Source organism: Engystomops pustulosus, chromosome 5, assembly GCF_040894005.1.
Source record: "Engystomops pustulosus chromosome 5, aEngPut4.maternal, whole genome shotgun sequence".
In the NCBI taxonomy this organism is placed as follows: domain Eukaryota; kingdom Metazoa; phylum Chordata; class Amphibia; order Anura; family Leptodactylidae; genus Engystomops; species Engystomops pustulosus.
The window spans coordinates 172,986,288-173,058,376 of NC_092415.1; the positions used below are offsets into that span (position 1 = coordinate 172,986,288).

General features: G+C 39.7%; 2 long non-coding RNA genes across 3 annotated transcripts; both read left to right on the forward strand.

Moving 5' to 3' along the window:
• Positions 1 to 36,232: 36,232 nt before the first annotated feature.
• Positions 36,233 to 37,144, forward strand: LOC140134243 (uncharacterized). The gene is made up of 2 exons (XR_011856152.1): positions 36,233 to 36,658; positions 37,111 to 37,144. It is a non-coding gene; the product is annotated as an uncharacterized lncRNA (long non-coding RNA).
• A 10,341-nt stretch (positions 37,145 to 47,485) lies between these two features.
• On the forward strand, positions 47,486 to 55,330 carry LOC140134244 (uncharacterized). 2 transcript variants are annotated; one of them, XR_011856154.1, is made up of 3 exons: positions 47,486 to 47,768; positions 51,401 to 51,570; positions 55,093 to 55,330. It is a non-coding gene; the product is annotated as an uncharacterized lncRNA (long non-coding RNA). The 2 variants fall into 2 exon arrangements; XR_011856153.1 differs by having other exon boundaries at positions 47,486 to 47,688.
• Positions 55,331 to 72,089: the final 16,759 nt, after the last annotated feature.

Genomic DNA, 72,089 nt, shown 5'->3' on the forward strand with positions numbered 1-72,089 from the left:
GGACGCGATTGGATTTCCCGTGACAGAAATCAGGGGGCGTGTCTGTCAGAAAACCCGATGGATTCGGAAAAACCGCAGAATTTAAAAAATGAAAAGTGTCGCAAGATCAAGCAAGCACTTACATGCACCGGTACGAGGCAAGTGAACTCCGTAGGACCTCGGCGTAGCAGCGACACCTGGTGGATATCGGGCGCACGAACTTAGTGAATCCTGGCAATGTACCGCGGGATCACGACTGGACCGGTTAAGTAAATGAGCTCCAGGTTGTGCGACACATTTATGTCAGACTTTGCATGATAAATCTGGTGCACAATCCAACTGAGCACCGAACCCAGTGCAGAGCTTTCAGTGCAGAAATTTGTGATGCATGAGGAATAATGCAGCTGTGACACAAACGGGTTGCGTGCGAAAATACCTGTGCAAGCAGTTTGCACCTAAAAGCATGTGAAGCATGTAGTAAATATGCCCCATATTTTGCCAGTTTGCGTTCTGTCTTGCACTGGTCTGAACACTGCATTATTCTATTCCTGGCTGTTTTAATTTATTTCCAACACTCCTGACTGTCTCTTCTTGACTTTATACTGCAGACAGTAAAGGTAGCTGTGATGCCTTCTGCAAGCACTTTCTGGACCAGGTCTCTAAAATCTCATACGAGCTTTGTCTGTCTTCTTCCTCATGCTTGTTATAGGTCTTTTTAAAAGCCTGCTAGTGTTTTCTGGACTTTTATATTTTGGATTCTTTCTCTGATTCTGTCTTATGTCCTCTTGGTTTTGTTCTGTATTTGTCCTATTATTCTTCTGCTTGTATTGTTCTGTTTTTGTCTCTGTGTCTTCACTTTGGTGCAGGAAGGGAATGTTGACTAGGTATCACCTACCATTTATGGTAGGATGGGCAGTTAGGTAGGAACAGCTAGGAGGAGTTCTAGCTTTAGGGCACACTGTCCGTGTCTACACTTCCATCTTAGTACGTTCCCTTACAGCAGTATTACAAGATGTTATAAAAATGAGACAATGGAGGAAAAGCGTGCTTGCTCATGGAAGTCAATAAGATAACTGATTTGAAAAAAATGTTTTTTAATTTGCATTAGCTGCTATGGACTCAATTGTGATACTTTATACTTTAAATTCTTTTAAAAAGTAAAACTGGTTAAGGCTAATTAAACCTACAATACATTGTAATGAGGATATCAGTGATTAGAAGATACATTATAAGTGTTCAGGAAAACAAGATTTGCAGGTGCTCGTATACAGTTCCTATGTAATACCGGGAAGTCAATGATCTAGAACCACTGGAGCAGTAGATATTGAGGGAGATTTATGATTTCTCTTTCTAGTTTTCCTGTTATCTTGTTTCTTAGTCTAATTTGTCTTAGATTGATTTTTCTTGTATTAAATTTCACCTGTGCCTGTTAGTCCAACATTTCTGCCTAGTGTGAAGTATGTGACTTTAAAAAAAAAGTGCATTTTGGAGCAAAAAAAAAGTCACAAAGTTGGCTGTCTTTCTTCTTCCTCGTCACCCGAGACCAGGTGAGTTTTTGCCCAATTTTCGGTGACTTTTTAAAATGTCTTATATGGCCAATACATCTCTAACTTTAGTCTGAATAGCTTAATTCCTTAGATACATACAGCAAATCCATTAAATAAAAGTGCACCATTAGTTGTGGTGCAAATGTGGAAAACTCACATTTTTGCACTGTGCAAAAATTTGTGCCTTTCTTGCACTAAAATTTATAAGAAAAGTAATGAGCAATCTCCCCCTTTGATTTTTCACATCAAAGGCACTAAGGATTAAAATCAGGTTAAACTTACATTTTTACAAAATTAACAAAATTAATTTCCGCATACTGCTCCTGAAAGAAGTTACACCTTCCCTGCAGGATATTGTTTCCCTTAATTTTGTTATTTGTGTTCGATCCTATAGAACAGAATTGTTATGTTTCATTTTTCATCATCTCTAATGTTCTATTTCTCTGTGATTTACCGTAATAAAAAAATGATTTAAAGAAAAAACAATAATTATTAATAATTTCTTTATATTTAGATATTTCTTTAGACGTGCTGTAGATAGCACCCCAGTAAGTATACATTTTTATTTAGACTGGTCCTGACATGGTTAACTGTTTAGAAAAACTATAAGAAAATAATAAAAGTCAAACCAGTAAGTAAAAATCTGCAACGCCAGGAGGGACGAGTCTGTGATGTCATTGTGAGTAACTTGTATACACAGACTTTTCCGAAGACGATATGTGGCCACATTGAAAGATTTCTGAATTTATGATCCCCGTTAGCAGTAAATGTAAATGGCTGAAATATTTAGCGTCTGTAGAAGGATGTTGTTTTGCAGTTATTACTGGCCTCCAGCCATAATGTCTTTGAGACGGATCAAAGAGACTATCATCGCAACTTACTCACTACACAACCACTAACAGCTAAATCGCTTGATCTCCGCATTCCTCTTACTATATGGGGGTCATATACAAGCAGAGCTATTGTCATAACATATTTATTTCTTTCTCTGTCTATACCAATCTATAGAACCGGTTTATATATTGCTGCTTTGAAGTAAAGTATAAAAATATATCAAAAACACATATAATGACTCGATGCAAATAACACTTCTGCAATAGTTTACTCCGTATGTGAAATTGAGCAGATGTGTTGTATGTCACTTCTCATACAAATTCCCACATACCAACATTGTTCAGCAGTCAATTGTTTTGGACAGGACTGCTGTTACCTGTGTAGTTTAGATTTTTGTGTTTGCATATTTTCTGTGCCTGATTTTGTGCAATTTTCTTTTGACACATAGGAAACCTACCAAGAGGTATCTACCATCAGAAGTAGATCTGATTTTATATTCCTCCTGCCTCTGCCCTAATCTGTAATGTAATAATCCTGGAACCTAACCTTACTTGTTAAAAAACATTATTTTAATAATATGTAAATTAACTGCAGAGGCTACTGGGGCGTGTACTAGCCTTAGCTCCCAGTGCCCGGACAGGTTAGTACACAGCCCCATAGCCTCTGCAGTTAAAGGGGTGTTCCCATCTGGGCAATCACATTTAATTTAATTCATTTGCCATATGTAAACATTTCTTCAATTGGATGTTATTCAAAAATAAGTTTCTGTTTGAAGATAATTTCTCATAACATGTAGCCATGTTGTCCCTTAGAAACAAGATAGCTTCCTCGGATACGACAACAGGACGGCTGTAGGATATGCAGTAACTCCCAGACATTTCAAATACAAAAACTTTTTGGTTTTCTTGTGAAATCACTCTAGCAGAGGTGGCCGTATCCAAGGACACAGTCTTGTTTCTAAGAGACTATATGACGACATTTATGAGAAATTGTCTTCACACAGGTAATTTTTTTTTTTAAAACATCTAATTGAAAATACTTCACTGTACAGGAAAGGGTTGATTTAATGAAACCTTTCACACTGACCCAATGGTATCTTACAGAGCAGCTCAAGGGTACTCTTGCCAGATGGGGGATAACTTGAATTTAAGGGAAGAAAGTACGATATTCTTTACCCCTTTCTTTTTCAAATCGGCTTTACTTTCAGAGTCCTTAATTTTCTGAAGCCATAATTACTGTATATACTCGAGTATAAGCCGACCCGAGTTTAAGCCGAGACCCCTAATTTTACCACCAAAAACTGGGAAAAACTGCTGACTCGAGTATAAGCCGACGGTGGGAATACAGCAAGCCCCTAGTAGTATACAGCAAGCCCCTAGTAGTATACAGCAGCCCCTAGTAGTATTCAGCAAGCCCCTAGTAGTATACAGCAGCCCCTAGTAGTATTCAGCAGCCCCTAGTAGTATACAGCAAGCCCCTAGTAGTATACAGCAAGCCCCAAGTAGTATACAGCAGCCCCTAGTAGTATACAGCAAGCCCCTAGTAGTATACAGCAATCCCCTAGTAGTATACAGCAAGCCCCTAGTAGTATACAGCAGCCCCTAGTAGTATTCAGCAGCCCCTAGTAGTATACAGCAAGCCCCTAGTAGTATACAGCAAGCCCCAAGTAGTATACAGCAGCCCCTAGTAGTATTCAGCAGCCCCTAGTAGTATACAGCAAGCCCCTAGTAGTATACAGCAAGCCCCAAGTAGTATACAGCAGCCCCTAGTAGTATACAGCAAGCTCCTAGTAGTATACAGCAATCCCCTAGTAGTATACAGCAAGCCCCTAGTAGTATACAGCAGCCCCTAGTAGTATACAGCAGCCCCTAGTAGTATACAGCAGCCCCAAGTAGTATACAGCAAGCCCCTAGTAGTATACAGCAAGCCCCTAGTAGTATACAGCAGCCACTAGTAGTATACAGCAGCCCCTAGTAGTATACAGCAAGCCCCTAGTAGTATACAGCAGCCACTAGTAGTATACAGCAGCCTGCCCCCACGGCCCATAAAAAAATAAACTTAAATACTCACCCTCCGATGTCGGCGTGGCATACCGATGTCCCCGATGTCAGCGTGTCCCGATTTCTTTCTTCTCCACTGCTCCTCTTCTTTCTTCCGGCATGGACGCGGCCATGTTTACTTCTAGCATGCGCATACTATGACGCGGCCGCTGCTGACGTCATAGTATGCGTGGCCATGAAGAAAACATGGCCGCGTCCATGCCGGAAGAAAGAAGAAGAGCCGTGGAACACGCTGACATCGGGGACATCAGGGAGCAGCGCTGACATCGGAGGGTGAGTATTTAAGTTTTTTGTAATAGACTCGTGTATAAGCCGAGGGGACGTTTTTCAGCACATTTTTTGTGCTGAAAAACTCGGCTTATACACGAGTATATACGGTATCTAAATATGCTGTCACCTATGATAACAATGTGGAATTTTACTTAAGCAGAGCAGCTAGGAGTGTACTGTCTAATAACTCATGTATGCACACATATGTTTTTATGTTAAATGGCCTGCGTGCCAGTCAATTGTTTGTTCGTCTGCTCATTTATATGCAAATAAAATAAAACTCTAAATAAAAAAAACATCTAATTGAAGAATGCATACATGGCAGATTAATGAAATTGAATATAAATACCCAGCCGAGAATACCATGTATTTGTATTTGTAGCAGTTTCACTGCATGTGGATTTTTTTCCCATTTCCCAAAACACAGCATGGAATATTAAACACAGTCACTATGAAGTGCAATTTGTTGTACAAAAACAAGCCCTTACACAGCTCTCTACATGGAAAAATAAAGAATTTAGAGATTTTTGAAGGTAGAGAGCAAAAAATGCAAACACAAAACATGGGCAGACACTGGCTATATACAGGGGGACTGGCTATATCCTGGGTTCAGGCACTGGCTATATACTGGGGGCAGGCACTGGCTATATACAGGGGGGGGGGACTGGCTATATACTGGGTTCAGGCACTGGCTATATACTGAGGGCAGGCACTGGCTATATACTAGGGGGCACTGGCTGGCTATATGCAAGGGGGCAGGGCGCTGCTGGCTATATAAAAGGGGGCAGGCACTGGCTATATAAAAAGGAGCTACTGGCTTTATACTAGGGGCCTGGGGCTGACTATATACTGGGAGGCTGTGACCAATGCATTTCCCACAGTTGAGTAAATAGGTTTTTCCAGTTTTTTTGTGTTAAAACTAGGGGTCTCGGCTTATACTTGGGTTGACTTATACTTGAGTATATATGTTAAATTGGTTAATTACCTAACAATCTTCCACACACACATTGCAAAACCATGAGGTAAAGTGGCCAACCCCTTTAAGTGCCAGAAAAGTAAACATTAGGATATACTTACAATCCACAATTTACATTCTGCTGAGAATATATAAATACATTTATATTTTTGAAAAAGTATATTTTTTTTAATATTCAAAAGTTTTCTTTTTTTAAGTTTTGTTTCTTCTTGTTTTTCAGTGCAGACTTTGTGCTTTTTGTTTGTAGTGCGGGTCATTGGGTGATAATTATAGGAACGATCCCTGTATTTGGAGCTTGTTACACTACAGTATAATGTTATGATTAAGGCCAGGTTGGAAATCCCATCTTCCAGCAAACAGCAAGTGGAGAAGCCTGCCGAGGGAGATATTGTTCCTGTGACCACAGAGCAGCAAATACTGTGTGTGTTTGGACACTGTTTCACTATGTCCTAATGACACATAAACTACACAGTAACAATTAAAGGTAACAAACTGTGGATGTTGGAAGCAGAGTAAGACTCTATAATGTGAAGTGTATAATCAGAGACAGAGGTTTGTTGCTAGGGCTTGGTGAAAAATCTGTATAGATATAAAATACCGTACAATCTGTTTGTTCATGCTCATGCATCTAATGTCAACTTCTGATACTAAAGAATTTTACCCCTCACCCATGGTTAAAAGTCTTCCACATATCACTTAATAACATCTGCCACTGAGGTGCTTTACCTTAATGACAGACATGTCCCTGATATGGAAATGAGTATAGATGAGTCATATTCTGCATAGAAGAGTCATGTTTTCTCCAGGCTGCCAGTGAACCACGCCTCCATCTTTTGATAGACAGCTTAGTGTCCCTTCAAAACTTTAAGTGTCATACTTACCAGACTACAAGACATTTTGTAAAGCATAAACCTGAAAGTTGGGTTTTCTTCAATACTCACCCCCACCTGTAACTCCCACAAATGATGCTTTAAATGGCGCCAGAAAAGCTGCAGGCTTTCATCAGGGAGAAATAATCAACGAGTAAGAGGCGGTGGCATGCACACTGTAATTATTTAGATGGAGTTGCACGTTTGTCAGCAACATGTAAAGGAAATCTACCATCACAATCAAGCATGACAAACCATGACAAATTATGCTAATGAACCTAAACGGCTCCCGGGGGTGTTACCAGAGCCCCTTCGTGCTTCAGATTCACAGGCTGAATCTGAATTAGAATGTCCCAACCTCCTTCCTGCTCCTTCAGCACTTCCGCTCCCCCTCTGCCTGATGTTATATCTCTGCAGCAGATGAAGTTTTAGCACATAATGAGAGGGGGATGTTCTCCTGCACAGTGTAACAGTCTGTCTAGCTGCAGCACAGAGGGGCTCTGGTTACACCCTCCAGAGCTCTTCTGGCTTATAAGTATACTTTTAGAAATTAATTTGATAAGAAAAGAGGTTATGGATAACAAATATAACAAGATTACCACAGATCTCAGGTTTTAGCTGACATTGTCTTATTGTAGGACATACTGTACTAGCAATGCAGAGCAGCAGGAGACAAGGCAGCTTTGGGAATAGAGTGGTAAGTGTTTCATAATATAGGTTTGGCTTTTATTTTTTTAACTCTATTGGACAGAATTACATATTTCTGGAGCATCCAAAAATGATCTTTGTATGTGTATTAGTAAATAGACTTCCACAACACCAAACTTGCTTGTCCCGGAGAATAAATTTCAACTCTTTTAAATCAATTGGAATCATCCCAGAAATAGTACAAGTGGCTTATATAAGAATGAATAAATTTATATTGCCTGTATTAAGAAAAGTAGGACATGTACAACACAATTACAGTTGTATGAAATTTTTAACCCCTTGCTTAGAGAGTATGAGCGGAGACTCTCTAAGCAAACACATTGGGAGTCATTTACTAAGGGCCCGATTCGCGTTTTCCCGACGTGTTACCCGAATATTTTCGATTTGCGCCGATTTCCCCTGTATTGCCCCGGGATTTTGGAAATCGGGGGGCGTGGCCGAACGAAAACCCGACGGATTCGGAAAAACCGGCGCATTTAAAAACCGAAAATGTGTCGCTTGGGACGTGCTTACCTTCACTTGGTCCGGGTCGGTGAATTTCAGGTCATTCGGATGCTTTTCAGCGCAGCAGCACCACCTGGTGGACAGCGGAGGAACTACCATAGTGAATCCCGGCCGGACCCGAATCCACCGCTCTGACTGACCGATGACACCCCCCCTAATTTGTTGAAATGTAGGCTAGCACAGTTGCGCCACAAAAGGGTCGCGTACGACACAATAGTGGCACGGACACTACTTAAATACCTGTAAAAGTCGTTTTAGCCTAGAAGAATATGCACAGTCTGACAAAAGTGCAGCACTAAGCCCTTAGTAAATGTCCAATGTATGTCAACAAACTGGGGAAAGACTGAACCCAAAGTGTATAAAGAAATCATTGAAAGGGGGTAAAGTAAGTGTAATGGTTTGGGAAATGATTTCTGCAATAGGAGCTGGACCTCTTATAGAGCTACATGGCAGAATCAATAAAAGTGTGTATCCTGAACCTTCTTTGCATGCTTCACTTAGCCTGCGATTTTCATCCAGAACAATATCATCTGCCACACAGTAAAATGGGTAAAGCAGTTTAATAAGACAGTGAAATGGCCATCCCAGAGTTCTGAACTAAACCCAATAGAAAACCTCTGGAAAATCCTTGGAGACAAAGTTAATGAACCACAATCCCACCAGAGCAGTGTGTGAGACTAGTGATGTCCTGTGGCCACAGATGTGCTTAAGTCATTAAAATCAAAGGCCTAAGCACTTCTTACTAATTACTGACTTCTTCTGACTTTTGTAACCTTAAAGAGGACCTATCACCAGATTTTGACCCCCCCCCCCCTGACTAACAATGTTTGCTGATAAAGGGTTACAAGTTCTCCCTATATCACCTAAAATAAGCTGCCAATGAGCCACTGTACCTTAACAACAGACATTTTCTGATATGCAAATTAGCTTTTCTGACTCATCTCTTGCAGCCTGAGAGAGGAGAAGAGTCAGAGATACCAGAAAGCCACGCCCCATTAGTCTTATTGACAGTTCTGTGCCTCTTCAAAGCACTGCTCTGCCTCTTTGTACTAAGGGCCTGTCTGCCAATATTCAACTACAGACATATAAAACTCTATGTACAGATGGGAAATATTGTACAGGTCCTTCAGACTTCTAAGAATAGCAAACTGTACACCATGTATGTGATTACATGAGATCACAGCAGCCTGGAGGCTGCTGTGACTTCATGTGGTCACATACATGCATGGGGTACAGTTTGCTATTATTAAGAGTCTAAAGGGTCCTGAGATGATGTCACTCTGGTCACATGACATTAACTGTGACCAGTAAGGAAGCTTTAGGCATGGGGAGGATTAGATGGGAGGGGCCAGCTGAGCAGGACACGCCCCCTCTGATGCCAGGTAATATAAGATAAAAGATGATTTCTGTGGATGTAAGCGAACCAATTTTTAGCTAAAAGAAGTGGGATAGTCAATGAATAGGGCTCTATAGGAACCTGTCACTGGCTGTATATGTGCAAATGTGGCGACAGATTCCCTTCAAGAAAATGAAGTTATAATCTTTCTCGTTGCTGTTCTCTAATTGTCCTAGTTGCATGTTGAACCCCTTCAAATATTGATCAATTCTGAAAAAAGCAAGTGATCATATATTGTTCTCTAATTTTGATCTCCATTGTATATATTATATATATACACAGTTCATATATATATGTATATGCATTGTTTTATGCTGAATTAATCTTAAACAATGGGACATTACAAGGAAGTTATAAGGGAAACACCTTTATGTATTGATGAGTCATGACAATTCAACAAAGACAACCAGCAATTAGTAAGTCATAAAGAAAATGTCTTCTCGGAACAGAACTTTATGGGAGTGAGGTGGAAGCTTCAGGGTTTGAGTATCACCACTTCTATGTACGGTACATGCTGGCAAGGGTTTCTGCAGTCATTAGCTGGAAAGACATAACATGCCAAAAGTCTCATGTTTTCCTGGGATCCACAGTTTGAGCTTTATGAAGTTCACGTACAGTAAAATATAATCATGTAATCATATAGTAACATTTCCTCATTCAGTCACACAAGTACCAATTTATAATGACAACATTTTGTTACATTAAATGCAGAGAGGGATATTATTATTTGCTTGCTTTTCACTCCCTCTGTTGGCATTAATGCAAACGGAGAGAGGAAGGCCACATGTAGGTTAGCAATGCAAGTTACAACTTGAATCCTATAAAAAGATATCTGCCTACAAGCATCTAAGAATTCTTAGTAGTAGAAAAGCTACACACACAGAGCAGACTTTCAATAGTGTTTCATGGCATACTGCTCGGCCAATATTATTAAAAGTCTAGTATTTGCAGCAAAAGTCAATATTTTCAAATCTGCCCAAAATGAAAGGGTTCACACTTGACCAAGCGTGTGTGCATTCTGTCTACTTATATCTTCCGACCCCTTGGGCCGTCTTCCTGTATTTGTTGTCCTCTAGACTTTAGACACAGCTCTAGCGACCTTTCTTTTGCATTTGATTGAATTGCCCTTATCTGTTGTCATCACTTAGAACTAAAAAGGGACTGTCACCAAGTTACTGGACACCACCTAGGGTGGTTTTGAGTTAGTAGGTAGGGAAAGTCTGATGTGTCCATTTCTAGGTCTCACATTGTTTGGCTGTCTTTCTGTTCCGAGTCCACCCTTTACGGTGATCCTTCATCAGATACAACATGGAAAGGATTCATTCTGTATCTGATGGAGGACTCATGCCCGAAATGTGATAGAACCACATGTACTGTACACTACTAAGGTTTTTTGTAAACATACCTTAAAAAGACAACTTAAAGTTTATATACCAACCTACTGCTCCATCCATTGTTTAAGGGGCAAACAGAAACTGCTGAACATTGGGTTCTGTTGACTCCATCAATCCAATCTTGCACTTTGTCTGCTTGACCTATGGTCCATGCAAACTTCTGCAGTTAAGAAGTGGGAGTAAATGGGGGGCTTGGGGTGCACATGTTAGTCATTCATTGTACTCCCATAATGGATAAAGCTCAGGCTGAAACAGGGGTTTCAGTTACACTCTTCTTTTATGCAAGTGTGCAATGGTAACTAAGACTGGCAGGAGAACGGAAACACTCTGTTCCCTTTCTGTTTCCCATTGATTTCCATTTACGGGAGATTCCTTATATCACAATTCCGTTATAATAGCAGTAAAAATATGCTGGCTGCTGCGCCATTTTTTTTCCGCTCTTTTATAATGGAAGGGAGAACAGAACCTGCTGAACGCATGTGTGAACTGAGCCAAAGTGATAAATGCCAAGTGTGGGAAAAGCCTCTTAACATCCCAGTTAAAGGGGTTTTCCCACAAACTAAAGTTAACTTGCTGATCAGTGGCAGTCTCAGTGCTGAGACCCCCACAGATTGAGAAAATGAGGGGTCCGTTAGGCCCCTCGTCGCTCCATCAGACTAATGGAGCAGACGGCCGTGCATGACAGTTCTGCTCCATTAATCTCTATGGAGCTGATGGAGATACCAAGTGTGGCCGTCTGCTCCATTAGTCTGACTGGGCGACGAGGGGTCTGACGGACACCTCGTTTTCGTGATCTGTGGGGGTCCCTGACTGATCAGCAAGTTAGACCCTATCCTGGTGATAGGGCCTATCTTTAGTTAGTGAAAAAAAACCCTTTAACACACTTGTATTAGTGAGGGACCCTTTAGCACGTGCCCAGAAAATTACACCCCCCCCCTTCCCCCTGCATATATGCATCGGAGAAACAAATATTTTTCAAAATCTTGTTTTAAATTACCTTTTATCGAGAATTCAGAAAGGAAAGGGGACAATTGACATGTGTGCTATATTTTACATCACCAGAATTCGACAATCTTTCAACTTCATTGCCTTTTGCCACTTCATATTTCAATTTTACATTGAATGTTTTTGCAAACGCACATTTATGACCCCGGTGACTGAGACATTATCAGGATTTCAGACACTTTAACGAGCCCTGTGCAGTAACCTGTTGCTCTGATTGCAGCGCGGTGCACTAACATGGAGTGCACTTAACTGTGTGTCTGAATGGCTCAGTAATGTAGCGTTAGAATGGCATAAATTAAGCTGTCATTTATTTGGCAGCATCCAGCAAACCCAGAGAGGTGATTTTCCTGTAGTAACACCACAAGAAACAACAATTTTCTGGCTTCACTTCTAAGTGACAGTTTGGTGTGATACATTCTCAGTGCTCCGGGGTCTGCGAGAGGAAAGAGCCTTCAGCGGGAGTTATCTCCTGCATTAGAAAGAGCAGTTTGTTCCTTCATAGTGCTAACACTTTCTACTTCATCCAAAACAGCAGTCAGGGGAAATGTTGATATAGTGCCATTAAAATTTATTGTTCCATCAAAGTATGTAACTAGTTTTTAATACCAGGATTTCAGAATTTCAATACAACAATGAATCAAGCTCACGTTATTTATGAATGCGCTACATAGATAAATGGTCTTCAATAGTGCCGGAATACTTGCCGTTATCTCTGCAATTTTCCCTTACAAATAGGAGTATTTGCCAGCAATGTGCATTGAAATCAGATAACAGCTCTTCATTCACAGCACTATAACACTTTTGATGGGAGTACTATAAAACAGGTCAGCGTGTGTTTATGGGAGTGCAAGAAGGCAGGAGGAACAGTCCAATCTCGCTTTTGTTGTAATAAAGGCGGGGGAGCTCCACTTATAAAATGTTCCAATACTAATAAGTACCAGCGCACTCATGTATTCCTAGGTTCCCTGTCCTAACACTGCACTGTGCAAAAGTTTTAGGCAGTTGCAGACAAATATACTGCAATGCAAGCAATGTCATGACTAGGGGAGGCAGGGCCCAATAGTGAACTTCTGAACGGGATCCCACTTACCCCTTAAAAAATATGCATGCATTGTATACACACCATATACACAGACATACAACATATACACATCCCAAATACACATATACAGCATATTCACATAAAATACCCTAGATGATGGGGCCCCGTGACACTTTGGGCCCTAATACAGCTGCTATGGCTGCTACCACTGTAGTTACGCCACTGAATGCAAGAATTCAAAAATAGAAGCATTAATAGTTAAATTTTAGTTATAAAGTTAATTTTTATATGCCTCCATTTTCCCCTAGGATTTTCATTCTGTGTGAAGTCTTCGGGAGCAATGATCCCAGGGAAGATGGCGTCAGGTGCTTTGCCGGGTAACACCCCTGATCGGTGCCAGTGTTAGCAGTAGGTATGAAAAGTGGGTTGATGGACATCATCCAGGTTTCCAGGTGAGCCCGAACTCTGAACACAAACTTCTGTCTGTAGTCCGGATTCATGCACCGGGGCCTGAATCCAGAATGTTTGATGCAGACTCTTTGTGCTGCGGGTCCCATTTCCATCAAAACAGATTTTGTCACACCAAACATTGCAGTTCAGGTCTGCTCATCTCTAGTAAGCACCTGTTTCCATCAAAACAGCATCAGTTCTTCAGTTACACTGTTATATGCTTTGGTATAGGACTCGGGAGGGAGGTTGTTCCAAGCATCTTCTGTGGATCTTCTAACCACAGATCTTCTGTGGATGTAAGCTTGATCCAATCTGTCTGTCTGTTCACATAATCCAAGAAAAAACTCAATGATTATGTGATTAGGTGTCTATGGGGGTCATATTATCACTTCAAGAGTTTTTGGGCAGCCACACCAAATATTGATTTGGTTGGATTTTTTTATTTTGCTCATACTTTGTCCTATATAGACATTCCTTGTGTTTATAAAATGATTGTTTTGACCCATTTACAGTACATGTCCACCTGTTATGTCATGACATGACTAGTTTTTATTGATGAGCTGTAAATGACATGTGTCATTTGGCATTTTTTGCCCAAAGCATTTTAAAATGACATCACCAAAATAAAGTAAATGTAAGTAAAATAGAGAATAATAATAAAGAATACACAGCTGATGAAAGTGAAGCATTATCGTGGGATATACTCTACATATGTTAGAACCAGAGATAAAATGAGAAAAATATTCATGCCACTAGAAGATGAAGGCATACCTCCAAACTGTCCTAGATACAGCGAGATACTGTTGAGTGTTATAGTGAAGCAGGGAGCCATCAGCTACCTTTACCACTATTGTGTTAGATGCAGGCAGTGCTGTGGAGGAACAGTGAATACTTTATCAAATTTGACTGAGGGAAGAGGGAATTTTACTAGGTGGACAAACTAGGGAATTGACTTAGGGGTAGGTTAAAGGGAGTGGCTTAAGATCAGAAAATTTTACACTGTTGCACTTTTGTCCTTCCTTTGCTGTCCTAGAAGTTGAGAGGTATTCGTAGGTGGTAGACTTCCTTCACCTACTTGTTTCTTGCTACATTATGTAAGTCCATAATGGACCACTGCGGGAGATGGTACTAGTTGACACCTGGGAGTCTGTGTCACCGGGTTTTCACCAGAGCCCGCCGCAAAGGGAGATGGTGTTGCTGCGGCGGGGTGCCACCAGGCCATTCCACAGTTGCGACTAGCCCGCGGTGGCAGCCAAGGTAAAGGTACAGAATCGGAGTACAAGCTCGAGGTCAGGCACGGGCAGAAAGTCAAGGCAGAAGGCAGAGAAGCGGAGGTCAGAGGTAACAACAGGGATACAGCAGAGCAGGGAACAGGAACAGCACAGGGAACACAGGAACACACTGGAAGCTTTCTCTATGGCAAAAGAGAGTAAAGATCCAGCAGGGAATCCTGGGAACAGCCAGCCTTTAAGGAAACCCGGGAATGCCAGCGCCAATCAGCGGTGCACTGGCCCTTTATATCCTCGAGTGCTGGCACGAACGCACCCTAGGGAGCGGGAACTTGCGCGGACTAGGCCGGATGGGAGCAGGAGGGTGGAGATGTGAGTTTGGTGCTGGGGCCGTGATCCGAGACATGGATCGCGAGGGTACCCATGACAGTACCCCCCCTTCGTCCTCCTCCTCTTCTTCTTGGTCCCAAGAAACCATATCCGGAGAGCAGGTTGTACAGAAGAGATGATCTTCTGAGGAACTGGCCCTTCTCCCACAACATCCGAAGGCGTCAGGACAGATGGAGGTGACCAAGTAGCCATGCAGCGTGAGTGGCAATCTGGACCCCAACGCAGGATCTCACCTATCCTCCAGTTGAGGACTCTGCGCCAAAAACCAATCGTGTGCGACACAATCCCAGCGCAGACACCTGTTAAATATCTGTCAAAGCTGTGCAATTGCCGAAACCGCCAGAAAGTCCAACAAAAGTGCGAGTGCGGACCCTTAATAAATAAGCTCCACTATCTTTGATAAGTAACTTGTACATTAATAGGTAAAATACTAAATATTAGGTAATCATTTTAGGTATTAAAACACAAAGCTATACTGTTAAGAAATATTTCTGGACTGTTTACTTAAAAAAAAGTTATTGAGGAGGATTTATCAGAACTGTGATAGATCTGATATGCATGTTTTTGTGCCAAAAAGTTGCATCTCTAATAAAAATTTCTCAGTTGTGAAAATGCTACTTTTTTGGCACAAAAACACACATCAGACCTGTCTGAGTTCTGATAAATCCTCCCTATTGAATAATTTCTAGAAATAACTTACTACATTATTCTTGGCAGAGGGAGGAATCTCTCATTTGGAATCCGAGTTTTGAGTATTTCATGTACAGTATGTAGTCAATGCCTTACATATGAGGTCATCCTCCTTTCATTACTATAATAGTGCTCTAAAAATTTAGGTTGACTGGCAACAGATTCTCTGGACATGCAAATCAACAACGTAGACGGGTGGAGCTCAGAAGAGAATTTATGTAAGGCACCAGACTGGGGCTGGGACTCACATGTTTTCTATAGTATTACAGTATTTTTGTCACCACCTATTACAATGTTACTAAAAATTTCGGAGAACTGACGGAAGTTGAAAACATTAGAAAATCAGAACATCAATCATGTTTCTTGAGCTCCATGTTGGCAGCAGTTAGACTTATGTTAAGGTGTGGTGTTTTATAGAGCTACATGCCTTACAACAGCAGAAAGCCTTGACTTTAATCTGAAATCATTGTATGTGGGTCACCCAAGGTCATGCTGTACATTTCCTATTCTTCTGCATTGCTTTGGTTGTGTCTACTGCACTCATATGATGAAAATTGTTTAGGGATCCAGGCATTTATTTCAAAGGTGTCTGTATGTGTTTAAGTCTTAATAATTTGCTCCATCAAGTGGTAAAAATACAAACACCTTTTTTAGTCCATGGAGCCAGGGGGGTAACTAAAGCAGTAGCAGCCATAGCAACTGTTATGGGGCCCGCAGTGTTAGAGGGCCCCAGAATCTGACCTGCCACACTAATATGGAGCATGTGCACCATTATATACATATTGGGGCACATTTACCTACCCGGTCCAGTCACGAGGCGCGTTATCTGCTGGGATTCACTAAGGTCGTGCACCCGATATCCAGCAGGTGTCACTGCTGCACCGAGGTCCGCCGGAGTTCATCTTCTGTCCCGGTGCATGTAAGTGCTGATCTTGCAACACAAATTCTTTTTTAAATTCCGCAGTTTTTCAGACCTCTCCTCCCCCCACTTCTGTTGCTTGAAAGCCGGCGCTGTTGCAACACAATCCGATCGTGTGGGCCAAAATCCTGGGGAAATTTGGCGCAAATTGGAAATATTCAGGAAACCCGATGCAGTGCGGCGTTCGGACCCTTAGTAAATGAGCCCCATTATGCTGCACATTGTAGAGCATTATATGTATATAACCATATACATCTTCCACAGTAAAGACTTGAGCCAACAGCTCAGATAAGAATTTTTAAGGGAACAGGGCAGCAGTTCGACAAAACCAGGTATCTCTCATCTCTATTTCCTGCCGTCTACTTCCCTCACGTGGTGAGCAGGTATGGGGACAGATATGTTTAAGTGTATAAATGTATATCAATAAATGTAAATCAATATATTGACTTGCCCGTGTCCTTGGTATCTTGTTAGATTCATTTTCCAGCTGCCAATGGCTGCGACCTACTTAGAAGTCATCTGTACAACAGTTAGATGTAACAGGGACGGGCTCACACTCACCAGAACTATGGATCCCGGTTGATTCAGAAAAGCATATATTGTAGCTTGTATTCATACACTGCATTCCCAGCTACTGACACGTGTATATATTTGTATATGCCTTACCTGATTACTTGGCTGCTTAGCAGGATTAAGCCATTGATAACTGTAAAATGAGCCTGACAATATACTGGGGACACTGACATGTCAATATATTAAGAACGAGGCAGAATTTGTAATATTACAAACATGTTCAAATGCTATTCTCCAATGACAGAGATCCATTATTGTTAGTGACACAACCCCGTTAAATACCAGTACAGTATTGTACTGTAGGATACCACTCGTGTTGTAGGTTATCCATCCCCCTTTACAATGAAAAATAACCCTTGGGAGCACTAATATTTTTCCAACTTCCAGCAGTGAGTATTGACAAAGTGGCCAGAGGGCGCACCCCTCCCTTATCCCCTAAAGCCATTCCATTTAAACTAAAAAAACTGGTTTAGATATAATTCTGGATGAGAGGGAATAGTAATGACTTCCCGGCATCTTTATGTAATAAATCCAAACTAAAATTCAGTTTCATTGTTTTGAAAAAGAAAAGTAATGCTACTGCCTAAAACCAAGTTTCTGACTGCTTAATTTATCAAATATAACGCTCAATTTTTTTAAATTTCTAATAGCCATGAATATTTGGAGAGATACTCAAAGAAAATATTAAAAAAAAAGTAAAGAAAGAAACCATTTACAATTTTATTGTGTTTTGCCCCAACTATTGTATAACATGTACCAAGAGCCATTTTAAATTACACCTCCTAACCCACGAGCAAGAGAACAGTGGGATACTTTAGCATTCAGGTAGTAACAATGAAAGACAGTTAAGTGATCAATTATACAAGTTAACCAGACTGCGTAGGTTTTTGCATTTGAATAGCTTCTTAAATCTGAAAGCTTCCATTGTTTTACTATTTTTGACTTTTGCTATGGCAAGCCATGGGTGGATGGACAGATAGATAGATGTAAATAGATAGATAAATAGTTGATTGGTAGATAGTTAGGTAGATAGATAGATAGATAGATGATGATTAGATCCAATGCAATGTGATAGGCAAATAAATATTTTTATATAGGAAATACATAACTCATGAGTTTCATTATAGTTGTGTGAAGAAGATTTTACTCCCCTAGAGTGCATGAACTTAGGCTGCATTCACACTACCGATATACGGCCGATATACGTCCCCCATAGACGGCAATGGGCGCACGGCACCCTACGGGAGCGGTACGGTGCAGCACACGTGCGGCACCGTACTGCTCTGTGCCCCATGAAAAAATAGGACATGTCCTATTTTTCCAGGGCATACGGCGCCGTGCGCCATATATCCCTATGGAGAGGGGCGGGGGTGAGCAGCGCTCTCCCCCTCCTCCTGTCCCCCCGCGCTGCCGTGTGTTCGCCGTGCTACGGTACGGCGGGCACCGGTCGTGTGAATCCAGCCTTATACAGCGCCCCCTGCTACACTTGCACCACCCAGCTACTTCTCTCATCCCTCCCCTTTCAGCAACATTACTCCTGGGTCCAGTGAGAAGAGGAACCTGAGCCCCGAGGTTCTCTGCCAAAGCACATCTGCCTTATTTCTAAAATGAAGTTTTGGTATGACAGGAGTAGCTGGACAATAACAAAGTTATGTGTGGAATGTGTGGTCACTGCCCTAAATGGCATAGCAGATGTATCATTTTCGTGATCACCCGGAAGTAATGAAAGAATAAAGTTGGCACTCGTCACAATATTTTTTAAAACGTTAATTTCTTTATTTCATCGTGTTAAAAGACAGGCGATCATCAGGGTATGCAGCAGGAGCATTTGTTAGGGTCGAGTCGTTTTGCGCAATCCTTCGTGCTTTATCTTGCCTATATAATTTGGCGTCTTCACCTGCTTTTAAATAAGGCTCCGTGTGATAGTGCTGCGTCACAATGAACACACCTATAAATTAAAATCAATTCATTGGGTTAAGAACACTGTTTAGAGTGGGCAAATATATGTTCCTCCCTATGATTCAAGTAAGACATGAGAGGGAACTTATTACTAAATTCGTCAAATCCTGTTTGGGGTTGGCGGGACTGAAACGGACTTGTGACAAACCTGAACGGAGACTTACTAGGGATACACATATCGGACTTGAAAGAGAACCTTTTGCTATCCAATCAGATTTCGAGTGGACAGCTTCTAATGAATATTCAGTTTGATGACCTCACTACCTTTTAGTATCACCAAATTGGCTTTTCTTTACGGGGAGGCGCCGTGAATGTCTGCACAGTGCATACTTATTGCCAGGGCAGGCGTCAGCACTGGGCACACCCGGGCAAGCGTCGGGGCTGAAACTATTGAATCCATAGGGTGTAAGGAGGGCTTTATATAAAATACCCATGAGGGGGCTGTATGTAAAATAACCATAAGGGGGGTGTTTGGTATGATAACCTAAAGAATATATTAGGGAACAAGAGACTGTTTAGAATTTTTTATGCCGCCATGTGAGTTTACTACAAAGGGGCCCACTGAGGCTTTATCGCCCAGGGGCCTACTGAAACCTGGAGCTGACCCTGCTTATCGCACATTACTTTATAGCTAATCGATTATGGATATTATGTCACATTAACTAATTCTATGGCTATCTTTCAGAACTATCAGCCCTATGTAGCATAGCAGTAAGTCCGGGTAGGTAAATCTTGGTGATAAATTTGTATAATTTAACATGCCCAGTCTCTCTTTCCCCTAAAATTATGTACTGCATTAGGTGAGTTGGACAGCTCCATACACATCAGATAGCACTCTATTCCCAGTAAAATGAAATGGGTTCAGCCGAGGGTAATGTGATGTGTATGGGGCGCTGTGCGATGAGTATGCAGAGAACTATGAAAACAACCAGCTGTGCTTGTTCTTTGCTGCACCACTTACTACCTAAAATAAACTTGAAATTATATCTAAATTTAATTTATGATCCATTGTTAACTATCAGGTGTTAATTTCATCCATTTAAATGAAGCTTTTATTTTATGCAAAGTACAACAAATGAAAATGATAATTTTATCACATGTAAGAAATGAGTGTGAATAACTGTTGATTATATTTTAGGATTGCAAAGAACACTTTAATAACAAGTTTCCCGATAATTATATGTGCATTATTAGTAATTTTCACTATGTAGTAGAGCAAATACATGTGAGTGACAAAGCCTCTGCCAGGGATTTTAACCAAAAAAAAAAATCCTTTGGTAATTATAAGAGATTTCTCAAAAGAAAATGTATAATGAATCATTATGCTGGTAGGTAAAAATGAAAATTTTTATAATAGTAAAACAAAAGTATCAATCATTTCACTTAAAATGTAGCAAACATAGGGAGGGGGATTAATCAGGACTGGTGGGTCAGTATAATCCATGAAATAGGCAACGTTCCAAGCATAAGGCCAGATATTGCAACCATTACCCACCTTACGTACCGCATTAAAGGGATGTGCTAGGCGGTGTAGTGGTGCAGCGCATGCAGTTGCAGGGAAGGTTACAGATCACAGGATGATGCACCATATGTATGATAACTTTCCCCCATAAAGAGATGTACAATAGGACTTTCAACTTGAATAGCTTGCACCATCATAGATAAACCAGGTAATAAGCTAATCATGGGAAGGGGGTATTGACTTCTGAAACTGTTTTAAATAGGAGAATCCAATAAATGTCTATGGATAGGGAGAATTTTTTTCCACTAAGTCCCAAAAATATTAATGGGAGTAACATTCTGAGGGAAAGTAAAGTTCCATTACTGCCATTTTTGTCCGTTTTCTGCTCACACAGAAAGAACGGAAGAGAATACTGCTGAAATCTCCCTCAGGTCTACCCTGGAGGAGAATTGATTCAGGCAGCGTACTGCATGTTTGATGAAGTAAGAGGCTGAAGACTCTTGGTATATCTGGGGGGCAAGGGTTGGCAGGGGGAAATTAAGACTGATGTTCAATATAAAATGCAATTTTGTCGCTTCTGTATCTTTATTAAATCAAGTTTTAATAAGTAGGCTGCACCTTTCCAGTTGACTCAAAGAGTCACAAGGGGCGTGTCCTGTTGGGCAGAGTCACTGTGTGACTTGGCCATTCTCTCCCTCAAGTCTCTTATTTGCCCCCCCTTATACCTAAGGGAGGGGGAATGAGGGAGCGGAGGGATACATTAGAGAAGAGCTTACATTCTAGGTCAGTAAAAGAAATTCAAAATCATAATGGAGAATAACATTGATAAATCCTCCCCCCTGTTATACTTACATCTGACTTTACAAGGTAGAGATTACTGGATTGTGCTATCATGGGCAATCATTTGTTATTATCAGTGGCGTAATTTGAATCTGCAGGGTCCCAGTGCAAAGTCTGTGCCAGGCCCCCTGACTATAATGTATGGTTTATAGTACTAGTCTTCTAATATGGGAAAGTGACACCTTATGGGCCCCTAAGCCTCCTGGGCCTGCGATCGCACCCTCTGCACCCCCTCAAGTTACGCCCCTGGTTGTTATATTCAGTTGCTTGTTTTACCTAGCTTTTATGAAGAAAACTTATCTATTTAACATAACCAAATCGCATAAAACATACTCTCCCAAGTGATTCTCTTTTATCAAACTGTTACTAATTCTAAATATCCATGTTTTGGTTGTATCCAATCCTGGGAGAGGTAGGTGACATCCAATGTAGCCGTTTTTATAGTTTCCCTCAGAAGTTGTTTGACAACATTTATAGAAGTTAAAAGGTAGTAATAAATGGATGCCACAGATTAATGAATAACTGATATATCCAATAAATCAAACAAAACATCCTAATATACTTTATAAAGTGAATATATCTGAGGATGGTGGCTCAAGATGTAATTAGGCACATTTTCATTTTCCCTTGACAAGCATTGTCAAGCACCTGACCATGAGGACCAATGAAAACACGCATCTACTAAAAGGTTTTCAAAATGCAACTCTTTAAAAGGTTATATTTGACCTTTTCGTGCTTACTATAATGGCAATTGGCATGAGATGAGTAGACAAATCTTTGCAGATAAATAGAAAGAAATTTAGTTTGATAGGGCAACTTTCTGACCGTACTAGTGCCATTGTAGGATCATACTGGGGGCATCACATCATCTGCATGTATATAGTTTCTTCAATCTGCTAGATTTATTGTATGCAGATACATTTACACTTTACAAGAACATATCAGTCTCAGGGTCTAGTATGACACACCATTAAAGTTAAAGCAAACAAGTCCTGTTTACATGAATTTTTAATGATGTTCTGTCCTGATAAAGGCAGTACTACAATCTTGTAACTCATAGACGTAAATGCACCTAATAAATCACATGATCCACTGGAAAAAGGAAAATTAGACAGTACAATATCCCAATTTACGAATACAGAAGAGTAGAGTTCTAGTATTCAATATGTAGATATAATTATAGGTGACTACTTACTCTATAGTATTCTCATTTATCCTTTTTATTACCATATATACTCGTGTATCAGCCGAGTTTTTCAGCACAAAAAATTTTGCTGAAAAACCTCACCTCGGCTTATACATGAGTCAATAAAAAAAATAAAATTATATACTCACCCTCCGGCGGCCCCGATGTCATTGCGCTCCCCCAGTGTCCACACGGCTCTGCTTCTTTCTTCCTTGCAGCTCCTCTTCTGTCTTCCGTCTTCTTTAAAAGCCTGCAGGGCGCGGCCATGGGGGAGCCACACGGACATCGGGGGGGGGGGGGCAAACACTGGGGCCACCGAAGTGTGAGTATATAAGTTTTTTTTTATTATAAGGGTGGGCTGGCTGTATACTACAGGGGGGAGGCTGGGTGGGCTATATACTACAGGGGGCAGCCTGGGCGGGCTGTATACTACAGGGGGTAGGCTGGGCTGGTTGTATACTACTGGGGCAGGCTGGGCTGGCTATATACTACTGGGGGCAGGCTGGGCTGGCTATATACTACTGGGGGCAGGCTGGGCTGGCTGTATACTACTGGGGGCAGGCTGGGCTGGCTGTATGCCACAGGGGGCAGGCTGGGCTGGCTGTATACTACTGGGGGAAGGCTGGGCAGTGCTGTATACTACTGGGGCAGGCTGGGATGACTGTATACTACTGGGGGCAGGCTGGGCTGGCTGTATACTAGAGGGGGCTGGCTGTATACTACATGGGGCTGTCTGGCTGTATACCTCATGGGGCTGTCTGGCTGTATACTACATGGGGCTGTCTGGCTGTATACTACATGGGGCAGGCTGGCTGTATACTACTAGGGGCTGTCTGGCTATATACTACTTGGAGCTGTCTGGCTATATACTACTGAGGGCAGGCTGGCTATATACTGGGAGGCTGTGACCAATGCATTTCCCACCCTCGGCTTATACTCAAGTCAACAGGTTTTCCCAGTTTTTGGTGGTAAAATTAGGGGTCTCGGCTTATACTTGGGTAGGCTTATACTCGAGTATATACGGTACATCTCTCCAATGAATTACTTTATGTAGGGATCTGCTTCCCTTTGTCTTTACTAGTTTGTTCTCTATTTTTTTCGTCCAGATGTTTCATGCTTATTACATTGTTCCTGTATGTCTGGATTAAATACAGCTCAGATCACTACAGTGTGCGCCGCGGTGCAGTAGTTGAGGAAGACTCGGCATTTGGCAATGATCTATTCTTTATGCAATGAGTAAATAACATGGATTGATTTAATCATAAAAGAATAACAGGAAAACTGTATTGATTTTTAAAGTCCCTAATGTGAACATCAGAAGCTATTGACTTGGCTTCATCCAAGGTTGTATCATTGCTGTGAACTCAGGAACATCAATAGTTTGTCATTAACCGAACAAAAAATATGACAATTTGGACCCTATTCAAAATGGGATGGCGCAACAAGGAATCATTGTGATTGTAGTGAGGGCAGAGTAATATATGTACTAATACACTTTAGTGCTCATTAAATTGAGAAGGACAAAATCCATAATTCCTGCCGAATTGCCCTTATATTAATTAAGAGAGTCTGTCTGTTCACAATCCAATAACACCGCGTCTCTCAGGTTTTGCTGACAAGATGCTAGTACTGGGAGCTAATTTTGTTCAGCATGTTCCTAGTAACAGATATGATCTACAGTGAACAATGAGTAACGACTATGTCAGCTATTGACACGTTTATCTAAATTTATCATAAAAGTAGTCTGGTAAATTAAAGGTATGTTTGAGATGACAGTCTGTATTGTCTGTGCACCACAAATCAGACCAGTAAAGAAATTGTCTTATCCATACAGTATATTGTATACCTACCTCTCTGCTTTATTGCTACTTTTATTACAAATACACATTGATGAACGGCATGACACATGAGACATATTCCATTACAAAATATAATTGTTGATCTCAGTAAGAATCTGTTCAGACAGTGTTCAGACAAAATCTGATTTGTAGCAGATTTTTTGGGTGCTTCGGCATTAGCTCAAATCTTTATTCTTTGGTGAATCACCACAGCTTGTTTCTGTATATTAAATTTTATTTATGGGTTTAATATTGTGTCCTCATCTAAACACGTTATTTACTTTTGGCCAACTCAAGAATGGGTCTTAATCCCTCCATTTACTACTTGGTGAAAGAAGAAGGATAATAATAATAATTCCTTTACTATATATGTAGTGCACACAGATTACACAGCGCTGCACAAAGCTTGCCAAATCAGTCCCTGTCCCCAATGGGGCTCACAATCTAATCAACCTACCAGTATGTTTTGGAGTGTGGGAGGAAATTGGAGGACCCGGAGGAAACCCAAGCAAACACAGAGAGAACATACAAACTCTTTGAAGATGTTGACCATGGGCAGGGGCGGCATCAGGTTTTAGTGGGCATCTGGGCTATAGAGCCTCAGTGGGCCCCTTCAACCCCTACCCCGTGTAGCCACACTGCCCCCCCCTGTAGACACACTGTATTCCCCCTCCAGCTACACTGCCCCCCTCCCCCTGTACACACACTGTATCCCCCCACTCCAGCTACACTGCCCCCCACTCCAGCTACACTGCACCCCCACTCCAACTACACTGCGTCTTACCCCCTGTACACACACTGTATCCCCACCTTCAGCTATACTGCCCCCCCCCTCCAGCTACACTGCTCCCCGACCTTTCAGATACACAGTAGCCCCCCCCCCCCCTGTACACACAATGTATCCCCTCCTCAAGCTAAACTCCCCCCCCCCCTCCAGGAAAGAAAAAAACTCACCTGTCCTCATTCCTCACAAAGCAGAGCAGGAACAGACGCCATCTTTCTTTGGCATGTGCCCGCTGTGCACGCCGGCTCTGAAGCCGGCACAAGTGATCTGATGATGTCATCATGTGCGCTGGCTTCAGAACCGTCGCATACAGTGCTGAGAGACGCTTCGGGGGAACGAGGACAGGCAGAAAAGTACACAAGCCGGAAGGTGATCATTTGTACCAGTGTCTTAAAGCGACACTGGCACAATTGATCCGGGGGCCCGAGTGGGCCCCTCAAGCACCCCGGAGCCCCGGCACTTGCCTGGGTAAGCCGGTTGCTGGCGCCGGGCCTGACCCTGGGACTTGAACCCAGGACCCCAGTTCTGCAAGGCTGTAATACTAACCACTCACCACCAAGGATGTCAAATCCTATGGTTACATGAATTTCTAACTACAGGCCCTGCTGGCAAAAAGCCATTCATGAGTTCTCCATTAAAGGGTTTGTCCACTTTCAGCAACTAATTGACGGTATGTATAAGGAAAAATTACACAATTTTCCAATATACTTTCTGTATCAATTCCTCATAGTTTTCTAGTCCTCTGCTTGCTGTCCTTTTATAGAAGAGCTTCTGTGTTTACTTACAGTGGATAGAAATCTCTACATGTTTATATAATGGACCCGCAAATACATGAGCCGTTATTTCACAGACAGAAATCAGAGCCTTGTGAACTTGAAAGTTTTCTAGAGCAAAACAGCAAGCAGGGATCTAGAAAACCCACAGGAAACTGATATATAAAGTATATTGGAAAATTGGATAACTTTTCCTTACACAAACCATATGAATTATTTGCTGAAAGTAGACAACCACTTTAAGTAAGGAGGCCTCATCTATTAGGCTATTTCCAGAACATGGCCGGCATATTGAAAACTTCCTTAGTGGATCGAGAGCAAGTTTTTATAAAAGGAAGGTGGTCATATAGCATATAAAATATTTTTAATATCTCTTGTTGCTCAAATGATATCAACAATAGATTCTTATACGGGTTCATAGCCATTAGGTGCAGTGCTCAGCACCATGGACAACACGTCAAAGAGCTGCCCATCACAGAGAATGTTTCCTGGTGTTGATGCAATTTTTTGTTGATAACTTTTAAACAACTAAAGATATCATAAAATAATCTTTGATATGCTATATGGCCTCATTTCCATTGGAATGGAGGCTCCCATATGCTGGCTTTCAAGATTTTTCTGATATAGCCAAAAAGATAGACCCCCTCATCTATAATTTTCTGGAGTATTCAGATATATAAATCTCTTTTTTGTTTCTTAAAGGAGATTAACCTCTCCACCTCCCTCACCCATGCTGGGAGCATGAGAGAGTGAGGTGACATCACGCGAGAGGGAGGTGCGAGGGCTTGCAGAATTAGCAGCCCGTAGCGCCGGACATGTTGTCCCCGCGCTCTGTACTGCTAATTATAAATTTCTTTTCTAGGCGATCCTGGTGTGTCAAGACTTGCGACGGACAGCCCTGGGATCAAGATATAAAGTAGCAGGTGAGTATTTTTAGCTTTTATGTGTTTTTTTTCAGTGGTTGATTTCCGTTAAATCAGAGTGTTTCATGGGACTTTTGAGTCGCAATGTATACTTGGCTATCAATAGAAAACATGAAGGTCACTATTAATTTTCTTACTGCGACAAGAATTAGGGCTCTGGCCCATTGAAATCCACAATAAATTCAACACTAGTGTTCTGTAATTCAGACCACACTCCATGAACCACTATACACTTCCATCCTGAGACTCCATATATTCAATATATATCGTAAATCGTACAATCTGTGCACCCCTCGCAGGGACACCCCTGGGTGTTTGTATTACTTTGTAGTACACAATATTGTGCATTTTCTCATATACTTGGCCTTTTGTGATCATGAACTTTGAAAGGAACTTTAAGAAGTCACAATGATTTGTTTCTCTGAAATCTCTACCATCAGCCCATGAGCCAGGTCTATTCCGTAACATGGATGGATAAATAACCATGTGAAATATTTGGATAGTTATGTATTCAACATCCTGTGAGCAAGTTCCATACTGTGCAAGTGAATTAGTCATATCATGTTTGACAGTGGAGAAGTGAAGTTACGGTCAGGTAGTAATCTCTCCTGGAGATCACAGCCAGGTTATCTATTTCCTGTAAAGTCAGAACAATACTTTTATATTCCTGATGATGAAAGGTTTAGTCGGAAATCATTTAATTGCTCTGCAGGATTATTAATCACCTTTGACATAGTATGAATGACCAATACATTTCAAGAACAGCACTAGAAACATTTATTTTTATGAAGAAAAATGTTAATATCATCCTTAGATACTTTAGGTATGAAAATGATGGTTCTCATATCCACAGGTCTGGGATATAAAGTTATTACCATGAAGAAGCTTATTCAGAGCATTTTCTCTGTCTAAAAAATTATAACAAATGATAAACTAAATAGCAATGGCCTTAGTACTCCTTTAAGAAGCACATTTAAAGGGATAAAGAGGTGGTATAATTAAAGTGAAACGGGAAAAAGTATATGATAGGAAGATGTCCTCCAATTACAATAAGTCCCTAGAAGCAGTAGTCACACATGCTGACAATCAATTCAGCTCAATGGCAGATGCCAAGTGTAGGGCTGGGCTAGAATAGAGTGGATAGTCTGAAGCTCTCTTCAAGATATCGTTGAGGTGAAAGCAGAGGAACCCCCACACTTATTTCCTGTGATATAGAAAAAGTTACATTTGTGGTCTAATCTATTAAAGGGGGTTATTCAAGAGTTACATTTTTATATGCTCACCTCTCACCCGGTATAAGCTGCCCAAATGTTCACCTTTCAATAAGAAAATGACCCTAAGCACACAACTAAAATAACAAAGCACTGGCTTCACAACAACAAGTAAGGATTATTTGGGAATACAATAATAAATCCAGTATAAAAGTGTTTTTCCAAGCTATAATATTTAATAATCTATCCATAGAATTAATGTGTGATCATGGGGAGGAACCAAAACATGGCACCTCCTTCAACAAAGTGCAGTTTTATGATTCACAAAATTTTATGGGTGGAGTTATCTCTAAGACAGCAGCCATCTACAACTATAAGTCCCACGATCCCTCAGCTCTCAGTAATAGCTCTTCCCTCTCATGCTCTCTGCTCCCAGTGATGATGCAACAGACTGTACTGCTCTCTTACTAAAGTAATGATGTGTAATGTTCAGCACTGAACATTACCTCACTGAGATGGGTCTCAACACAACAACAGCTATACTGGATGTACTGCAACCAACCAACTACAACCAAATGCTAACATGCTAACATGATGCTAACATGACCTGCTCAGGCAGGTGCAGGGCACATGATGTGGACATGTGACCAGTGGCCATCTTCTGTCCTGTGTCTCCTCCACAGGGACAAAATCAATGGCCTGATTAAAGGGCCAGTAACACTTTAATTCTTCATTGTAGTGTATATCCACAACATTTTTCTGATAAGGGGAGCAAAAATGTATTTATTTTAATCACCCATTTGAAAATAAATTAAGATTATTCCTGGAATACCCCTTCTATTCCCGTTATCCCAAAAAGATATGTTATTAATGTTTACAAGGAAGAGAAACCCCTATTTCCCTTAGGGTTGAAAGACAAGATAAGATTTTCAGAACAATCAACATTATAGTTATAAAGATAGAAAACAAGATAATTGATGGCTCCATCATCAAATACATGTCACATATCTGGACTGTTAATGTTCCCCGAGGAAATTGATATCTTTACAGGAAACAAAAATAAAAAAGACAGATCAGAGGTTCTCAAAATTGTCCTTAGGGAAACCATAGCAGATGGTAATGACAGAGCGTTCGTTCCTGAACATACAGATGCATGCATGTGTTCAATAAGCACAACAGAGGTCCCTTACAGAGAGACATCAAACATCCTATAAGCAATGATCAATAGATGGAGGAGTGAACCATCAGAACTCTGTGATGCTGGATGCACAACAATGTCCTCATGGTTTTGTAATGCAAATACTCAATGTTGGATTTGCAGAGATTTCTGTCTTTGTTGTGAATCATTTTTATTGGAAAACTGTAAAGAAAATAGGGAAAAAAGTCAAACCTAGATTATAATATGATTTTTGCTGTGCAATTACCATGCAAGAGAGACATCGTGTTTGCCAGAAAAAAATACATTTTATTGTAAATAGTTTTTAATGTTTATCCACATATATCACATTTTCAAACTTTCCCAGCACAAAGGACCCGTCATCAACCTTATTAAAAATAGGTGTCTTTTAGTATTAAATTATTTGGAAAAGTGATTTTTACAGACATTTTAATACATTCAAATAGTGACTAAACATATCATTCCTGTATAACTCTTGTATTTTATCTAGTAATTGGCTACAAATTTATTTTTAACAATTCCCCCCTTACACATGGACACTCATTGCAGTTGGGCGGACATGTGTTTTCAAGGGTGAGTAGGAAGAAATCTACTTCTAGAAATTTTTTTAATCATCCTGGTACCAAAAGGATCGTGAGTAGTCTGAGCCTAAAATTTAAGAAGCCCCTATACATATTAGATATAGTTTAGGATGGCTAGTCAATCTAAAATAGCCTCATTCAGCTGACATTAAAGAGAACCTGTCAACAGGATTTCAAATTTTCACCTAATCACAGGTTCCCATAGCCTTTTTAATACTCAATTCCCAATCAGGGGCAGATTAAGGCTGCCATGGGCACTAGGCTGTGTGAATATAATAGCCTCTACAAGTCAAGAATTCACTTCCTACACCTGGTACTGGAATCAGGTTTCTTAGGAAATGGAGGATGTGTCCCTTCTGTCTGCTTTAAGTCTGTGGTTTAAGGACAGTTGGAGGACCATCAAAGGTCCTGAAATAGCTCTTGTATTGTAAGCAGGTACCAATGTGCAAGGATTTCATGGGTGAAGTTCCTTTTCAGTTTAAGATTTGGTGGTTGGTTTGGGCAACCAGTGGCCCCTAGAAGGTTTAAACCTTGGGCTACTGCCCAAGGCCCAATCCACTGCAGTTCCTGCTCACTTTTAAAAGTATATAAAAATATATACGCCTGTCAGCAATTTGCATTAAATAATGGGGGCTGCTGAGTCCCTTTGTCATCATCATTATCTCCTCACAGCTCGCCCTCCTCCCTTAGGACTAAGGAGTTCATTGATAGATGCCATCCATTTTTCATATAAAAAAACACATTTTGCCCACCTTATAGAGACTCTGTTGCGACACCTAGTCCCATCAAGTAAGACGAAGTAAAAAGTTTTGAATAAGCTATTGGCACGGCCTGGGAAGGTTTTGGGCTCTTGCAATATTTTGCTTCTTTTAACTCCTTACAAGATTTCTTTCTTTATTCTTTGATAAAAAATCACTTGCTAGTCCCAGTAGAAATAATAGTTGTTATTTTGTTGTGTTAGTAAAGTGGTTTCCGTTCCCATTAAATATCCTTGAGGGTAGAAGTATATTGTTATCACAGGTGGGCACAGTGACTTCACACATATGGTATAAGGTACGGAGGTGCTACGGAGTTGAGCAAGGAATCCTCCTTCCAATTGTGATAACATTTTATCGCTAACTCCGAAGAGGGATAAAAGAGTTTGCTTGAAACCCTACTTCATTATATCACCTCCTGGCTACAAATCAGATGCAGCAGAGCAAATAATGAACAGATAGCACAGTGCAGGTCACATAGTGGCCCACCCATTCTTTGCTCCATTATTGCTGCCTCTGCTTAGGGAAGGGCGGTGCGAGGTCATCCCCTCTTTACATTTGCCTTACTGTTTCCAAACAAGCAGTGCTTCATCCACCCTCCTCTTATGTTCCTCCAGCGTCACAATGACAATGGGGACATCCCACAAATAGAGCAGCAGAAAAGAGGGAGGTTGGAGGGATGTGTTAGATTCAAGTTAAGTATTTTAGAGTTCAAGATCAAGCAAAGGCACATCCACACACTATGTAAATATGGTCACTATGTACTTCTGCGTGTTCCTTCAGTTGATGTAAAACCCTTAGTCTGGGGTGCAATTCAATTAGGTTGGCGAGCACTAGACTTATATATTATAGATGTGGTTCTACGACTGGCACTTTGCACCCTGGATGTACCCTGCTACTTACCTAGGTGGCAGTAATATTAAAATTAAAAATAACATTTTAATGATAGATAGACATTAGTCCTTTGCTTTGAGCCCTGAGTTATGCAACCATATAGTTTTATATCTAATGCTATTGAATATAAGATACAAGATAGATAGATAGATAGATAGATAGATAGATAGATAGTAAAAGGTAAGGGGCAGACTTATCACCTTTTTTTCCGACTTTTTGTTGTGTTTTTTGCAACTTTTTTGTCTCTAATTTGTATTTGCGTCTTTTTTTTAGACTTTTTTGAGACTTTCCAAACGCTAGTGGGGCATGGATTTTAGCCATGTTTGCCTTATTTAACTTAGTAATCCAGATGTTTTTCCTAATTTATGATATGCAACTTTTAAAAAATGTCTCAAAAAAGCTCCTCTACAGGGCAGGTGCATGCATATGACCAAAAAAGACACATTTGATAAATCAACTTTCATCTTTTTTTGGTTTTAAAATATAGGCTAAAAAATTTGCCCGTTTGTTCGGCTCTGCACATGTTGTAGATTGTCATGCGCAAAATTTGCATCTAATACCTGCATTTTTTATATGCGATTTTAGTGCAGATTTTCCGCATGCGTTTTTTTTCCTCTTTTTTCCCATCCGTTTTGACTGAGAATTCTGCATAGAAACTGCAGATTTTCAATCTCCCATAGACTTCAATATACATGCAAAAATCTGCGAGGAAGCACAAGAAAAGTCACACGGTCAGTATTTTATTTTCCACACTGAGCGATTTCCCTGAAGAAAAAAATGTACCGTATACAGGATTTTTTCAAAATCACATTCACTTTAATGTTACTATGCTGGATTGATGCATTGATTCATTATTAAAATTTCAAAAACCTCTTTTTAGAAACAAACCTTTTTCAAATAAACCTTTTGTCAAAAGCATCAGGAGCATCAGGAGAAGCAGCTGTTCTTTGTGTTTTTTAATATTTTTTTAATTGATTTTTTTAAATCAGAAAACAATGATGATAGCTTAACAATATAATATGGGGCGGTTCACATTAAGCCCCTCCCATGCCCCTCCTCCCTGAATGAGTACATATGTCAATCAGCAGGAGGGAGGACTCCAGTGATTTCAGTCTCCATATAAGGGCAATAACCTCATTGGGAAACCACCAAATACAATGGCAGCAGCCAATCACTATTTTCTGCTGAGGTTGACTCCTCCCCCTGTATTTAGGGGGAAGGATCAGGCAGTGTACAGCCCCCTATAAGCACACAGTGATATGTCAGTGATATATAGTGTAAGGACACATTGCTGAGCCCCACAAGTTCTCCTTATAATGTACATGATAGAGGAGAGGTGACTGTGGCTGCACCAGGTACAGGACACACAGGGACAGGACATCTGTATATACAAAGCTGAAACAGTAATATTACAATCAAAACATAAAATGATATCCTTTTTTGATTTTGATATTAAATCCCCCCAAAAAATACTATCAGTCTGTAGAATATTCCTAAATGTTAAATGACTGTATGTTGCAAGCAGAATGTCATCAGCTGAAGCTGATTTATAGAACTTTTTCTCATTGAGACTTTTTATAAAAAGTTGCAAAAATATGAAAACGTCTCAAAAACAAACCACAGAGAATGATCACATCTATCTAAGCAAATTTTGACATTAGACAAATATGGTGCAAAATAGAGACATTTTAGGCTAAAAAAAAATACGCAAAATAGAACAGCCTAAGATAAATCTGCCCCCTTGTGTCCTACTTGTAGAGCATTTTCTTTGTGTTCAGATTACAAGTACACCATGAAGCCCATGATTGTATGACTATTCTGAAGTGCTTTTGGATTTACTGTAAGCTTACATAAATATGATACGCATGAAAATGGCTTACCATACTTTCCGTGTAACATGATGCTGTTAACTTAACATTTAAAGCCATTGAACAAAGCCTTTTCACAATTTCTGAGTTTGAAAAAAAAATCTTTGAGCATTTGGATTAAGAGAGGAACATTCTGGTCACCAGTGCAAAATGTCAAGTAAGAAGGATGATCGTTCTCCAACAGTTTTATACATGAGGCAAGATTTTAGTAGTAAACTTACAAATAAAATGGATAAATTCTCAATGGTGTGGGGAGTGTCCATACATCAGGAGTTTAAAAGGAACCTGTCAACAGGGACCTCATTTTCACTAAAGACAGGTTGCAGAAGCCAATCAATTGCATAGCAATTTGCATTAAAATATAATTGTGTTTTTTTACTTACCTTGCACCCTGAAAGAATCCACTTTCTAGTCCCAGGGGTTTGTCTTTGGTTTGGATGCATTTCACAAAACAACATGTGACTTGTCTGTGCTGTTCACTCAGTTCTCAGCCCCCACCTTTGTGTTTCTGCATCGGTGGGGGAAGGGGCTGTACAGGAGCACAAAGTTGGAGGTGTTGAGTGAGCAAACCCCCTGGGACTAAACAGAGGATTTTGTAAGGAGGCAAGGTAAGTTAAAACACAATTATATTGTAATGCAAATGCTTAGAGAAGGCAGGAAACCATATTTTCAATGTAGCTGTAAGGGGCTTCAGATCTTTAGTGAAAATGAGGTCGCTGGTAACAGGTTCCCTTTAACACAATCCCATTGTCAATTATAAATTGTAATGGACTCTTAGGACATATCTATAATACATTACTAATAGACCAAATTTACCCCAATCTACCCCTACCTACACACAAGATAGACTTTGGAACTTTTACTGGCATTGTTATTTCTTTGTTAAAAGTAATAAAAACCATGTTAAAAATGCCAATTATACAATGCAAGGAGAAAAGTATTACCCCTCCCCCATCCTACATGTGACTTTTTTGTGACAAATTTAAACACTTATTTTTCATTATATTGTGAAGCAAAAAACAAATAAAACAAACAAACAAGAATCTTTTTGTGCAAAATTATTCATTTCCTTAGTCAGTAGTTTGTAACATCAAGTGGCTTTTGATAAGTCTCTATGTTTTTTCTGAAGGAACAGCTTTTTGCTAAACAAAATCCCTGTATTTAGCACCATCCATCTTCCCCTCCACCAGTTTCCCAGTCCCTGCTACTGAAAGAACCAGGCCATACACTGGGGCTCTTGTCTTCCCTCCTGCCCCTACTGGAGCTTACTGTGGCTATTGTTGTGGTCGGAGGGAATGGGGGTGGGGAAGTGCTGGGAGCTGCAGTGACTAGTGAGGAAAGTGCTGGTCCTTGTAATTGCCTCCACTGTCTGCCCCCTCTGCTCCCTATGCTAACCTGCAGCATAGATAACAAGGCAACTGTATGTAATTGAGTGTGTATGTATAAGTACATGATTGTGTCTGTATACTGTATGTGCATGTGTGTATCTATATACTGTATGTGTATGTCTGTATGCTGTATGTGCATGTGTGTGTATACTGTATGTGCATGCATGTGTCTGTATACATTAGATGCATGTGTGTATCTATATACTGTATGTGTATGTATACTGTATGTGCATGTGTGTGTATACTGTATGTGCATGCATGTGTCTGTATACATTAGATGCATGTGTGTATCTATATACTGTATGTGTATGTCTATATGCTGTATGTGTGTATACTGTATGTGCATGCATGTGTCTGTATACATTAGATGCATGTGTGTATCTATATACTGTATGTGTATGTCTATATGCTGTATGTGTGTATACTGTATGTGCATGCATGTGTCTGTATACAGTATATGCATGTGTGTGAATATATGTATTTATAATAGGGGCATTATTTAAAGGAAATCTACCTTCAAAATCAAGCATGCTAAACCAGGAACACTTACTCATAGATCCAAGGAGATTTACTATGGTGATCTTCTTATATTTGTCATCCATGGCCTCCTCCCTTCTAAAATCAACTTTGACAATAATGCTAATGATTCAGAAGGGCCCTGGGAGTCATTACCAGAGCCTTTCTGTGTAGCTTCATGGGAAGTTACAATGTGCAAGGAGCATGTCTCCCCCTTCCTCCAACTGCACTTCACCCTACCTGCACAGTGTAACAGAAAGGATCCAAAATTAAAAATGTATCACATTCTAGTCTTAAGTATTTATCATTAAAGTTATAAAAACTGTTATCATAGTCTTTATCTCATTTGCACATAGAAGACTAATTTATTTAGTAGTCTATAAGTGGCAACCATCATTTGATATTCCCAGTGACCTGCTCCATGTTTAGATGATCATATAGGCTAAAAGGGGACATCTTACTAGAATAAAACATGTAATTTATGTAATCCCTTCATGTATTATGTAAAGTTCCTCCAAATCAGAGGTAAACATATACTTTCCTTCTATAAAAACTGCAGTCGGGTACGGTTGATTGGAGGAATCCACAATTGTACAGGGAGGGACGGTCGGGGGGAAAAAACAAAAAAAGAGCAATAGACTCAAGTGTATTCTTTCAATAAATGGTTTATGAGATAGAGAAATGACTCTGGGAAGATGGCGGCCCCCTATGCACAAGCCGCGTGAGTCTGACAAAAATATGAAGTTGTTGCACTGAATGACGCATCGCCATCCAGCTTGTGTTTATATCCTTTTCCAGATTTCCCTCTTGGTTGTGTGTGAGGATAAGATGATCTTTTCCAAACAACATGATTTTGTGATACTCTGTCATAAGATGTCTATGCCATATGTCTTAGTATATGTTGTGAGTGGTTTTTTACCCTCATATTTTATTAAAATTGTTTAATGAAACAATTCAGTTTTCGGTAAGGTAATAATACATCTGTAGTGGACACTTATAACACTGGAATATAATGGAGCCCATGGCTCTTGACTAAATATAGTCTGAAAATCCACCAGGTGAGTCCTGTTTCCATACTGGGAAATGTTTTGTCCTCTTAATGCCCCATTGTAACACAGCTAGAATGCAGTTTGTCAAGAATCATTTAGCTTAAAATAACTCAGACTGTGCACCTTTTCATCTGCAAATAAAGCAGCTGATGCTCCCATTTACTCTTCTATGTTCCCTTTTCCCCCTAGACAATCTCTCCTAATTCCCAGCTGGAAGTCTATTGCAGTTACCTGTCTTTAATGTATGCAAATACTACAAGTCCTTCCATTCATGCAAGTGTGATCCAGCTTTTATTGGAGCATTGGTACCTGCACAAATCTGTCAAAATCCATTTGTATGCAGATCCCTGGTAACCTGTCAGAAAGTCCCTGCACCTGTAGGGATCGGATCAACTATTGCCAAGCTATTATTCTCAGAGATCAAAGACCTTCAGTGAGAAGAACTGGAAAGAAATGTAGAAAATGACAGAGCAAAGCGTCCATCAGTGGAAAGTGGACCAGTTCTTATACCTGAAGGAGCCTTTGTATTCGGCCAAGCTGTATATGAGCACATTCTTTTGAATTAACAACCCCAGAGGAAGACATTCATTCCCTCTCTTTTTATGGTGACGTACCCGCGGTATTCATGTGTTTTTAACCTTGAATAATTTTTTTTATTCTTTAATCTCTAAACAAGTTTTATCCTGTCCACAGGTCAGTTTTGTTACAAAGCCCAATTAGTGGTGCTACCTTAGCCTGGAGCAAAAGCCAAGTAATAGTGGGCAAGCCCCATCGAGAGGTGATGAATAGCCTGTAGAACTATAATTTGAAAGGGGGGATCTTTGAAGCATTTACCTTACATGGGACGCTATTGTCCCTGCAGGCTGTTTGATCCTAAAATAATTTACTTAATGATCTCACCATGGGAGCAATTGGCCGAGCAAGATTAGGTTGTAAGGTCTAATGGACATGGGAAAAGTTAAAACTGCTCCAAGTAAGGTATTTGCAGGGATGGGATTTTTGTGTATTCTCGGGCCAAGAACTTAAAAAGGTGATGAAAATGACATTAAATATTGTCATATTTTCCCTTAGGGAGCCATTATGACTGCTGGCACATATTCAGAGGGGTCTGCAAACTATCAAATCACCCCACAAGTAAAAACGGCACTGTGTAACCCTCTATGTTACAGGTATCTTTGAGACAAACTATGCAAAATAACCTCCCGCTTCACCAGGGGTACGGCTACGCCTTCTTATGTCTATATTTTCCTCTTTCTATTATTTCCACCCCTTTCATATTGTTTCAAATTTCCTCGAGGGAAAAAATGCGTAGAAGGAAGAAAACACAGTAACCCTGGGGCTCCAAGAAGCTCATTTGCATAAAAGAATTTTCTTTAAAATAACAGATATCTGGGAAACATTAAAGTGGTGTTTGTAAAGCTCATAAAGTGCCCTATGTAATTCTCTTTTTATTTGTAGGGTGATTGGTGAGCGAGTAGACATCCTTTCAACTTTGTGATCTAAATAAAATGTGATTATGGCACAAGACTAGAGAAACATAACCCCCTATAGATAGAGTGCTCCAGAGAGATCATATACCCTTGAAACAGAATATATCTTGTAGATCTTTTATTAAAATATTTAAAAAAACATAACAATATATAACATAAACTAAATATAATATACAATAAATATAAAATGTTTACAATAACTCACCTGCTGGTCAAGCCCTATTCACACTTAGCTAAAACACCTAGAAATAACAAGAATTTAACATACAACCAAATGATTAAACACTAACACTATCTTATATTGCATATGAGATCTATTACCCTATAGAGATCGATGATGAGAATTATGAGAATATGCCATAGATTCCCAATCCATTCATCTGTCAAAGAAAAATACTGGATTAGAATACAGCAGCAAGAACATAGACTAATGAATTATAATGCCAATTTGCCAAATACTATACAGGCGGTCCCCTACGTAAGGACACCCGACTTACATTAAATTCATTAAAGAGTAACTGTAACAGTTTTTTTTAATCATTGTTACCGATATCCAGCAGTTTCTTTGCTATACCCCTCAAATTACCTCATTGCTGCAATGGCTACTTTCTCCGCCTGTGCTGATAAGCCCTGTAGGCCATCCTATAAACAACTCTACAAACTCTACGGACTCCTGGGAGGGGAGGGGCTGCTGCTCCCTGCTAACAGAAAAGGAGGTCATGCGACAGAGCTTTGGCCTTGTATGGAGCAGAACTGGATGTGTTCGAGACTAGGGATACTGATGTTTTCTGTACAGAATAGTGAGGTACAAGATCCTCCCCCCACCATGTTCCCTATCAGCCCCTCCATCTCAGTCTGTGATTCTACAGAACATTCTCTGTCTCTCTCTGCACTTCATGCTGCTTCCCTCCCCATGCTCCACACTATGAGCTCTTTGCAGATAACCTATTAACCCTTAGTGTTCACACAGCACAGGCTATAGACTTCATGTAACTGGTTTATTTTGATGATTTCTTTCACTTACTACATGTTCCCTGCTCCTCCATGTGATGGAAGCTGCCAGGCTTCTGTATGTGCACTGTTCTTTGTTTAGTGGATTTACTTGTGGAAAACTACCACAAATAGATTTAATGCTAAATTACTTTGAGAAAGAACACAAGGCATCATGGTATCTGTGGACAAGCTAACTGGCCTCAGCCTGAGGGCATAGACTGACAGACATTAGTCTCCACCCACTTTAACTCTAGTGAGAAAGATTTTTGTAATACACTTTCAGAACAGAAAATGCCATAACTTTGGAAAGAAAAGAGTGAGGAGCACAAAGTAGGCATCGTTCTAATTGTTTATCAAGGGGGAATCATATATGATAATTGATAAAAACATTATAACGTTATAGTTATGCTATAAGACTGGTGTTTTTTATGTATACATTTTTTATAAAAATTTTCATAACATAACAAGTTAACTAGTGCATAATTAGTCACATTGCTATGGTACACAGTAGTGAAGCAGGTACATGAGCGGAAAAAGCTTTGCATAGGTAGGGAAAAAGGTGACATTTAGTTAGGTACTTCTTAACCCAATGAGCGTTTTAAATGTCAGTCTAAAATTCCCCCTGCTGGAAGTCCATTACCCATATCCATAAGGTGTCTCTGGCTTTTTAGTAAATATGGGCACAAACTCTGCCAGTTTGGACCAGGGACCAGGTCTGAACTGCCGGAGAATTTTGCTATAGTCTCCACAAGTTTTTTTGGTTGGCCCGGCGTTCACTGCCCTGCACACCTTCTGCCCACCCCTCTCCCATGTCCAAAGTGGCATGCAGGTTGAGGAAGCCAGAAAACTGGTGGGAGAGGAAGATTTATGAGCCTTATCTGCCAAAAAACACTATTCAATTAACATGTCTCTATTCTACAGCTTTCACGTTTAACTATAAAGGGGTTGTCCTCCTCCATCAAGTTTCCCCTATCCACAGTATAAGGGACAACTTGCTGATCAGTTAGGGTCCTAGAAGAGAGATTCTCATGAATCCCAAGAATGGAGATAAGTCGTACCATAAAAGGAACAGGGCAGTTAGTTATTTCTATTGCTCTATTTATCTCAATGGGACTGACGGAGATGGAACTGCAGTGCGATAGACGGTGTATTACGGTACCAGTAATTTCAAATCAAGAGGGCGCAGAGGGGACCTGAAGGGATGTTTGCTAGTTTTTGCACAAATCTACACCAGGAAGGGTCTGCTGTAGAATTGTAGGGTGGCCCAGCCAACCAGCAGGATACCTCAATAGGTCTAAGCCTCCTGATGCATCTGCCGTGGAAGTGGGGCAGGGCTTCCATCTACACAGTTGACACAGTTTGGTTTCATATCCTTCCATTTATTATTTTTACTTTCAACAAAAATACAAAAATCAACAATAGTGGTGCTTTAAATTTTCTGTGCTATTAGGGTACATATGCAAGAACAGAGAGTTGCTCTTAATAAATAACCTCATCCAGTAATAAAATAACCACAATACTGAAAATTTGTTGCTATCTATCTGGGAATAGCTGCTGACCACTGGAATGGAGAGAAGCAGTGTCTGTAGCATTTGGCTCCAATGGAAACATCATTTTTTAGAATCTTTTCTGACTCCTCAAGGTGTGTATATTGTCTCAAAGTCTAGAGGAGAAAAAGACAACGATAAACATTTCTGACATTTCTGTTTATCTTCTCTCCAAAAAAAACTATAGAGCATATTAAAGCATATTAGATCTCAATTGTTAACCTGTACTGTCCTATAAGTGTTTGTTTGCAACTAAGTGCAACACCCCTGCCAATACATAGGCAGGCTGGTAGTTGCCAAAAGTGCCCTCTCCAGGTGAATGTTCCAGAACCTGATCATTATGTAATAGCAGCTGTAGATCCTATAGGCAATAGTTAAGTGGGTGTAAGTTATTGACCAATGAGTTGGCTGTATTGTAAGCTGGAGTCTGATTGGAGAGGTGCTACCGCCTGACAATGAACATAAAATCCCCTGGGTAGGGAGGAGCACAAGACTCAGTGAACACAGAAAGAAAATTTTTCAGTACACTTTCAGTACTGACTCTTAACCTAATCCCAGGACCAGAGTGAGGAGACTCAAACCCAGAGCTGCAGCTTCCACAGTTTGGACACAGCTCCATCCCAGCCTGCATCTACTACCATGCTGGTGCACTATTCCTGAGGACCCTCTCCATGACCACTCCAGTACCAGAATCTGCTGTTTACCATTTAGGCCCGTTACCTGCTACTTGTTCAATTTAAAAAACATGAGTTATTTTGCACAATGTTGCCTCCGTCTAATGCCTGGATATGGCTGTCTACCACCACGGACTTCCCCTCTATTACCCAGGGACCTATCTTACAGACACTCAGGGGCTACCCCAGGGAGAACTAGTACATCAGCCTCTCCCTCTATATTTCTTGCACACACCACCTGCTGGAGACCTGCCAGGCTGTAGAACAGCCCTCCGGTCCCCATACCATAAGGAGCATGCATAAATATGTGCCTCTTGTAGAGTATGTATGTAACTGTAATGTAAAGCCTGTCTCTGTGCGTATCAACTGCCGGAACACTATGTACAAAACAATTTTTCCCCTGGGGATCAATAAAGTACTTTCATATCGTATCTTACACATCCCCACGACATCTGCTATCTGGAAGAATGGGAGGACAGCATACATAAAGGAGATGGCTGGCCAGTCCTGATGAAATTAGTGAGTTTGCCCAAAATAAATGCAATGTATATGGCCTGAATAACTACCTAAAACACTCAATCTTGCACTCAAATGTATATAAATGGCATCAGTGAGCCACACAGTTTCTATATTAACATGACCGGGAGATTTGATTTACCTCCACTCTTATTCTAGAAACTCAGCTCATTCATTGTGACTGGGAAGTATACAGTGATAATTATAATTACGTTAAGCGACACATAAGTAATTCTACATTTCTTTCCATTCACTTTTTTAACAATACATTTCTTCGTACAATAGGTGCAATCACACTAAAATGTGCTGTAGCCTATGCAATACTACTTACATTGTCTTTGCTGAATCTCCTCATTTTCTTCATCAGTTTGGAGATGAAGTAAGAAATCAGACTTAAATGGATGGCATGAAATAGCCACATTATACATGGTTTGTTGTGTATCTGAAATGATGTAATAATGGCAGCCATAAAAGAGTCCTGCAGAGTGTTGGCGATGAAGACCTGCGAAGATTATCTGACAAAAGACAAAGCTCTGAAGAGACTTCAAAAGATTTTTCATCTATGTCTGTAAAAATATTATCAAAAGTCTAAACTCTAAGTCTGTGGATGTATGAAGAGGGAGGAGAGGTGCCCCTTGATGGGAACAGTGGTATAGCACAGCTTCCTTCCTTATAAACGTCTCGACTGTGAGAAGAACATTCAGCAAGTGCCAGAATCTAGCGGTAATCCTGCCATTATACCTTTCCTATATTCTCCAATATTATAATATCTGCTGTAAACTGGAAGATATCCAAAATTATGAGTGCATACTGTGATTTGACTTAAACACATTAAAATGCATTTACAGTCTAAACAATAACTTTATAGTCATGAATATTATTAATAGTAAACTGTAAATGAGAAACTACTTGTTTCAAATACTGTGAATGAGGCAAGAAATCTTGGCTGCAGATACTCCTGCTACCAGGGGTGACCTAAACCATCTGCTGCCTGAGGTATGCCCCCTCCACCTATTTTTAATAGTCAAGTCCTGCTTTGTAGTAGGCGTCTTCGCCACTGATGATGCCCCCTCTTTTGATGCAGATGGTCCTGCCTGAGGAGAGAGGCTCAACTCGCCTCATGGCTGATAGACCCCTGCTTGCTACACCTGGGCCCTAAAGGCTTTCCAAGTCAATTGGACATGTTGCCACAAGAACTGCTCATCTCTCTACTGTGACATCACTGTGTTTATTACTATACTTTCATCTATTCATATGGGTTTCTTTGACATTATTCCTAATCTGTGACAACACCAGGCAAATTATTTCATTATTGTGTGAACACTGTCGAATTTTCATGTCCAGATGATACTAAGCTCTGTAAAGAAATGTACACAGAGGAGGATAGTATAATATTACAAAGGAATTGGAGAAATGGCTAATAAAGTTGGGAAGAGGAAAATGAAAATATTATTATGTATTAAATAGTAAAACACAGCCAGGCATCTGCTGATTAGGAAAATTAAAATATGGGATGTATGATGAGACAAAGGTAATCATGATAAGGAAACAAATCCCTGGTCAGACCATAGTACAATGTTACAGTACTTTATGTAATACTCCTTCTTCCTTATTGGTTGTAAACTCTTGATCAGCAATCAATTCCTATTGTTTAAATTATCCACATTCGATTATTTTTGTCTGATTTTATCAATGTTTTATAGAGAGTATTGTTATTAAAAATTCTCTATAGTGATCAAATTTCCTGTGGCATCACTGTGAGCAGTGTCCCCATACCTTTATGTCACTCTGTATTACCTATGTGCTGTCACATTATTGTTTTAAGAATTTCTTTTGACATCACTGTTTGGATTATATTAGTACTGTCAATCAATATTTTATTATCTCTACAATAAGTATATTTTTTTTTAATATTTCAATGTCGTGAAATCACAGTATTGAGTGTAACCTGTACTGCATTTTTCCACTGTGAAATTATTCTGTGAATTACCTAAGTATAAATGTTATAATCACATCAGTTAAAGGGGTTTCTATCATTCTTGGAAAAAACTCTGGAGGCTGAAACAGGTGTGGTGAAAAAAGAGACTGTACTCAGCGCACTTTTTTGAGTCCAAGTTGCAGCACTGCAGCGGTTTTCTGGTCTCTCGCACTTTTAGCTTGACCGTTAGTGTTAGGGGGTCATCATGAGACCCATTTCAGGGACTGGTTTTTGTCTTTTGTTTTAAATTTTTTTTTATTATTGTTCAACACAACATACATTAAATTGCAAACAATGAATCATAAAAGTTGTACAAGTTGTGCAATCAATTACAGGAAGGAAAAGCAAAAAAAAAAAAAGACAAAAGGAAAAAAATTATCTAACCAAAAAAGAATCCCCTCTTTTCTTTCTTCCTCTTATCTTACCTTCCTCTATCAAACCATTTCCTCAGGTTCCCCCCCCCCCCATTATTTCATCCGCCTAATAATATAATGATTTTTTTTTCCTTTTTTCTCCTCCTTTCTTTTTTAATCTCATGAGTACAGGCGGTCCCCTACTTAAGGACACCCGACTTACAGACAACCCATAGTTACAGACGGACCACTCTGCCCACTGTGACCTTTGGTGAACCTTTGGTGAAGCTCTCTGGATGTTACTATAGCCCCAGGCTGCAATGATGAGCTGTAAGGTGTCTGTAATGAAGTTTTATTGATAATCTTTGGTCCCATTCCAGCAAAAAAAATGTCAACTCCAATTGTCACTGGGGCAAAAAATTAAAAAAATGTCTGGAACTACAATTATAAAATATACAGTTTCGACTTACATACAAATACAACTTAAGAACAAACCTACGGACCCTATCTTGTACGTAACCTGGGGACTGCCTGTATACGTATTGCGTGTTCAAGGCCACAGATCCTAACCCAAGCTTAATAATTTTTTTATATTTATCACCCCCCATCAGGCATACATACTTCACAGTCTCTTAATTTATTCATCCCCTGGATTATGTTCTCTATCTGGTATAAAGAGTCACTTTTCCATTTCTCCTGAATCTCTAACCTGTCTTTTGCACACAGTCTAAGAAAAATGACCCATTTCAGGGACTGGTTTATGTCCACAGGAAGTAAACAATAAAGCTTCCTATAGTATGACAGCAAGCAGAGATATAGAAAACTGCGATGAATTGATACAGGAAGTATATTGGAAAATTGTATACATTTGCTTTATATAAACAATATAAATATTCGCTGAAAGTGAACAACCCCTTTAAAGTGAACCATAAGTTAATAAGAATAAACAGAGTAAGAAACAAGTTAGGTTTTTCCATAAATATACATTCAGTCACTAAGAATAGGCAACTATTATCGACCATTAAATGAAAAATAGACACAGGTTATTAGAGTGATTGACAGTAAGTGCTGGATCGCTATGCTGGAGATATATACGACTCATAATCTTCATAATTTATTCTTTGTTTTTAAATTATGTCTATTTATGTCTATAACATTTTTATACAAATTATCAGAAAGGGAAGTTGACAATCCTGGCAGGAGTGTGTGACAACTAATGGCACCATTACATATTAAGGAAAAGCCATAATCACATGGTTCAGACACTACAAATGTACACAGAGGCCTCACAACTCTCCTGAAACATCATGCCGGGGTGAGGAGACATCTGTCAATGAATATTAATATTTAATGTTTTTGTTTTTTCTGTAGGTATGAGGCATCGGCTTACTCTTTCTTTGCTATGAAGAAATTATAGAGCCGTGGCCGGAATAAGAGTACAAGGCGGTCCTCGGGTTATGTACAACAAGTTGAATTTGTATGTAAGTCGGAACTGTATATTTTATAATTGTAGCTCCAGCCAGAATTTTTTTGGTCTCTGTGTCAATTGGATTTTAAAAATGTTGGGTTGTCATAAGTAGCAGAATTAACAATAAAGCTTCATTACAGACGCCTGTGATAACTGTTACAGCTGATGATTGTAGGCCTGGACTAAATTACAGTAAATTACCAACATCCAGAGGTCCGTTTGCAACTAGGGGTCTTCTGTAAGTGGAGTGTTCTCAAGTAGGGGACCGCCTGTATCTGTATACTCACACATTTATGTACTGTTATATACATTTATACACTTGCACAGATCTGTCCCACTAGCTCTGTCTCCCCCCACTAGGGGGGGGGGGGAGTACACGGCAGAAATTAGAAATGAGAGATCTCAAGTCCTGTGAATCTGCTGTCCCCTCCACTCCCCCGACATTTCATATCTATGACGCCAATGCATGTTGTGTACTGTATAAGATGTGCATTTTATTCTATATGCAGCATAATATGTATATAATGGTGCACAATTCTTCATTTTTTAGTGTGTCAGGTTAGATGCCAGGGCCCCATAGCAGTTGCTACCACTGTAGTTACGCCCCTGCATGTACCACAGCCATCCTATGGTAATCCATGTGGTCTGACACCTTTAATAGCGCATGCTTGGCCACTGCTGCCAAAAGAGAGGGTGGTTGTATCCAAGACCAACTATTTCATTACTAAGGGACACCATGGTTATATTTATGGAAATTATCTTCACACATAACATGCAACTGAAGAAATGTATATACATGGCAGATTAATGAAATTGAAAGTGAATGCCCAGATGGGAATACCCCTTTAATATGGCCATTTAATAGAATTTTTACATTTTATTTTTCTAACTGTATCGGTTATATCTTTTACATGTGTGATATGATTGTGACACATACTACTGCTGGTTTGTACAAAATAACATCTGACGTATCAAGAACATCACTTAATAGTACAAATAAGTTCCATTTTTGGTTCCTGTTTTTCTTTCCAGAATGCTGCCAGGCAAATATTATGCATGAGGTAATTACAGTGTGAAATTAGAAATGTGTGTACTTTGTGTGCTTCAGTTTCTATGGAAAATACAGCATGTTTTTGAACCTCCTTCATGCGACCTCATGAGAATGAACTATATCAGCAAATCAGCGTGAAGTCAATTATGGGAAATGAGTACCACCTTCTGCACAATGTATCCACAGGGGTCAGGAGTCATGTTCAGCACTGAGTAGTAATAATTATGTCTTCATAGATGGACGTCCACTTTTTTCTTTGACACAATAATATAAGCAAATCAGTGTGATATCAATTAATCAGAAATTAGCACCAACTTCCTCATAATGTGTCCATGGGTTTCACAAAACGCTCATAATATATCCATGGGATTCTGGACAACTGCATCTAAGGTACATAGGTGGACAGTAGTTTTCATTGTTTTGTTTCATCTACACAATAGAAAATAAGTAAATATAATTGTATTATTTTCTAATAATTCTAAAGAAGTAAACATGAAAATGCAAAATGGAATTTGTAATGAGTAAAATATTCATTATTAAGACCATTGTGTTTTGCAGGATGCCATAGAAATCTGTGGCATTATTATTGGTATTATGTTCTTTATTTGCAGCTGTATATTTACTGATATTTTCCATGAATTATAGGGGGAGTCAATTGTTATGTTTGTATTGACCTATTCTGTGGGATGATTTTACAAGAAAAGAACAGTTCCTCTGGACAATTAAAGGGGTTATCCGAGAGTAGCAATAAATTAGGGACCGGCTAGGGAGTGCTTTTAAAAAAATAAACGTGCACTCACCTCCTCCATCGCTCCTGATATTCCGCAGCGCGCTCCGTCTGATCGGTACCCGTGTTTGTTTACAGGGGCCGCTTCCATCTGTCACCATATCTCAAAGCTGAGAGATAGGGACGGATGAGAGTGGCCGGCCACATCTGTCGGCCTGAAGCTACCCGAGCGTAGCTTCTGAGCCCCTGTAAACAAACAGGGGCAAGGTTCAGACGGACCGTGGTGCGGAACATCAGGAGCAACGAAGAAGGTGAGTACATGTTTATTTTTTTTTAAAAGCCAGCCCCAGCCCTAATTTATTGCCCCTTTAAAGATACCTCTATATTAAATATCTGCATTATGTTACTGTTTTTATATTTTAATAGGAAAATAACAAAGAGTATGGAGGAGATTTTTCAGAAGCATCTTATAGCAGAACTGTTCTAGTTGCCTATGGAAACCAATTGGAGCTCAGCTTTCATTTTCCCACTGCTGTTTATTAAACAAAGCTGAGCTCTGATTGGTTTCCATGGGCAACTAGAACAGTTCTGCTCTCAGACACTCCTGATAAATCTCCCGCTATATGCTGGCTTGTCTCCGATGCTCTTTATTGCTGCAGCACCACCTGTCACTATGTGTGTATACAGAGGCTCTGCAGTGACCTCATGTTGACAGTGTGTGCACCTACGGCATGAAACTACTGCTGTAATGGGTGCACATTTTTCAATGTCACTTCGCCACGGATTCTCTGTATACAAACAGTGGTCACCGGCGACGGGTGGCACAATGCTGAACCACAGCACCGCAGAGAGGTGAGAATGTGCTCTTTTTTATTTTTATATATGCCATTGTCCAAAGTGGATAACACCAACTCTATAGACAAAGACAACAGGTGTGCTAAAGGCTATTTAATTTGATCTGACACGTATACAATACAGTTCATTACACTATACTTAACTATACTGCACTGAACAGGATCAAATTCAATATTAGCAGTAATCTGCATTAAATATTTTAGATAACATCCAAGCATTTTACACTAATAAGAGCTTGTGGTAATTACACACAGTTACATACAGTATTCCGACCTCTTTAAATTTTCACTCTTTGTTTCATTGCAGCCAATTGGTAAGATCAAAAAAGTTCTATTTTTGTTCATTAATGTACCATATATGCTCGAGTATAAGCCGAGTTTTCTGCTAAAAATTCAACACTCGGCTTATACTTGGGTATACAAAAATAATAAACTTACTACTCACCATTCCGACGGCCCGGACAGCTCCTCTTCATCTTCATGCCACAGGTCCGTGGCAGCTCCATGGCTGCGCCTCTTCTCTCTTCATGCCAGCTCATGGTCGTGATAGCTCCGTGCGCACGGGGCTGTCGCGGCCGTGAGCCGGCATGAAGACAGAAGAGGAACGGCCACGGAGCTGCCGCGGACCTGAGGCATGACGATGAGCTGTTTTTACCGGTAACAGGGGGCTGGCAGGTAATATAGCTAAAGGGGCTGGCAGGCTATATAGACAAAGGGGCTGGCAGGCTATATAGCTAAAGGGCCTGGAAGGCTATATACATAAAGGGGCTGGCATGCTATATACATAAAGGGGCTGGCAGGCTATATACATAAAGGGGGCTTTGACCAATGCATTTCCCACCCTCGGCTTATACTCGAGGCAATAGGTTTTTCCAGTTTTTGGTGGTAAAACTGGGTACCTTGGCTTATACTCGGGCCGGCTTATACTCGAGTATATACGGTACACACTGCCCCCCATCTTAGCAGAAAAAAACTGAAATGTAAATATTCTTGCTAATTTATTAAACAGGAAAAACTGAAAAATACCACATGGTCATAAGTATTCAGGCCCTTTGCTCAGTATTGAGTAGAAGCATCTTTAGTGCTAGTGCAGCCATGAGTCTTTTTGCGAAGATGCAGCTTTTCACAACTGGATTTGGAGATCCTTGGCCATTCTTCCTTGCAGATCCTCTCCAGGTCCCTCAGGTTGGAAGGTGAACGTTGGTAGAAGCCATTTTCAAGTCTCTCCAGAGATGTTCAAATGGGTTTAGGTCAGGGTTGTGGCTGGGCCAGTCAGGAATGGTCACAGAGTTGTTCTTCAGCCTCTGCTTTGTTACTTTAGCTGTGCGCTTAGGCATATTTACTAAAAACAGAGCAAAGTGTACTAGGTGCAGTTTGCCTGTGTAGTGAGCAGAGGGCGCCAGATTCAAGATTTGTGGCGTCTGTTCTTCATGAATCTGGTGCCGTGCGCACTGCTAGAACATAGTGCACCAACTTTTCTTTGTGCACCTTTAACTTAGGGCGTGACTTTGCATGATAAATGTAGCCCACGGGCCAAGTGTGAACCAGATTACCCCCTTCAGTGGGTTACTGAAGGAGGCATGCAACACATATGTGTCGCAAACACATACATGTGCAAGCAGTTTGCACAAAAAAGAATGAGCAAAGTCTGACAGAAAACTTCTGCAGGGGTTTTAATAAATGTGGCCCATTGTCTTGTTGAAAGACAAACCCGCCGGCACAGTTTGAGGTCCAGAGCACTCTGCAAGAGGTTTTCATCCAGGATATCTCTGTACTTGGCCGCATTCATCTTTCCTTCAGTTGTAAACAGTGGCCCTGTCCCTCCCCCATAGCATGATGCTGCCACCACCATGTGTCACTGCTGGGATTGTATTTGGCAGGTGATGAGAAGTGCCTGGTTTTCTCCACACATACCGGTTAGAATCTTCATCTCATCAGACCAGAGAATCCTATTTTCATAGTCTGGGAGTCCTTCATGTGTTTTTTTCCAAACTGTATGTGGGTTTTAATATGTCTTTCACTGAGGAGAGGCTTACATCAGCTCACTCTGCCATAAAGCCCTGACTGGTGGAGGCTGCGATGATAGTTGCCTTTGTGGAACTTTTTCCCATCTCCCTAAATATCTGGAGCTCAACCACAGTGATTTTGGGGTTCTTCTTTGCTTCTCTCACCAAGGCTCTTCTCCCACGATTGCTTAGTTTGGCTGGATGGCCAGGTCAAGAAGGAGTTATGGTCGTCCAAACGTCTTCCATTTAAGGATTATGGAGGCCACTATGCTCTTAGGAACCTTGAGTGTTAGAAAAATTCTTTTGCAACTTTGGTCTTGCCACAATGCTGTCTCTGGGGTCCTTGGGCAATTCCTTAGACCTCATAATTCTCATCTGCTCTGTGAGCTGAGAGGTCTTAAATAGACTGGCGTCTCCCTTTAATTAAGTGCAATAAGTTTAATTAAACACAGCTGGACATGGACATGAAAATGGACAGCATGTGAGCTAAATATGAGTGTCACAGCAAAGGGTCTCTTTTCTGTCAAGGTGGGGTGCTGAGTGTATATTATTGAGCAAAAAAAGAACTTTTTTGATATTACCAACTGCCTGCAATGAAACAAAGAGCGAAAATTTTAAATGGGTCTGAATACTATCCGTACCAACGGTATATAAAACATGACTAAACAAGTTCAACACAAATACACTATTTTATTTGCATGAGAAACCATATAATAACTTCATCATATTGAGGTAAAGTGGGATACTGATAACATCTTTGTCTTCAGGCTATATACAATGGTATTTTCTTGTACATTAAGCTATTTTACACTACTTTTTATGAAATACCAGCTTTACAATAAAAGCTTGTAATGTGAAGGACACCAAAAGCTTCTATGCACGAATGTGATAATGTTACATCTTATTTTTTTGGCCCAAGTATTTTCTATAGTAATTTTGTGCAAGAACCAATGTATAAAACAATAGGAGTAAATTGGAAAATTAATTTGACTAACCAAGTTATGATAGCAAATTTTTAACCCAAAACTTAAAAAAGTAGGTACATTGTATATTGATTATGATAGTTTCTGTAACATCTATATCAGTGTCATCCTCTGTCTGTGATTTACATCTGAAAAGACACTAATTTTGTCTCCATGTTCTTCGAATATGTGAACACGCATTTAGCTAAGTGGTAAAATTTGGGCTGATTGCACCACACCCATATCCTCCTGGAGTATGCTCGGGTCCAGCAAGGGTTAACTGTTGTGACTGACAAAGCTCTATGCAATGGAACTGTCTTCTATTAGTGTTTTGTTCACACTTAGTCCAGTGCCGTTTTTAGTCTTCTGTGACCCGGTTTGTTGACAATTTTTCTGTGCTTGTATTGTGTTGTTTCATCTTGCCCTTTGGCGTAGGGAGGGATTGTCTTCTAGTTCTCTACCTCCTACTTAGGGAGGGTCGAGCAATTGGAAAGAACAGCTAGGATGTGGGTTTAGCATTAGGGCCCACTGTCTGTGTCACCGGTTTATTCCCACGGTCTGCATCACACTATCACAGTAGAAAAAGGTTGAAAATAGATATTGGTCAATCAAACTATAAATCCTAGAGTACTGATCCAGGGATAGGCAAATCCAATATGGCAGTGAGAATCACTCTTGGATCAACATCAACTAATTACAAATAATTTATTTCCATAACGTGATGTGTTTACTCTCTTGAAAGGCATCCTGGCCCCTCCTGAACAATTTCCTGCAGTATAGATTTCCACAGTGTTACAGTTCTATGGTGAGGGTAGAACCGCATCTCCTCTAGGCGTAGAGTAAGCAGTCTTGTTTTGGCCTGTGACTGAACTTGTACAATCATCTTACGGCATATCTTCCCAGAAAGTGCTGGTAAGTAGACATTGGAATGATATTTGTTGACAAGAAGCAGCAGGAGCCACTGAGCTGCAAATGTACAAGATAAAAATTACATTGCTGATGGGAAAATGCTGCTTGAGGGACACTACTAGTAGTTCCAACATAACTGTGTGCTTGACGGAGGTCCGAAATGCATTGCAGATATGCTTATATTTTGATTTACTGTCACCGTCTCTCAACATCCTACGGTCCATAAAAAGATGTTTTGGAATAAAGAAAATGGATTTTAAAGGACACTGGAAGTTTTCTAATTTTTTCTACAACTGGGTGTACTTTTTATATGTAGTGTAAAGGTGTCCTGAACATTGAACAAACAGTGAGGAAGATGAACCCACATATCTCCTTTAGTTTCAGTGGTGCTCAGATCGGCAAACATTAAAGAGTGTAAGACACATGCATCAAACGCATGGCCGTGGACCAAAATGGGCCTGCCTGTTCCTTCTATGTGGCCCCCATGGTCTACTAATAAAACAAAACTGATTCAGTTGTTTAAAAGAAGAGTGAAGAAATCAGGCGATACCTTTTTGATGCTAACTGACTATATTTGATGGTGAGCTTTCGAAAATACTAATTCTCTTCGTCAGACATGATGTTATGCAAAACATCATGTCTGACGAAGAGAACTAGTAATCTCAAAAGCTCAACATCAAATATACTCAGTTAGCCTCAAAAAGGTATCGCCTGATTTCTTCACTCTTCTTCTGCTCTCCATGGCTAACACGGTACAAATCTACACTACTAGTCAGTTGTTTAAATGCAGAGCCAGTTCTTTAGTGGTTCTCCTAGCCATGTAATAGCCTAAACACATAAAGTTTACATGTCATCTGTATACAGCAGTGAGCTCCCCACAACATGCTGGCCCCATGACGGGAATGCAATTGTCCCCTTGATAGCAACCACAAGGATAATGTGGCCTTTGACAAAAAAAAAATTTTGACTACTCTGGTGAAAAGTGAAGATAAATATAGCAAAAATATTGCTATGATGAAGTGTGTACTGACCCCGATACTGATTGTTTTTAGTTCCAGTAGTCAAGTGCCGGCACATGACACTGTAAAGAGTTTCTCTAACAAGAAACCCATCACTTCATAATGTAAGAACATGTGTTAGTTATAGCTATATTTCCATCTACACCTATTAGTTTTTTAGCATTCATCACAGATGATAAGGAGGATGAAATGTCAGCGGGACCGGTTCAGCTTGCGAGCCCAGATTCCTTAAGAATTAGAAATGTTTTATTTAGCAGGATTAGAACATGAAAACTCTGCCTTATTCAATACTCATTTTTGTAAATATCTTTTCGGTGCAGGTATGCCTGGAAATCAGAATGTAGATTTGATCAGTTGATTTTTAGGACAGATAAAGACATCACACTGATTCATCAAATTTGACATTAAATAAATCCATCAAACTAGTCTAATCTCTGTGTACTGTACCGAAAGTATGACTGGTTTATGTGGTTCCCCTGATCGGTATGTTCAATTTTACAGCTAATCATTTTGTCCTCATTGGTGATAAGTTACGATTAGAGGTTTCCAATTTACAAAATGTGTGCACATACAAACCAGGTATGTCTGTACACAAGGATTTCCCATAAAAGAATTTTCTAGACAGGACCGTTCCAATGGATAGGCCATCTATATACTATTAGAGGGGTTTGAAATTGTATTATATTAAAATTCAATACATTTTTTGAGGAATTCTTTGAGTATATTTTTATATGTCTGTGTAACATCTCTGGTGCTTCAGCACCATGCTGTGTCCGTAAAGTATGGGTCAGGATACGCTGATGAATGTGATTTTGTTAGGATACATTCTGTCCTTGCTAGTCCGAACACTACTTTGATTCTTTCCTGACAAGAATTCCACCACACCAGTCTGTCTCCTGGGGATTTTCTCTGGGTTGCACAGAGTTAAGTTGTGGGAAGAATACTCCTTTCCTCACCCTTTTCCCCCCAGCTGGGTCCAATCACATTCTGGATCAGGACTCTGACATCTCATAAAAGGTTTGTCTTCCAATATGCTAATATGATAATATAGAGCTAGCTGCGGTTTATCTTGACTTCTGTATTTTAGATTCCTTGACCCTTTGCCTGTTTTCCGACCATCCATTTTGCCTATTGATTCTATACTGCATGTTTCTTTTGGCTTTGACCCATAATTTTTTACTTATCTTTTATGTTTGTATTGTCCAGTCTTTGTCTCCATGTTTGCACTTTGGTGCAAGAATGGAAAGATAATAAGTTGTCACCTACCACTACTAATTGCCCAGCCTAAAGTGTAGGCTTATCAATTAGGTAGGGGCAGCTGGGAAGCGGATTTGGCCTTAGGGCTCAGTGTCTTTGACTGTTCTTTCAGTCCATCCAAACCATTTTCTTACTGCATTAAAGTCTGTCTGAGATATTTTCATAACAGTTAAAGATGTAACTTATTATTTTACAATAGTTTCAAAATTTTAAGAAAAAATGGACAAGGTCAGTAATTCATATCCCCATTGTAACACTCTTGGGATCCCAAATGAAATCTACTTTCTGGTCCTATCATGGTCCTATCATGTCACACAGTAAATGGTGGAAGTAAAGCCTATGCAACCAATCACTGACCACAGTAGAGACCCAACAGGTAGCAGTGATTAGCTGAGAGGTGTTTCCTGTTGTGCTCACCATTTTTGATAGCCTGAAACCCCTCTAACCACCACTATACCAAAAAGGATGTGAATGTAATGGGGAATCAACTTTGTACTCAATATCTTCACAATACATAATGAAAAGTCATAAACATCATAAATTGCTTATAATTTCCCTACAAAATCAGATAACATTTAGGAATTTTTTCGTATGTAATAAAAATGCACTGATAAGGTACAGAGAACAAAAAGGGAAAAAATACTGTAACTGTAATAGAAAAGAATTGAGATGAAGCTGCACCATGTGTGACTTTATTAAGGTGGTATTTTCATTATGATTTTATTGTTATATCGACTTAACATATCTTGCAGGCTCAACAACAGAAGCGATTTAGTTATGATGACTCAACGATTGGGCCATTTTTTTTTAAACAATTTATATAATTAGGTAAAATGGAAACTTAGATTGTGCATAGACTAAAAAGGCTAAATTAAAATAATAATAATGTGCCGTAATTGAAAATGATTAAAATGTAACAATAAATATTTTTTAGCCGGTGCTAGTAAATAGTAATCATATGTATAAAATAAAAACCAGACATATAAAAAAAATGTGCTCAGTCTAAATCATAGGGACTTCAAAATGCTGAAGCACTGTTGGGTTGCATCAAATTTGCAAGTTCTTTATCCCTATTGAAAGGTGAAATTAATGGTTTTCGCTGAACCGTAGGAAGCTATTGTGAATATTCTATACTCTAGAGACTGCTGCTTAATTCCACTGCCACTGGTTGGGATAAGAATTGCATTCATAGTATTAAAAGTGATCTTTTTTTTCTTCTTTTTTTTTATTTTGCATTGTGATGCATGAGGCAATGGAGCTGCTTAGAGAAGAAAGACTTACAATTGACCTTGCATGGCAGGAGGACTGTTGGAGGAAAGTATGTCACTTCGAAAACAATTGCAACAGCAGCGCAAAATTGGTCAATACACAGAAAAATGCAAGAACAATTCATCGTAATTAAGAAGGAAAATTTTAAACAGATCAACAAATGAGAACAAATTAAAGAGGTCTGCTTGTAAATGACAACAGGGGAAGACGGGAAAACAGAAAGGTTTAATTCATTTATAAAACAGCATCACTTGAAATGAATGTGCTGTGGATTACAATAAATGGAAAATAATTTAGTCTATTTATCCATCTACATTTATCAATCTATCATCTATCTGCAATGTTGCTTTTGGAAGGGACAATAAGATAGAAAAGGACAGACACAGACAGCTAAAGCTAGACCCTTCCAGCAATCACTACCTACTTGTCTAGCCTACTCTAAATGGTAAATGACAACTGGTTGATGTTCCCTTCATTTACCAAAAAGAAAACAGAGAGACAAAAAACAGGGCAAAAAAAACACAGAAAAATCAAACATGATAAACCAGGGACACTTTATTAGATCCAGGCACTGTGACTGTGATATTTTTCTAATTTTTGCTATCCATGACATCCTTCCTTCTAAAATCAACTTTTAAAATTATGCTAATTGACCTGAAGGGCTCCTGGGAATGTTACCAAGGCCCTTCCACTATGTGAGATGACAGGTGGCAGAGAGCGGGGCAAGTCCTGAGGGGGAGACAGTGTAACAGTCTGTGAAGTTGTAGCATGGATAGGCTCTGGTAATACCCACAGAAATTTTCTTGCTCATTAGCATAATTTTAAACATTTATTTTAGAATGAAAGAGGTCACGGAAAACAAAATAAGCTTACCAAAGTCACCACGCCTAGATCTATGAGTAAGTGCCCCTGGTTCTGTCTATCTATCTTGTTATCTGTTATCTTTCTAAGTACACTACTTAGGAACACCTGACTTACAGACGACCCCTAGTTACAATGGACCTATGGGAATTGGTAATTTACTCAACTTTAAACAGCTATAACAGTTACTAAAGGTCTCTGCAATTAAGCTTTATTGTTAATCCTGGTTCTGATGGCAACATTTTTAAAATCCAATAGTTACAGAGACAAAAAAAAATATGGCTGGGGTTACAATTATAAAATATACTGCCTGTATCTACCTACACATCTATTCATCGTGTATCTATTATCCATCCAATATTTGTCTTCTATATCCAATGGATCAACCTACATAACTAGATATGATGGGGCAGATTTATCATCTAGCAAGTTTTTAAAAATGTTCTTGTATTTTTTTGCTTGTTGTTGCGTTTAATAGTATAATTATTTTAAATATGATGAATTATCTTTGCTCTCCTCTTTTTGATGGTGTATCAACATATTGGCCTGAGTGGTAGTTGGCCTGGGGATCATTGCTAGTCCACAGCTCTTATGTTCATCCATTGTCATCCCTTAAACTTGACAACAACTGCATTAAAAACTCTTGCAACTAACTTTAAATGATCGTAAACACAGCAAAAGCCACTAAAATACCAAAATAATATTTGCAAGGGGAGTTATTTTTTAACTTATTAAAGTAGAGAAAGATATATATTTTTTCTCATCTTTTTTAATTTTCCATTTGTAGATTTTCTTCTTACAGCAGTAAGTGATTTGCTTTACTGCAGCCTCATGACCATAGAGAAAAATAGAAAGGAGACAATAATGGAGGTCTATAGAGAGTTTTTTAAGATATACTCTATGCAGGGAGATGTAGATAAGCTCTGACCTTATTTATTGTTAGTAATGGATGTAATGATGGTGTTTAGAGGTCTTAAATGCTGTAAAGTCATCCTGTCTATCTTGTCTGTGATGTAAATGAGTGACTGCTGCAAAGAAAATCTCTATAAAGTGTCAGTCTATTATTAGGCCAGAGTAAAAATGGCAAGATATAGCATTTTTTAAAACACAGAAAAAATGTTTTTTAAAGAATCTCAATAAATTCCCCCAAAAAAATCTAACTTAAAAAATAAAAAAAAAATTCTGGTGACAGATTCGTACAAAACATCTCATCTCAAGTTAACATTTGGTAACCTTATAGATGTGAAGGTTGCTATTGACTGAAGCATTTAAGGTCGGAGCTATCTATTTTATGCTGGTAAAATCATAATCACCAATAACTAAAACAAGCAAAATAAAATCCACATGGTGATTATAAATGGCATAGAGGTCTCTTCATGCCTCCAATGTTAAAGCGGTTGTACCAGGTTGGCATTATATCCCCTATCCAAAGAATGGAGCATAACAATCTGACGCTCAACAATCACAAGAACCTCCCCCTGCAATCCAGAGATTGGGGTCCTGTTCTCACTAATTGTTGTAGCAGCAGATTGAGAATACATCATGATGCTACATTTAATAGAATGGGAATGTTCAAAATTGCCAAAAACAGAGCTTACCTATCCTCACCACTTTTAGTTACTCTTTTTGTGAGAACCAGAGGTATCCGAGCACTGTGCTTGGCAATTTTCAACACTTTAATACTAATTACTTGAGTATCAGATGGATGCTCAACTTACCGCTACACCCATTACAGAGAATGGGAAACCCATTCTCCAGATCGCTGTGACGTCACCGTCTCTCCTGGAACGCTCCGTATGTGGCGCCCCTAGGCTGGGGGTGTGAATAAATTGCAATATGGCAGAGCATGTAGGTGACGAGACAGGGAGGGGAGTAATAATCATCTACTATCAGGAAATCTGTTGGTAGATCTCCTTTAACCCCAGGCCCTTTTTTCGTTTTTGCGTTTCCATTTTGCACTCCTCACCTTCAAAAATCTGTACGTTTTTTCATGTAGAGAGCTGTGTGAAGGCTTGTTTTTCATCATAGTGACGGTATTTAATATTCCATGTCATGTACTGGGAAGCGGGAAAAAAATTCCATATGCAGTGAAATTGGTGGAAAACCGCATATGCAACAGTTTTTTGTGGACTTGGGTTTTAAGGGTTTTACTGTGCGCCCCAAATGACATATTGGGGCACATTTACTTACCTGGTCCAGTCGCGATCCAGTGGCGCGTTCTCCAACACTGATTCGGGTACTGCCGGGATTCACTAAGGTCGTCCGCCCGATGTCCACTAGTTGTCGTTGCTCCTCTGTAGTCCGCCGAAATTCACCTCCTTCGTTCAGGTGTATGTGAGTGCTATTTTTGCTACACAATTTTTTTTTTTTAATTCTGCGTTTTTTCCGAATCCGTCAAGTTTTCCGATGGCCACGCCCCCCATTTCTGTCACGTGAAAGCCAGCGCCAATGTGCCACAATCCGATCAGGTGCGCCAAAATCCCGGGGCAATTTGGCGCAAATCAGAAAAATTTGGGAAACCTGGCGGAAAGACACAATTCGGACCTAGTAAATGTGCCCCATTGTCTTTATTCTTTGGGTCAATATGATCATGGGTATACCAAATTTATATAGGTTTTATTGAGTTTTAATAAATTTAGAAAAATGAAAACATTCTCATTTTGCCATTTTCTGGCGCTAATATGTTTTTCATACTTCGGTGTACGGAGCTGTGGGTGGTGTCATTTTTTGTGAGATGAGGTAACGTTTTTATTCCTACCATTTTGAGGACTGTGCGAACTTTTGATCACTTTTTATTACATTTTTTATATTTACAAAATGGCAAAAAAGTAGTATTTTGGACATTTGAGTGCTATTTTCCGTTACAGGGTTAAATGCTGGGAATATACATTATTACTTTGTTAATATTATACGTTATTTTGATAGATCGGACATTTTGAAATGCAGCAATACCTTACATGTTTATGATTTTTACTGTTTATTCATTTTTATATCAGTTCTAGGGAAAGGGGGGGTGATTTAAACTTTTAGGTTTTAAACTGTTTTTTAGGCTTATAATGGTACTTTAACCCTTGGGTGTCTGATTGCTTCTACCATATACTGCAATACTGCAGTATTGGAGTACAGGCGGTCACCTACTTAAGGACACCCGACTTATAGATGACCCTAGTTACAGACGGACCGCTCTGCCCACTGTGATCTCTGGTGAAGATCTCTGGATGCTTTACTTTACTCCTAGGCTCCAGTGATCAGTTGTGAGGTGTATGTAATGATATTTTATGGATAATCCTTGTCCCCATTAAAGCAAAAAATTTGGAAAATCCAATAGTCACTGGGACACAAAAAAAAATTGCCTGGATCTACAATTATAAAATATAGAGGCACATTTACTTACCCGGTCCATTCGCGTTCCAGATTCATGAAGGTCCTGCGCCCGATGTCCACCAGGTGTCACTGCTGCGCCGAGGTCCGCCGAGTTGCTTCGGAGTTCACTAATCTCTTCCTGGTGCATGTGAGTATGGCCCATGCGACCAATTTTTTGTTTTAAATGCGGCGGTTTTTCCGAATCCGTCGGGTTTTCGTTCGTCCACGCCCCCCGATTTCCGTCGCGTGCATGCCAGCGCCGATGCGCCAACATACAAATTCAACTTAAGTACAAACCCCAGGAACCTATTTTGTACATAACCGGGGACCGCCTGTATATGGCAGCTTTGCCACAGAGTTTTTAGACATCAGGCTGAATAACATGCCAGGGCATAGACTCCCTGCTTTCATAGTAACCAATCACTGACCCCCTTTGACCCTACAGGGGGCAGCAATCGAGTCTAATATGGTAGCGCATAGATTTTCCGGAGGCATTTACATGGTTTCAATCCGCGATAGGTGCCAGCAATATGCAGCAAACACCCACCAGGTACGTGAGCTCTCTCCATCCAACCACTCCCGATGTGCATGTTGGGAAGGGGGTTTATGCCTGTGAATTAAATGTTGTAATATATTGGTTTATTTAGATGCAAGTAAAGATGTTGTTGCATTGTTGTTGCGTTTCCAAGTTTGGTATGAATTGGCTCTCAAAAAATTCGATCATCCTACCATATATATACAGTATGGCCAGTATGGTATATGTCAACATTTACAAGCAGACAGTTGGTTAAAATTCCCTCCTTGTATTAATATTTATAATGTTTCTTAATATTTAATAGTAATATGTATAATGTAAAATACTCTGTAGCCCTTTAACATGTCTAATAAGTTAAATGTCATGTAAAAAACATATAAAACTGCTAATACCTAAAACATTTCTTCCAAGTGTTCTTTGTTTAGATCTGACAAGCAAATTAAATCTAAATTTAAAGAAATATATTGCTCAAAGAAAACCTTTCTGGCAGGAACAGATCACACGTGAATAATTAGAGCAAGATTTAACATTATGAACTGAGAAATCTGCTGGATAGCAAAGATGATTTATAAAGTAAATTGTAAGTAATGCTGCAGCTTATTCTTCGAGGAATGTAGTGTCACATCCTGTGTGAGAGATACAGCATTATAAATCTGCCATCTATAATCACACCACATACATCTTCTCATTTTATAACTAGGGGCATTATTTTATAGCTTAATAATGGATCGTAGTCTGGAAGAGAAACATTTCACAAATTCTCAACAGAAAGGAACATGTTGCTTGAATGCTGATATTGGCTTAAGAATTTCAAAGTGAAGCTTTGGTTTACAGCCCCTCCGAATATTTTATTTAGCTATGGCATCATAGCCAATGCTTTATGTAATACTGGAGAGCATATCCCACCATAGCTTTGATACCAAACCTTTTAGGGACCAAGTTCCCAAACTACAACCAAAATGTACTTATTTATTGCAAAATACCAACATGGGAATTTAAGCAGTAATGTATTGCTCCCTGCTCTGTCTTATCTTTCAATCGTATCAGCATCAGGACACCTGTACAGTAGAAAGAAGGACAAATTCAAGGTCCCTTGAACAGGAAGAATTGTTGGGCCATGAGCAGGAGCTACAATGATCATCCAGATCTGTCCACACCTTCCCATTCCTCCCGTAGTCCCAGACAGCGCTGTCACTCTAAAATAGCGCCAACGCCCACAGAAAGAGATTGTATATGTTGTATGATCTTATATGTTATAGATTATACAGAATGGTCATATAAAAGAAAATGAAAGGTGATGCATCATATGAGAGCCAAGGCTTGTCACTAGAAAACTTTAGGACTCACCACCAAACACACTACACTCAGAAAACAAACACACACCCTTGCTGCCTCCAACATCTACAAGTTCTTCTAACCATCACTCATCGGATCCTCAATCCACTTTGTCCAGATCTTATCGGACTTATGGGGAAACTTTCTATTAGCATATTTGATATTGGGGGACATATTTATTGGTATGAAGAATTCAAAGTTTCAAAACTGGCCTGTCCTGGTCCTTCTATTCAGGATCAAACTCAGACACCCTAGAGGCAGGGGCACCCTACCAGACATAATGTAGGCAAATACCCACCTCATCCTTGCAGCCGAAACACCTCAGATTGTGAGGTGCCCTAACAACATAATCTTTTAGACATATAGTATACTCTATGCATGAATTTGGTTTGATATTTAGTTTGAATCTAAAGAAAGTAACACCAGGCAGCAGATGCTTATCTTCAAGTTATGTAGTTCAGAGTTTTCAAACAGAAGTTTCCACAGAATCCCACAGCTCCCCATATTACTGCCCCTGGCAAGGATTCATAATGGGCAATCAAGTGTTTAACAATAGGGGAATCCTAGGGAATGGAGTCACCCCAGAACCCACTTAATGAGCCACCCTAGAAATCCAAGCAACAACATGAAAATGATTTGGAGATGTAGAAAGAGGTTTGTGTCTATGTAGAAAATTGGTAAGTCCCTTTTTAACCCATCAGAAGCACAGCTAACTCCACATCCCCCTCCCCCCAAGTTCACCCAAGACCAGTAAAAGAAGGAAAGAACACCATCAAAACAATAGTAGCAGGACTATACAGAAATTAAGCATTTTGAATACATTAATTCTCCCAAAAAGTGACAGTGTTAGACAAGACATGCACTGAGATGTGTCTTAGTAGATGTTACCCACCAAAGGTTCCACATTCAGCTTTGGGTATACCAGAGTGTCACAAGATACACGGTTACACAGATATTTTAATCTAGTTACTACCAAAAGGGGCACCAGAAGCATTCCACCCATAACAGAATCCTGGGACAGGGAAATAGAGACTCTGACCAGTTTTCCAGATAGCTGGAGAAGGACCCAGATTTGTTTTCAGAAAATCCCAAGAAGGAGCGCAGTGAGAAGATATGTCAGCATAGAGGGAAATCTTCTCTGTCAACCCCTGACCATGCAATTGATGATTGACAGATAAGTGTCACCAAAAAGCAATGGGATCACCGACAACCCTTTCTAGACTATTGCACTGTAAGAAACGACTAGGAAGCATCCAGCTTTATTCTTACCCTGGTCTTTGGTTTATGGTATAGCAACTAAGGGGCCTAAAGTGAGGCATAAAATTAAGTTAAGATAGGTAAAGCCACAGGTAGTTCCCCTCTATGGAGTGTCAAAGGCCTTACAGGTGTCTAGAGACATGAAAAACCCATGTTTATGGTCCCCACCAACTGCCTCAGTATTAAGGATTAATATTTGAATAATATCTTTACCCTTACCTGGGATAAAGCTGGTCTGATCAGGGTGAAAATGGGACAAGCTGTTCAGCTGCATAGAAACAACCTAGCAGAAGGGAACATACAGCCACCTCCATATTGTCATTGGTCAGGACCACTAGCCTCAGAACCAGTACAATTAGTAGCAGGGTTCGGTAGCACATTAAAAATCATCTATATACAAAATTGGTTCCCTTTGGCATGCCAACCAATCTATCCACCAAAACCCCAAAATCGGGGACAACAGGAAGAGGAGGATAGATGGAGACAATTATAAAGACAGAGCCATGTAGCAATATATAATGCCATAACAAAAGTTATAGCAGCTGTAAGGGGTGTAACTGGGAACCAGAAAAAAAGCAACACACTCCTGGGAGTAAATAATTTGGGGGCTGATTTATTTAAATCAACATGTTCCAATGCTCTCTTACGCTTAGAAATAAGACCCCATGACATTCTAAGAACATTAAATGGCGCCATATGCCCTAACACAAAGGGAGGAGAGCGAGGGAGCATATACACAAATAAACATAACACACAAACAGGAACGTAGTACTTAAATGAAAAAGGCTAGAAAAACTCATCCCAGATACCCCCTGCCTGACACCAAAACAAAGTTAAAGCCTACACCCAATGAAAGTTTTGCAACCTCTGATGCGAAGTCTTTCCTTCACATACACCCTAAACACCATTTTGTACAAACCTGTGTCGGGGTTACACTAAGGATTGCTCTACCTGTTTTTTATTTACAGATGCATAAGTAAAGTGGTAGATTAAATATAATTCTCAAAATGATTTCACATTAGAAATACAACACAGCGGTAACGTTCAGTGATATCACAGTACATGTATGTAGCATGCATAGTAGTAGAGAAATATTATGCACCATGATCTAACACTGTAGGGAAAATAAACAAAGTGATTTCAACATATTGGACGGTTCGTGTTTTTTACGTTGGGTTTCCCGAAAATTACCGATTTTGCCATGGGTTTTTGGTGCACGCAATCGGATTGGGTACATCGGCGCTGGCATACACACAACGGAAATCGGGGGCGTGGCCATCGGAAAACCCGACGGATTCGGAAAAACCGCCGTATTTTTTTTAAAAAATGTGTTCACTTGGTGAACTCCAGTGAACTCCGAAGGACTTCAGCGCAGCAGCGACACCTGGTAGACATCGGGTGCCCTACCTTAGTGAATCGTCGGAAGACCCGAATCAGCGTCGGAGAACCCGCCCCTGGATCGCGAATGGACCGGGTAAGTATATCTGCCCCACTGATGTCACAGTAATTAGAAAATTAACAAAATGATGGTTCAGGATTAAAAATAAGAGTAAAATCAGTGCTATCATAGTACACATATAATATGATGTCACAACAAAAATAATAAACACAGTGATGTCACAGTAGTGGGATAATTTATATAGGGATGTCAAAGGATATGAATAAAGTGCAGTGGAGATGTTATGTCACAGTAATAATTCCTTTATTTTTGGAGCGCACACAGGTTCCACAGCACTGCACAGAATTTGCCAAACCAGTCCCCAATCTAATCAACCTACCAGTATGTTTTGGAGTGTGGGAGGAAACCGAAGAACCCAGACCCCACGCAAACATGGATAGAACATACAAACTCTTTGCAGATGTTGACCCTGGGACTTGAACCCAGGTCCCCAAGGCTGTAATGCTAACCATTAAGCCACCATACTGCCCAATAGATGTATAATACACAAATGGACAAAAGTACACAGAAAAGTCACAGAAAAGTAATAACACAAACAGTAATGCAACGGAGAAGATATTAGACCCATGTAAGTAGTAACCATGGTGTTCTACAGTTACACCTGAGATAGGATCAAATACAATTTTCCCCTTTTTATCAACATCACCAATAACCACCTTTTATCTTACATGGGATTTTATTACCTACAGCATGTAAACCATGAGCAAAATTGCTAATAGTCAAAGCAACGTTTCTTAAAAGATGAGGTAATCCTTTCCCACCGTGTGTGCAAATATACCATTTCTTTAAGGTAATTTTAGCTAACTTTAGAGACATTGTAAAAAGTCATAAATCTAAATCCTGACAGAAGGTTGGTGCCAGTGAGATTTTTACCCTGGAGAAAAATGTTAAGATTGTTTTATTAAGTGTCTCTTTGCGATAGATTGTAAATGTTGCTGTTATATAGCATGAGAACAATGGCATTCTTCATATATAATGTATGCATTGTATATTTTTCACAGCAGCGAAGAGGAAGAATAATATAGTGCACTCACCTTTCCCACAACCCAGTTTAACAGCACATGTGGTCTTCTGTTTATATGATTTTGATGACATCACCAGTGACATCATCATTTGTGTGAGGTAGGTATATTCCTCAACAGTGGCATCAGCAATGAATACAGGCATCATTAAATTAAGCAATCCCATACATTGCTTAAACATTAATGGGTAGTAGCTAAGTGCAATATTAGTTGGCTCCCCATTAATGAATTGAGGTTCCCTAAATTTTTTGTCAAATCTATTTCCACATATTCTAATTATGATTAGTATTGAACTTCACGGTTCTGGTCTGTGCCAAACTTCATTACAAGTTCAAGTTTGGTTTCGGATGTGGCTCAATTTATCGCTGGTTGCACCCAATCACGGGCTCTAGTGCCTGTGGTTGAGGGCTATCTGTTTAAATGCAGCTGGCATTTGCGTTAGTTAAATTGTGTGGTGCATGCACGGTTTGATCACGGTTTGGTTCTTGAACCAGGATCCAAACAGAATTTCTGGTTTAGACAGACTTATATGAGTCACTAATAGTGTTGAGGGGACTCTATTAGAAACCCCCCTTTGTGCGGCCCAACCCCGTGCAACTATTTTGGGGAAGCCGATAACATTTTGCTAGCCAATAACATCATATATATGGATATAACCCATGAATATGTGTGAAGTTATATATGAATCATACATGTTTATCCTGTTTCTCCTAAAAGAGTCTAAAAGGAGCATATCTGTCCTATTGTAAGGCGTCTTTTCGCTTATTGATCAATAAAGTTTTGTTGAAACTAAAAGGGGCATATCTGTGTTACTTATAGGGTTATATTGCAGATAAAATGGAGCATGCTTGAAAATAACTCCATTGAGGGGCTGAAACGTCACATCTCTTTTACTTCAGGAGCGCTGCCTCATTCACATTTTATCTGGATTTTCCATCTGCTTTCCTGTGAGCCGGGTCTACTGAGGCTTGCACCCATATTTGGGTTATAAACCCCCATACCGATGTGCTGCTCCACCTAATTGCTTTTGGTGCAGGGTTAGAACCGATAATGATAAATAAAAGAAAGCGCTCAGTCTGCTCACCGAATGTTGCATGTGGATGTCTCTTCCGTGCTGTAGATCCACTCCTGGACGGGGAGATCTTGCTGTATGCTATTTTGTAGACCTGGACCCAGCTACAGGAATGTAGACATCAATGCTTGAAAGTTAAAAACTCCATGTTTTTATTGATGGACCTTAGTCACGGATACAAAAACTTTTTCAGCGTAACAGTTTAAAAAAATATATACATCAGCGACGCGTTTCAAACGCACTATGCGTCCTTCCTCATGGCTGTATGATGTACAAAAGACAAACTCACAGACTTAAAAAGAGGGAAGTGGGTTGCGATTGGATTGTCATCACCTGTTGCATCGTTGCACCCTTTCCTCCCCATATGCTATCAACATGCTTAAGATTGAAACACATTTCTGTTTGGTTTTTGCTTTTGGTTTTCTAACGGGATGCGATTCGCTTGTCCGTATGTGTTGCTGGTTCCCGTGGTGGGGGATTGCCGCGCATGCGCGGCTGCTTTTCTTCTAGCTGACAACAGAGGATAATTGCTGGATGTCTGCGGCGCGTAGCGCGGATGCGCTAGATCCATTAGAACCTTGTACACACACATGAAAGATGCCGCGATTATAACGAGAGGTTTTGTTATATAATTATGCCATACAAATGTATAAGAACTACGACCATACTTGTTATATAAATAGTAGGCGGTTTATTATTTCGTACATTCAAATACGGTATAAAATGTATTTTCCATTGGTGGAGAAATTAGTCCATGTATGTACAGATTAGAACACCATAATTTTAGTAAGTTAACCGAGTTGATGATATAGTATATGTCCACGCTTGTTTTTAATACATTTATACTTGTTTATGTTTCAATCTTAAGCATGTTGATAGCATATGGGGAGGAAAGGGTGCAACGATGCAACAGGTGATGACAATCCAATCGCAACCCACTTCCCTCTTTTTAAGTCTGTGAGTTTGTCTTTTGTACATCATACAGCCATGAGGAAGGACGCATAGTGCGTTTGAAACACGTTGCTGATGTATATATTTTTTTAAACTGTTACGCTGAAAAAGTTTTTGTATCCGTGACCAAGGTCCGTCAATAAAAACATGGAGTTTTTAACTTTCAAGCATTGATGTCTACATTCCTGTAGCTGGGTCCAGGTCTACAAAATAGCTTAGAACCGATAATTACCTGAACTTCATTAGTCCCATCATGATCAGATTTTTGTTTGTTTTCTTTTAATTCAACAAAATAATTTTGTCTCACCAAGATAAGAATTTAAACAGAACCCGGTTCATTAGATAATCACACATAATAGTGTCTTTTTCCAGTATGTGATTTAGGGAGTTATACTGTAGTAGGCTACTTTGACAAGGATTAGATCTATAGGTTGTCTATGAAAGTACAACACTTCCACATTGAGTGTTGATTACTGTTGTTTAGAAAGAAACTCAGTCTCAGTTTAGAACGAAACTTAGAAACTCAGGAAAATTAGGGTACTCACTTTTTTGACCTGAAATGGTGTTTAACTCTGCTTACTGAGTGACAGTTTTACGATGGTCATCCATCAATATGTCAGGGTCTATTTCTTTGATTGTATATGTCAATGCGTACAGAATACTTTACTGGGTCGTTGACAAAAACATTTAACTTTTGAGAATTAGGAAAATAAAATATGAATTTACAAAAACTAATATGAGTAAAACAATGCCACAAATATGGGTTGTATCCGACACTGCAACACAACTGGACTCAAATTATAAAAAGATGCTGAACTGCAATACCACATGTGGACCGGTCTGTTGCTGTTTTTGAAAGAGAGTAGTCCAGTTTTTCTAATCAAGACTGTCTAAGACACTGAACATTTAAAATGTTCAGATTATTAAATTATGGTAACGGATATAATAATAACAGGCATTATTCTTTATCAATACATAGAGCACCCAGCAAATTTCTCAGCACCAGCTAACCTTCCCACAGAACTAATATGAAATCCTAACTTTGTAGATAACTTGTACTTGAAGTCAACCTAACTCCACATTTTGGTACATCTAGGGGTGAATGTAGTATTTAGACTTTAATCTTCTTACTATATTTCATACTTTCATAGTTTTTGAACCCTATGGACCTATAAAGTAAAGTAGGGATTTGGAGTGACATACTTCTTATTCAATTTGGCACATTTTTAGCTATGTATAAAAAAAATTTATAACTTCTATTAAGAATAGGATATTACTGCAAAATCATCACAAACCTACTCCTGTAGCATGTAATCATCTAACATCATTTATGATCAAGACTAAGCCTCTTGTGGAGACATCACATACTTGCACACATGAAAAGTTGCCCATGTAGATATGTATCTATGGGGCACATTTACTAAGGGTCCGTCGGTCGCCTTTCCATCGGGTTTCCCGAATGTTTCCGTTTTGCGCTGAATCACCCCGGGTTTTGGCGCACGTGATGGGATTGTGACACATCGGACACAAATTGGGGGCGTGGGCGTCAGACAACCCAACTGTTTCAGACAAACCGCGGAAATTTAAAATGAAATTGTGTCGCAAGATCAGAACTCACATACACCAGGAAGAAGAAGGTGAACTCCGGCAGACCTCGGCGGGGAAAGCGACACATGCAGGAAATTGGACGCACGATCTTAGTGAATCGCGGCAGCTCCGAATCCTCGTCAGACATTCCGGATCGGCAGCATCAACGGGACGGGTAAGTAAAAGGGCCCTTATGTGTCTGAGCAAGATATGTTATCCATGAAGATTGCATTTTGATTGTTGGATCATGCCTGTAGTTAGCGAGTGCGTTTGTTTCTAGACTAAACTTACTGATGACCAATCTTTACTATTGGTCTTTAGAACCAGATGATTATCCATTATCCCCACAAATCCGCAGTTCTCAGCAACTGATAAACAAAGAATGAAACAGGGTGCAAACAATGCTGTTTTCTGTAGTGGGCAGAATGGGCAACTGGAACTCAATTCTGAGGTTACCTAGCCAGAACACTACACAGAGATCAGAGCTTTCTATTTCTTGGTTTCTTCATCTATATTTTTCAATACACACCCATATCTTTAAAGAGGACCCTAAAACAACTACATGTCCAGATGGATCAGTAGTTTAGGGTTCCAAATTGACCTATATGAAAGCTTTCCCTGTTCTCAATTTAAAAAACAAAAAATTGATACTTGTGCTTCATGGGACTCACATCCAAAGATCCTGGGGCTGGAATAATACTGTTGTTTTACTACACATGTGCGTACGTAGGTGTACTACACCCTCTTCACTTGCCACGACGTGGATGCGGCAGATGGAATAAGGAGTGATGTAAATGTTTTTTATGCGCCCCCAAACAAAAACATCATATAGGGAGATTTGGGACACTAAATCACCAGTCCATAAGGACTTGTGTGTGGTTTAATGTACCAAATCGCATTAACAGGCTCCCTTTAAGTCTACCCTCAATTGCCACTTTTTAAATATAAGGCTAACAAAATAAAACTGAATATTTTTAATGGGTGAAAATATTTAGTTCCCTAGAATGACATTTGTCAGAGTCAGGTACCTAGTGGCCCTTGTGTAAGAGGATCATAATCCTTTCCTTTGGCATTCTAAACAGGAACGGGGGGGAAATGTAATCCTCTAAGGAAGCCTTTAATAATTCCTTTATTTATAATAATAATAATAATAATAATTCCTTTATTTATAATAATAATAATAATTCCTTTATTTGTAATAATAATAATAACTCCTTTATTTATATAGCACACACAGATTATGCAGCCCTTTAAAAATATTCTAGTAATATTTCAGGTATATCCTGTATGAATAAGGATATCAAAAACTAAATTCTTTCATCCTACACAATCTATACAAAGGGATGAGATTATTGGTTTCTGAACATTATGTTATTATGGTATAGAATGTTATTTATCAATAAAAATAATATTTTAATATAAGAAATGATGCCAAATTGCCATAATTGCTTACTGAATACTATGGTAATATGTATGTATATATATATATATATACAGAGAGAGAGAGAGAGAGATGTGTGTGTGTGTGTAATTGGTATTATTATTACTTTTTTTACATTTTTTTTTACCTTACTGAGCTTTCCTTTTGTAATGTGTTATTTTCGGTGATATATTGACTGTGTGCCATTTCTTACATGCACAATACGGTAACATAGTACATGCTAAACCATGAATTACTGACGTCACACAAATTTTTTTCTTAAAAAGTGCATTATTTACATTACTTACTCCTTGATCTGTTATATGGGATTTCACGAAGATGTCCAAGTTTGATGCTGAAAGAGTTAAACATTAAAATGACTTTTTAGTGATAAGAGCTTTTACAGTCCATAGAGTGCAAGAAAAAACATATTACTAAGTGGTCATGTGGCTAGTGCCATTCATCTTAGAAGTGACTGACTATCTGTCAAAAGTGGCAAGAGTCCCTGTTAACAGCCCTGACCTGTGCTGTAATAAAGGGAAAGAGCAAGGCAAAGTGTCCATTATCCAGCAGTTGGGAGCAGAAAATTGGTGCAGTTTGCCTCAATCTTCCCACAAGTTAAGATTTTAGATAGGTGGGGATCAGCAAGAAGCAATTTTATCCCATGATCATTTTTGTCAGATCACATCAAACTAAGGGCATAGTTACATTGAAGATTTCAATTAAGATGTCCTAACCACAGTGACCAGTATCAAGAAAGCACATCTGTGTCTTTATTGTATTGACATCTGTACATTCTTGAAGGATATGTGATTATACTGGCTCCTGGCAAGCTGCCTATGTAAAACAACTTCCCCTGGGGTCTACTCACATATTAGTTCTAACATTCACCAACACCTCAAATATGATAAGTTACATAGATAAAAAAAATAATGTAACACCAACCAACAAATTAAATAAGTAAATATATATGCATTATAATGAGAATAACTATTTATGCTGCTTGTATTACTATTATACAAGTTTGTTTTGATTTGCCCCTTAGTAGTAGACGGATGATGCCAGTTGTCCCCTTAATAACCTTTAACTTTCCTCTTGACGTATGTAAGTAATATTAGGAGTAGTCTAGGGATGGCTGATTCCAGATGTCTTTTCACAACCAGAATTTATGCAGAACAGAGTAATAATACAAGTTATAAAAATGCATACATAATAGTGAATAATGTGTGTTACTTCAGCTTAGCACTCATTTTCAGAATGGGCACTAAACTAAAGTTACCAGGCCCAACCACTACACAAAGATTGGAGTGGATGGATAGGTCATCAATTTAAATAAGCTGGAAACACCTGCAACACCCTCGCCGATGCAATGGCGAAGGAGTGCTTGCGAATACGTCCCACAGCATGTCATCACATCACACAGGGGACATTGCAGTGGTAGCTCCTGCCTGGCAAGGCAGGAGTTAAGTGTTTTGTATGATGTAAGATCTATCATCCAATCACCTGTATTACATTCTGTCCAATGTAAGCTGAGATGTAATTGGAGGAGCAGCCACCACCTGACCAGGGGAGTTACAAAACCCCTGGCCAGGAATGTTCTAGAGAGCAGTCTCTCTCAGGAGACAGGAGAACAGTTTAGTCTGAGCTCAGCTCAGATCAGAACAGCTAGAGACTAGTTTTAGCCTAGCTCAGATGAGAAGAAGCAGACTGGGTTACCCCAGTCCAGACTCTATTCAGCCAGCATACCATACCAGAGCAGGAAGAGCCTAGCCCCTGCCTCTGAAGAGTGGAGCTAATAGATAAGAGTTAGTGAGGAAAGGGGTATCATCCTACCTTCAAGGGTGATACCTGAAGCACTCCAGGACAAGCTGAAGCTTCCTATTAGGACACAGCTATCTCCCAGCCTGCCCTCTGCATCCAGGCTGGCGATCTACCTCCTGTGGCTTCCTCCAACTGCATCTCAGTACTCCACCATTCTGTTAAAGGCACATTGCTGAAGTTCCTGTCGGTTCCAATAAAGAACTGTAAGTTGTTTTTGTTCAACCTCTGCCTCCGTCTGGTCCCTGCTACTATGGCTATCACCATCACAGGCACCCTGTCCACCACACAGAGACT